The sequence below is a fragment of the Anolis carolinensis genome, chromosome 1, assembly GCF_035594765.1.
Source record: "Anolis carolinensis isolate JA03-04 chromosome 1, rAnoCar3.1.pri, whole genome shotgun sequence".
Taxonomy (NCBI): Eukaryota; Metazoa; Chordata; class Lepidosauria; order Squamata; family Dactyloidae; genus Anolis; species Anolis carolinensis.
The window spans coordinates 97,171,216-97,243,304 of record NC_085841.1 but is presented as its reverse complement, the minus strand read 5'-3'; the positions used below and the strand labels follow the sequence as shown (position 1 = coordinate 97,243,304).

The window sequence follows — 72,089 nt, the reverse complement described above, 5'->3', positions numbered from 1 at the left end:
TTTCACAAAACCACAAGTCGAACACTTCCCAAGTGTCTAGGACTGTGTGATGTATTTTCGGATGATGCGTGCAGATCCCAGCAGGGTGGCCTTTTGCAGTTGGCAGATCGTAATTTTGTCAATGTCTATTGTTTCCAAATGCCGGCTGAGATCTTTTGGCACGGCACCCAGTGTGCCCATCACCACCGGGACCACCTGCACTGGTTTCTTTGAAGTTCAATCTTGAGGTCCTGATAGCGGCTGAGTTTTTCCTGTTGTTTTTTGTCAATGCGACTGTCACCTGGGATGGCAACGTCAATTATCCAAACCATTTTCCTTTCCACAACTGTGATGTCTGGTGTGTTGTGTTCCAGAACTTTGTCAGTCTGGATTTGGAAGTCCCACAGTATCTTTGCGTGCTCATTCCCCAATACTTTTGCAGGTTTGTGATCCCACCAGTTCTTTACTGCTGGCAGCTGGTATTTGAGGCATAAGTTCCAATGAATCATTTGGGCCACATAGTTGTGCCTCTGTTTGTAGTCTGTCTTTGCAATTTTCTTACAGCAGCTGAGGATATGATCAGTGGTTTTGTCGGTTTCCTTGCACAGTCTGCATTTTGGGTCATCAGCTGATTTTTCAATCTTGGCCTTAATTGCATTTGTTCTGATGGCTTGCTCCTGGGCTGCAAGGATCAGGCCTTTTGTCTCCTTCTTCAGGGTCCCATTTGTGAGCCATAACCAGGTCTTCTCCTTATCAGCTTTTCCTTCAATTTTGTCAAGGAACTTTCCAAGCAATGTTTTGTTGTGCCAGCTGTCAGCTCTAGTTTGTAGTGCGGTTTTCTCGTACTGGTTTTTTGTCTGCTGTGCTTTGAGGAGTTTCTGATTTTTGACTTCAATCAAAGCAGGTTCTTCACTTTGCTTTACATATTCTGCCAGGACATGTTCTTCTTCTTTGACTGCTTGTTTTACTGCTGCTTGCTGCTTTGACTGCAAGTGTCCTCTGCCCCCTGATCTTCTAGGTAGATATAGCCGGTCAACATCACTGCGAGGGTGCAGTGAATGATGAATGGTCATGAGTTTTCTTATTTTTCTGTCCAAATTGTCCAGTTCCACCTGTGTCCAATTTATAAAGCCAGCAGTATATCTTATGGTAGGTATGGCCCAGGTGTTTATGGCCTTGATGGTGTTGCCTCCATTGAGCTTGCTTTTGAGAATTTTTCTGACCCTTTGTGTGTATTCTTTGCTGACCACAGTTTTCACATGTTCATGCTTGATGTTGTCCAACTGTAATATGTCCAGATATTTATAGGCCTCTGTCTGGTGACACTTGATCGTTTGGCCATTAGGCATATTTATGCCCTCACTTTCAATGATTTTTCCCTTCTTCAATGCCACTGTTGAACATTTGTCTAAACCAAACTCCATGCTGATATCAGTGCTAAAAATTCGGACAGTGTTAGTCAGAGACTGGATTTCAGTTTGCATTTTCCCATATAGCTTCAGGTCATCCATGTACATCAGATGCGAAATTTTGTGATATTTCTTAGATGTTTGATAGCCGAGGTTTGTTTTTTGTAAGATTGTTGACAGAGGGATCATGGCAATAATGAAAAGCAGAGGGGACAATGAGTCTCCCTGGAAAATTCCTCTTCTGATGTTGACAAGTCTATAGCTTTCATTTCCAACGACAGTTCAGTTTTCCAGTGCTCCATCATGTTTTCAATAAAGGTGCCAATGTTTTTACTAATCCAGATGGCGTCCAGGCACTTGATGATCCAGCTGTGTGGGAGTGAGTCAAAGGCCTTTTTGTAGTCAATCCACGTCATGTGAAGATTAGCTTTTCAATTTTTACAGTTCTACAGAATCATTTTGTCAATTAATAACTGGTCTTTTGTGACCCCGCTTTTCCGTTTGTTGCCTTTCTATTCATCTGGCAAGATTTTTTTTTCTTAAAGATAGTCTTGAATTCTGTCAGCTATGATGCCAGTCAGTAGTTTAAACATAGTGGGCAGATATGTTATTGGCCTGTAGTTTTCTGGTGCTGTTCCTTTTGCTGGATCCTTTTGTATCAGGTATGTTCTTCCAGTTGTTAGCTATTCACTGATACTTCCTTTCTTCAGCATCTCATTGAATTGTTGGGCCATTTTTCCATGTAAAGTAATAAGATGTTTGAGCTAAAATCCATAAGTTGATCACTACCAGGTGATGTCCAGTTCTTGACTTTTTGCATTCGTTTGCTGATCATTTCAGTTGTTATTTCCATCTGTTCCATTTTGTTCTGTGAGAATTTTCCTTCAAACTCCTTTATCCACCCAGCATTTTTGTTGTAGTTTTTATTATTTTCCCAAAGCTCTTTCCAGAACTTCGTTGTTGCAGTTTTCTCTGGCTTTATGGTTACTGTGTCTGTTGTTTGGTTCAGACTCTGGTAGAACCATCTTTGGTCTGTTTGAAACAGTTGATTTTGTCTGTACTGGATGATTCTGGCTTCATATCTTTCAATTTTCTGGCTGTTGCTGTAATTTGTTCTTTCACAATTTCCAAAGCTTCTTCAATTTTTCTGGTGTTCAGCCAGTACTTTCTGATCAGGTATTGCTTGATTTTGTCATTCTTCAGTTTCTTCTCTTTCATATTTTTCAGGTCACTTGCATCTGATCTAAGTTTCTTGATTTTCAACTCTAGCCTGACCTTCCACTTCAGTTTTCCAGTCAATTTTCTTTGGGGCTGCCTTGGTTGTAGGAGCCCAAGCTCTTCTGTTACTATCACTGCTGCACTGTAGGCATACTGGTTTGTTAGTTCAATTGATGTTATTTGGACAGTGGAGAGTACTGTATTCACATCTTTCATGAGAGGTGCCAGGTGTCTCTTGGGCGCTGTTTTTAGAGTTGGGAGCTGCTTTCTTATTGCATTTGTTGCAGCATGGGCCATGATCTTATCCTTGAGCTTTTGTTGTCTTGCTGTCAAGGTTCTTGGTGGTTCAACAGGTGTTTCAAGTGCTGGTTCTTCAAATTCTTGCAAAAGCTCCACACTTTCTTCTGGTTCAATCTGTTTCATGATTCCAAGTGTTGCTGGAGTCTCTGCTGCTGTCTGTGCTGTGGTGTGATCGTAATTTGCTTTGAAGATTTTCTGGATTTCAACTTCACTGAACACTTTGTTTCTGATTATGAATCTTCATTGGTCAGCCAGTCAGGGTTCTGTTATCTGTGAGTCAGGATACTCTTGTTTCCACAGTTGATGCATCGTTTTTTGGTAGCCATGCTTTTGTGGTTCAGATTTGTAATAGCATTTCATAACTGTGCAGTTTTCTGGCATTGTATATTTCTGCTGCTTCTGTGACTGTTCATTTGTATTTTGATTCCGTAGCCCACTTGTCGATGGATGTCCAGAATCAGCAGCATCCACCACGGTCCTTTTTATCCTGGGTGACGACCGAGCCAGTATAGACTACATTTTGGTTTGATTCTCCATAATGCTAATGGGTTAGGTGCTCTTAGTTCTATTCCTCAGCTGAGACCTCTCTGGCTTGGTTGGACCTGCCGGTAGTTACACTACTGCCAGCATAGCTCTCAGTCATCATTGGAGTATTTAAGCCCCCCCCACCATGGCAAGGTGGCACCTACGGGGGGATTATTATTATTAATAATAATAACCCATCCTATTTCCTTGAGGAGACTGAGGGTGGTTTCCAACTATTATATTATTATTCTAATTTTTATTATTATTATTATTTATTATTATTAGTTGGAAGGGACCACAAGGGCCACCCAGTCCCACCCCATTTTGCCAAGCAGAAAGATGAAATGACTTTTATATTATTATTCTTTGTTATCTATTGTTATCATTTTTATTATTATTATTATTATTATTATTATTATTATTATTATTATTGGAGTCATAGAGTTGGAAGAGACCCCAAAAGCCATTCATTCCGACCCCCTTGTGCTCAAAAAGAAGACCCTATTAAATCCTTCCTGACAGATGGCAATCCAGAGTCTACTTATAGAATGCTGGGAGTTTAAAGGGGTACCCGAGGCCATCCAGTTCCACTCTGCTCAACAGATGGGGGACACCATCAAAGCCCTCCCAGCAGATGGTCATCCAGCCTCTGATTAAAAACCAGTTCCCAGTCACATGTGCTTAAACTTCTAAAAATCATAAAAATCAGTAGATGAATGAATCTTTCTACAGGATTGATACTCTGCTTATGTTGTGTCATTGTGCAAAAATTCAAGGGGATCCCTCTTGAAGTTTTCTTAAAATTACTTTTAAAAATTCCTAAACATTAGTGGATTACCAAAATAATCTTGTTAATGTGGCTGACAAGTGTAGCAGGTTTCATCCTGATAGCCATAAAAATGACAGAAACAAACCTTTAAAGTTCCCCTAATGGAACAAATCTTACTTGAAACATTTATGAAACTTCAGAATTTGGATTACGAATTGACCCCCCCCCCCCCAATATTTCAGAATCAAAACTGGGAGGATCCAAATTTCAAACCGAATAACAAATTCGGAATTTCTGCTGTTTTGCACACCTCTATTTCCTATATAGTACAGCCCACAAAGTCCTATTATTTCTTTCGGACATCACATGGATTCAATGAGGTCCTTGTTCTTTGCTACAAATCTTCCCTTTATCTAGAGATGGTCATGACTTTTATACCTCTAGACTAGGAATGACTTTTAAGCTCTTAAGAAAATCATTTAGTCTGTTATGAAAGAATGTTGGAAACTATAGGAAATCATGTTGGGGGAAATACTGGCCCAAGAGGAAATAAACAAATACACACAGAAAGAGCCCCTCTATCATCTGCAGAGAAATTAAGAATACAACAAGAATTCCCGGTAGTAGCAGGAATATAGGGATCATACATCACAGAGGGTCACTCTGATTTTCACTGGCATATCACTATAGGCAAGAAGTTATATTACAATGAAAGAAGCATTAGTCCATCTACACAGCCCATTTAATGCTGTTTGAAGCTAGCTTCAGGCAGCCAGACAACAAACTCTCACAGATGTGCATAAAAGAAAGCCCTTAATATGCACCTGTGCTCTATGGTAATAATCACCATCCAGGCCTCAAACTGGTTCCAAGAATTCGTATGGAATCATCTGCACAGTAAAATCACTTTCTTCAATACTTATTTGAAAGTGAATTAAATGATTAGTGTAGATGGGCCCTAGGCTTGTACAGATAACTAACAGCTACTTCTCCTCTTGGAGCTAATGCAATTAACAAGAACCAATATTTCTTCCAGTATTAGTTTTCCTTTCCAAAAGGAGATTTCTTCAGAAGTATGTGATTTGGCAATTCAACCTGAAAATTAATCTTCAATGTACATTCCAATAGCAAATACTGAGAAAATAATATAACAAACAAGTGTCTTTCACCACTTGTGGAAGCACCTTTTCTAAACTGATACTAAGGATAGATAGATAGATAGATAGATAGATAGATAGATACTTAGATTAAAAATGACAATAACAGTATTGAAATAGGAGAATACACAAAAAAGTATAGACTTACTACAAAAGAGACAAAACTTCAATTCCTGACTATACTAAAGCTATCATAATAATAGAAGTTCAGCTTCAACATTTTACCAGTTTTAACATATTAATCACACTCTCCACTATTTCCACTACCTTTTTGGCAGACAGTCTGTCTAAGCTTCTATCAGAAGGTCTGTTTCTGGTTCTTAGAAAATAATGAGATTGCGTAGCAGTTTAAAAGTTGGTGTTGTGCCTGCTTGATCTCATTAAACAATCACCCCCTTTTCCTCAGCGTAGGAAGCAACTGTGTAAAAAGATGGCAGCAAAAGTGAAAGTAAGTCAATTGCTCAGGAAAAAACTCTCTCTTCTTAAAGTGTTTGAAAGTTTTCCATGTAGCTCAAGCTTTAGCCAAAGGAGAGATACTCACTGAAATCCTGTATATTATTTGTTCATTAATTTCTTATAATCTTCCCCCTGGGACAGAGAGCTCAGAGATCAACTTCCAGTCATCTGAGATGCATGGCTCCACCCTAACCCATCCCACCCCTACCTCCACCCCTAAGTATATAAGACCAAGGCTGTGGTCTTCCACATCACATTACCTAGAAAATTTTATTTGAATTGAATTTACTTCTCAATGGTAGCAATCTATAATTTTAACAATGTTCTTCCCACTGTAAGAAATTTTACAAAAACCACACTATTTGTAAAAAATGTTCACAATTTCTGGCTTACTTTTTGCAAAATTCACATGTAGTTGTTTTGTGCTGAAAACTGCATTTCCTACAAGGAAAATAATATTTCAACAAAAATATTAGTGCCTGCACAAACAATACTGTTTTTTATGCACATTTACAGATAGGGAGGTCCCACTGTATTCAAAAGAGGACTTGATCCACTTCTCTACCCATTTTAACCTGTCAATCTTCCAGAGGCATTGTACTGGTGGGACCTGGGGAACTAGATGCCTCATCACTGACCCTCTCCCGAACTGCCTTCCATTTTTATATTTTTCAAAATCTACCAAAATGCTATTTTTTTGAGATAGTAGCATAATTTTTCAGATTTTATATTGTATTTTCACATGTGTTTGTATATTAATTAGGGGTGTACATTATTCAATAGAGGATGGATGATAGCGTGTAGAAATTATTACTGGAATAGTCCATGAATTAAAATGTTATCATCTCTCAGATCTGCCAAGTAGAAAACCTTGTAACCTTGGTCTAAATCTAGTTATTAGTCTTGGTAACAGCTAACCTACTGAATCAATAAGAACTTGATAAATAAACACTTGTGAACTGGTAGATTTACTCTTGTTAGAGCTAACATTATATTTAACCTTAAGCTACTAATATTTGGGAAAACATCATTTGCTGATAAAACATATGTGGAATACAACTAGACTTCTGTAACTCATAAAGAATAGTTTCAGAAATAGCATCACATCAGCAGGGGAGAAAATCTTTCCACAGGTGTTCCACAAAATATATTTTTTATTCTTATCTGATGTTCTGGGATCACTATATCTCCTTGTCATATAAAATGAGCTTGCTGGATGAAAGTGAACTCCTCTTTTGAAAAATTACTTCCTGAGGACACATGAAATCTAATTAGATGCAGCACCAGTCAATACAAAGTTGCCTCATCAGATGCTGGTGTATGCTAACTTTAGTACATTATATCCCCTCAGAGAATTTAAAAAAGGATAATCTATGCAAAATAGTATTTCTGCTTCCATGATTTCTGTTTCCTTTTTCTCAGTGGCACAATCAGGTGCTTTATAAATTAATCTCCATGTTGCAACACTATGTCATATATGCTACATGTTACATATGTCACACCAAGCAATTTCCAGACCTCTGTGAAATGACTAAACTATTTGAAACATGCTGAAAAGTGGTTCCAGTATACCTATTCTAGCAAACAAATCAATGTACACTTAACCTGTCTTAAAACCAAAGCATCTTGATTGAAAACAGTGTATTTCCTTCCCACTTTTATAGAAATTCAATGTTTGCCCAACAAAAACACTGAATTATTTACAAAACACTTGCATCTCCCTTTGAGGATGAAAAGCTCAAGTGGGCAAATTTTTGAAGCCAAGTATTGACTACTCACATGAGAAGACATTGTGAAGTTAGCTAGGAAGCCTGGAGTTTTGGTTTAGAATAATCAATAACTCCTTTTTACTCACAGCTTTATGCCTACTTCTATCAGCTGTTTATATTTATTTTTACATCCCCTCTATGTTATAAGCACATTGATGAGAGTGAAGCACCGCCAATTTCACAAGGATGGAAGAAGTTATCTTTTCACATGACAGAAGTCTTTCAAGTGATAAAACATAAGAAGGTTTCCTTCTGTTCAAATAGTAGCAGAAGGGAGGGGGAGTAGAATTCATCTAAACTCTAATGCACTTCACTGTTTAACAGAAAGCTGATGAAAATCATTCTATCCCACTCCAAACTTTATCTTTGCTATACAGATTTGCTGATAAATGCCCTCATGAGTTATGAGCACATGAACAGCATTGCACTGGGCATAACAGATGTGCTTTTGCTGACTGATTTAACATTTTGTTTAATGCATCAGTTCCTTGTGACTTCTTAATTTGAATTCCAACAACCTTCTTTGTATAGCAGAGTGGGCAATTTGTTTTATTTCATCTTTCCCATCTGTACAAACTATGTCAGAGTCTGTGGACACAGTGAACAAAAAGAGACAGAAAATGCCAGTCATAACTATGGCTCGTGACAGTAAATGTTGGCTGCTGTTAAAACAAATAGTGAATTTATCACCTTTGGATTTGAAAAAGAACCCTTGTTCACAATGCATCTGAAATGTGGATACATATCACTTGTGTTCACTCTCTGGAAAATTCAAGTATTAAGCCTAGAACTCATTCTTGCCAAGTTCTGAAAGTTTACAAAGCTGCAGACAACTCTGTCAAGTTTCATAGTCAATTAAGGTCATTTCCAGACTATGACCCTAGCATCAAGCACCAAATGGAACATTACGCACAATGGAAGAAATGTGCAATGATCCTACAATGTGTGCTTGAAGATTATGAGTAAGGAGTCCCCATTGCTACTCTTTTTCTTAATTTCTAGATTAATATTGGTTTTATTGTTGCTCTGAATACCATAATATCTGAAAACCTGATTTCTAGGAGCGAAAAACCTTACAGCAGGCTTCATCAACCTGCAGCCTTACAGGTGTTTGGGTCTCCAACTCCCAGAAACCCTAATCAACTTGTTCAATGGTCAAGAATTTTGGGAGCTGACGTCCAAAACACCTGGAGGGCTGCAGGTTAAAGAGGCCTGCCCTAGAAGACAAGAAACGCAATCCTGCACTGGAACTCTTACTGTGTTTCTGTCTGTCTTCAGATCACCTACTTCCTTCCTGAGGACAAGCCTAGCGTCCCTACTTCATGGATTTTCACTTATTGAGGGTGGTCCTGGAACGTAACCCCCGCGATAAATGAGGAAACACTGTAGATGGGATCTGGTGCCTTTAGGATTATTTAGGCCGACAACTTACTTTACTTAAAGTAAATAAATGTAACTAAACAACATGAACACAAATCATGATCCTGTATTGAGAAACAAAGTTAAGGAGATGACTTTTCCTGATCATACCTTCTAAAATTTTGTATTTGAAGCATTACATTCTCCCCAACCAATAAAAGCCATTTCCAAGCCACTAGTAATGATGTATCCAGGCCTCCCTGGGTTTCAGAAGATGCCGGATGAGGTAGCTAGCTACAGAGACTTTTGCAGAATCTTGTTGGGATGCTATTGCAGCTGCTTGTCTCAGAGCACCCTATGTCAGGGAGACCTCTGGGTATGTCATTACTCACTTTCTGGTGCTTCAGAAATTCCTATGTTGGCTTCAAAGATATGATTTTAGTGGCAGTTTTGGTTGTAGCACTCTCACAATAACTATAAATGAGAATTGGAATAATTGCAATCCCATAAGTCATTGTAATTATGACACTGTAATTACTGAGCAGGATGGCAGCCCATATCTTGCATCCGGGATGTGGAGAAAGACAGCCTTTACCAATGATAGAAACCAATGTATTTAAATCAATTAAAGTATGGATTAATTTGGAAATTTGCCAATCAGAAGGGGCAATTTAATTCAACCATGTTTAATATAAGTGATTAAATTCTGTTGGAATTTCAGTATAAACATTGCTCACATTCCAAGTAAGTCAACAGATGACATATGCCCCAGATAATGAAACAGATGTGTTTCTGGTCATTACTTTATTAAGTTAAAATTTGTAGAAGAAGCTGAAATAATATGTAAGGAAAAGATACAGATTTCTGTATCACAAAAAAGATCAAAATGTTTCAGAAAACTTTATATTCAGAACTAACAGTATGCACATGAGGAATGAAACAACCAGGCCATTAAAATTTATATTGAATTGGCCTGTTGTGTTTTAGTATGTAAACATTCTTTTAAAGAAGACTAGAAACTCTGTGCAGACCATGCTAGTGTTTGATTTTATCAGTAGCTGGCCTTCACAATGCTGTCTCCCTGCCTGTTTTTGTCCTTGATACAGTAGTATCATTAAACTGAAACCTCTCACAGTAGGCATTAGACACAGAAAATGAAAGTCTGAGAGAGACTACCTTCATATGGCTGTCATGCTCTCTGGAATTTATCTGAAAAGCTACACCCATCTTGGGTCTATGTTTTACTCATCAGAAGCTACACACAAAATCTTCGCACACACATCTCCCACATTTCTGAAAAAAGTATGCTCTAAACACAGGGAAATATGTACTGCAATGTAGTATTCATTCCATAGCAGCTAGAAATGTCAGACAGCCATTTTGCTGGTATGTGCTGATACATATCTTTGTATTCCACTTCTACCGAATTTGAAAATGCCAGAAAAGACTTCTTCTACACAGTCATATAATCCAGATTATCAAAGCAGATAATCCACGTTATCTGCTTTGAGCTGGATTATATAAGTCTACACAGGCATGTAGCCGGGGGGGGGGGGCTTGAGGGGCTTCACCCCCCCCCCCAAAATTCTCAGGGTGGTCCGCAAGAAGGCCTTACATTTATTATTTAAAGTTATGTTTATTCATATCATGATCTGATCACCATGCTCAATTTATCCCATATGCATGGGGGTATTTGGATAATGATACAAAAGGTTTGCTAGGGTAGATCCTCTCTCACTCATACTCAGCTCCCCCCCCCAAATAAAAATCCCAGACACCCCCCCCCCAAAAAAAAATCAAAATCCTGGCTACGAGCCTGAGTCTACACTGCCATATAATCTAATTCAAAGCAGGTAACCTGAATTTTATCTAGCAGGGTAGAAGGGGCTTTAGCCTTCTTCACCAAGAGCATTAATAATTATTTACTTTGAGAATATATCAAAATGCAAAGACTTCTCCTGTGTTTGACTGAATTATGGATGAGAGTGATATTTATAATCCTCTTGTATTAAATGATCATTAAATTTATGATACACATATGAGTATTTTTCAAAATCTACATTTCAGCCACATAAGAAGGTCATGTTTATTCTGATGTAGAACATTGGAGATCCATGTTCCAATTGCCTTATTTCTAACAGCACTATCATTTTAAAAAGCAAGGATGCCATATTAAATCTCCTTTGTCACAGAATTGTGACATGTAGTCAGTGTCCCTTGCTGGAGGTGTCAGAAGGTTTGACACTTCTATGAATTCTTTTGTCATTCCAGACCAACTCTGGAGTGTTTTCAACCTTCGTCTTTACAGGACAATGAATTTTGAAACTCTTAAACCCAGAATTTTTGCTGGTATGAATAAGTCAAAGAAAGTTGGGGGCTGGGGGGAGGGGTGATAAGACTATGAGATGGTAAGGAAGATGATAACATTGTAAGAGAAGAGTAGGTGAAACATTGAGGTTTCAAAAATAAATACAGCTGTTTTCTTCTTATCAAACAAGGCTAAGTATAAAGAATTGTAAAATTATAAATCAGATTTTAAACATTTATTCTCAAAATGCCTAGTATAGCACAAGGTCTAAAAATCTTAAAGACTTCCGGTGTGTGGACATGGCGGAGAGTCAGATCCTCTGAAGCTCCTGCAGAGGACCAGCCTTTCCAGTATGGTTGGGTAGAGCGATCGCTCCCTCTCTCCCGCGATTTATCGCGGGGAGACTGCGAAACCCACGGCCCCGGCCGATGGCCTATAGAGAGGTCTCCCCATCAAGGAGGGGCCTCTAGAAAGGCCCGGTATCTAGGGAGCCCAGGGTACGGCAGACCGTGGAAAAGGGCGAAGACTTCAGCTTGTCTTCACAATCTCCAGCCCCACACATTTCACAGATCGAGAATGCGCCTCGGAAGAAAGCGACTATAAGAGAGAGCCTCGCAACACAGAGGTAAAAGAACTTTTTAAATCTTGCAGGTCTTAATAAAGCAAGAAAGTAAGAAAAAAAGAAAAGGAACGGAGGTAGGGGATAAGGGGACGTTTAAACACAAAAAAACAGTCTAGGAAAGTAAAGGCTCTACCATTTCTTTGGGTGGCTGGTCTCACGGAGAACGGAGCAGGCTGCTACAAAGGAAGGGAGGATCTGGCGAGACGGAGGGACTGTGGAGGAGCCTCACGGGCAGGGCAAGACGGAGAGTCAAGAAACATGGCGAACCCGAGGGGTTGACCTTGGAAACGCCGACGGAGTAGGAAGAGGAGTGGAGATAGCGAGGGCGCATGGTCCTGGTCGGAGAGGCAGTCGGCCGGAGGGACCCAGTGGACATCGACGGGCGCACACACACTCACGGACTCCAGCGCGAGACTGGCTAATCCCAAAGAGACTAGCGAAATAACGCGAGACCCCAACGAGTCCTGGAGGAACTCGCTGGCGGCGCGATACAACGAAAGCGAACCTTAACGTAAGGCAGCATCAGGACAAAAAAAAAAAGGAGAAAATTACAGGCATAATAAAAGGAGACTATTTGGAAGCCTGGCAAACAGGTCAAAAACCTAAAGAAACAAAGATGGCATACAGACTTAGAAGCGAGAAGGATCTAAGAGATACCAAAACATCACAAAAAAGAGCCTCCATATCAGAGGAGCCTCAGCTAAAGGAAATGACTGACACTATCTTAAGAGAACTACAGAGAATGCAGGAGAAACAGGAAATATACCAAAAAATCGCCCAAGAACAGATGGCAGATCTTAGGAGGGAAATAAAAACGGAACTGAAAGGAATGAAACAGGAAATTGAAGGGCTGAACCAGGAATTGAAGGAGTTAAAAATAGACAAAACAGATCTCCAAAACTCACATGAAAGGCTCCAGGGCAAGGTGAGAACCTTGGACTCTAAAACAACGAAATTAGAAGTCAAACAAGAATGGCTGGAATCGAAGGAACTGGAGTATCAGCTAAGATTTCGCAATGTGTGGGAGGACGTGAAAGAGAATATAAGGAAGATTATAACGGAAATAATTGCGGACTCTCTCCATTGCACAATGGAAGAAGCTGATGACAGAACTGACCGGATTTATAGAATTAACACAAACTACGCAAGAAGGAACAAGACCCCGCGAGACATCATAGTGAATTTTACAAAAAAGATTTTCCGAGACGAAATGTTGAAGGCGAATAATGAACATCCAATAGTCTATAAAGAAAAGAGGATTGTGGTCTTAAAGGAATACCCGACGGAAACTCTCAATAGAAGGAGAAAATATCTATTCCTAGTGGATGAATTAAAAAAACAAAACTTGAGATTTCGGTGGGAAAAAGCTGAAGGTCTTATGACTACTTACAAAGGTCAGAAATATTGGATAACCTCAGAAGGGAAAGCAGAAAACTTCTACAAAAAAATAAAAAAGGATAGGGAAGAAAGAGGGAAAGAGGAAGTCCAGGGGAAAGTCGGAGGATCAGAAGAACAAGAATACAGGTGGGAAAAGGCAAACAGGAAAACACGTGAAAATAAGGAAGAGGAGAATCTTGACACACTAAATTTGAAAGGAGCCACTAAGCAGACTATGGAAAGAGAAACACAAAGGAGAGACAAAGAAGAGTTAGAAGTTATGGAGACTGAGGAGAACCCTACTTACCTCTCAGATGAGGAGGAGAAAGGGGAAAGTGGAAATGAAACTGACTCAACATGATAAAACAACTTAAAATTTATAGTAACAATGTAAACGGGCTGAATGCCCCCCAAAAACGCAATAAAATATATAATAAATTTAAAAAATCTGATTATGACATAATTTCTCTACAGGAGACACATATCAAATTAGAGCATGCTGACTATTTAACCCAAAATAAATTAGGACAAGAGTTCCACTCATTAGATACCCAGAAAAAGAGGGGGGTAGTTACGTATATTAGTTCCAAAATCCCAGCTCAATTGTCCTTTAAAGATAACGAGGGAAGGATACTAGGGGTAACTATTACCATAGAAAGGACCAAAATTTTGCTTTGCAACATATACGCTCCCAATGGGAATAAATCGGCATTCACCAAAAAATTAAAAGATCTAATATCAAACAAGGAATTTGATAATATGATTATAATGGGCGATTTTAACGGAGTCCTTAACTATGAGATAGATAAAAACCCATGGAAGGGACATAGAAAAAAAACATACAAGGGAACTCTACCAAAAGACCTCCAAAACTTCAAGGAAGAATATAATTTAGTCGATATATGGAGATTACATCATGAAGGGGAAACAGATTATACCTTCTTCTCTGAGAGACACAAAAGCTGGTCTAGAATTGACATGATCTGGGTGTCAAACTCCCTATCAATAAGAGTGAAAAAAACGAATATATTGCCAAGATCTCATTCAGATCACTGCCCCTTGGAACTGACCCTTAATCAAAATAAAAACAGTTGGAGATGGAGATTAGATAGCAATCTATTGAAAAAGAAAGAGGATATAAAAATTAACAGGAAACTATTAGAGGAATTCTTTATTATAAACAACAATCAAGAACCCCCCCCTAATATTATATGGGATGCCAGCAAAGCAACCATGAGAGGGTACCTCATACAGCAAGGTGCCCGAAAACAGAGAGAGAGACAAGACCAGTCCAATTTGATAATAGGGAAAATCATACAATTAGAAAAAGAGCTAAAAATTAACCCCAAGAACCAAAAAATACTAAAGGATCTCAAACTGTATAAAAAAACGAGAATACCTCGAGTTAGAACAAAGAGCCAATCAATTAAAATTTCTCAAACAAAACTATTTCGAGAACGCAAACAAACCGGGGAGATGGCTCTCCAGGAAATTGAGAAGGAAGAAAGAGGCAACCTATATAAATAAAATTAAACTAGAGGGTAAAATCTACGTGACAGAGAAAGATATCCTAAATCAGTTCCTTAAATTCTACAGCAAACTATACGAGAAGGACGAGGTGGAAAAAGAGAATATCTCAAAATATTTGGGTAAACTCTACCTACAAAAGATTAAAGAGAAAGACAGAGAAAGGTTAAACAAGGGAATATCAGGGGAGGAAATTCAAAAGGCTATTAAAAAATTAGACGGGACAAAATCACCGGGTCCAGATGGTATATCCGCAATATACTACAAGACATTTGAAAAAGAATTGATTCCACACCTACAAAAAATAATGAATTTGATAAGAGAAGGGGGAAGTATGCCGGACTCTTGGAAAGAAGCTTTAATAACGGTAATCCATAAGGAAAATACTGACCAAGAGGACATTAAAAATTATAGACCTATTTCATTACTTAATGTGGACTATAAGATCTTTTCAAGTATTATGGCTGACAGATTAAAAACTTTTCTAGCAAATTGGATTAACCAAGATCAAACGGGTTTTCTGCCTAACAGACAAATCAAAGACAACGTCAGGATGGTAATTAATTTATTAGACTATTACGAAAAAAACATCCAAAGGGAGGTACTATTCATTGCGATTGACGCAGAAAAAGCATTTGATAGGGTCAATTGGGATTTTTTTAAACTCTTAGCACAAGAATTAGATATGGGTCACTATTTCCGAAATTCATTAGAAGCCATCTACCAAAATCAAAGTGCCAAAATTAGAATTAATGGACAAGAAACCAAACCACTAAATATCGAAAAAGGAACGCGGCAGGGATGCCCCTTATCCCCACTAATCTTTATCATGACATTGGAAATCTTGTTAATTAATATAAGAGACAATAAAGAATTACAAGGAGCAAATATACAAGGGATAACCTATAAGGTGAAAGCGTACGCAGATGATATTATCTGTTTTGTAGAAAATCCAATGAATACAGGGGAAAAATGGATGGAAGTTATTAAACAATTTGGCGCACTAGCGGGGCTAAAAATTAATCTGAATAAAACTAAGGCGTTAGCAAAAAATATATCCAAGAGGAGGCAGGAAATAATAGCTAATCAATTAGGCATCCAGCTCTCCACAAAACTAAAATATTTAGGAATAATATTAACATCAAAAAACATTCAACTTTTGCAAAACAATTATCTAAAAACGTGGAACGAGATCAAAAAGGACTTAGATCGGTGGAAGAACTTAAAAATTTCACTCTGGGGAAGGATTTCGACCATCAAAATGAATATCCTTCCAAGAATGCTGTACCTATTCCAATGTCTACCAATCTTACGAAATCAGAAAAACTTTATAAACTGGAATAAAGATTTAAGTAAATATATTTGGCAGGGGAAGAAACCACGAATTAAAATGCAAAATTTAACAGACGATAGGAGTAGAGGGGGCTTTGCAGCACCGAACCTCAAAATTTATTACGAAGCTTGTAATTTACTATGGATAAAAGATTGGATTCAACTCAGAAATAGAAAGATACTAAACATTGAGGGTTTCGACCTTCGGGTAGGTTGGCACGCGTACTTATGGTACGAAAGAACAAAAATAGAAAAAAAATTATAATCATCCCATAAGGTCGGCACTAATAAAAACATGGCAAAAATACAAAACAAGAATGTACAGTAGGACACCAAAATGGATTTCTCCCCTAGAGGCAGTGCAAAGAAGGTTAATGGGGTGGGATAGCTGGCCAAAATATGAAGACTTACTGAAGAAACAGGGCCCAGAGTGGATATTAAAATCACATCAAGAACTGTTAGAAGGGAAAATCAAGGTATCTTGGTTACAATATGGCCAACTCAGGGAATATTTCAAAAGAGACGGACCAATAGGCTTCATGGATAAAAACAGTTTATGGGACAGAGTATTATTTACTGACGGGAAACTTATCTCCAAAATTTATAAAATACTATTGGAATGGGAGACGGAAACAAATTATATTAAAAATTGCATGACCAAATGGTCCAAAAACATTGGCAGACCAATCCTCTTAGAAGAATGGGAGGCATGTTGGACCAGGAAACTGAAACTAACATATGCCCTTGAACTAAAAGAAAATTGGATGAAGCTATTTTATAGATGGTATATGACACCAAAAAAACTTGGTTACATAAACAAAAATTTAAACACGAACTGCTGGAAATGTGGTAGGGAGGAAGGTGGCTTTTACCATCTATGGTGGAAATGTTGCAAAGCAAAAGAATATTGGACTATGATACACAACAACATACAAAAAATATTAGAGGTGAAATTTATCCAATTACCGGAAACCTACTTATTAGGTATATCCAAACTACAAGCAGGGTCAAACGACGAGAAACTGATGATCTTCCTCACCACAGCGGCTAGAATAGTGTATGCCAGACACTGGCGACAAAAGGAATTACCCACAAAAACAGAATGGTTAGTAAAAGTTCTCGAAATAAAAAATATGGATAGACTAACATTTTTGTTAGCAAAACAAAAAGGAACTCCAAGAACAGAAACCAAGTGGCAACAGGTGGACAGATATATTAGTACAAATGAATTAAAAGAATAAAACAGAAAGGAGACGCTAATTAAATAAATAAATAAATAATATAAAACAAAATAAATGTAAAGAGGGAAGGGAAAAGCTTGAGTCGAACCTGATGGGATTCTAGATTTCCACATAACTCAAAAATAAATAAATAGAGGATAAATTACAAAAAAAAAATTAAAAATAAAATAAAATAATTAAGAAAAAAAAATTAATTATAAATAAATATATAGACATAGGTATAAATAAACAGATAATTAAACACCCCAAGCATACTATAACAGACATGGAGGAAAGAAGATCTTGTAAGGGAACAGAAGAAACGAATGAAGACTGCAAGAAAAGATGGACTAAGCAAAATCCAAACCTCTATGATGCGTCGCGGAAGTTCCTTCTGTTTTTAATCCTCCTCCTATTTTCTCTCCTTTTTTTTTCTTTTCTTTTTTTTCTTTTTTTTTCTTTTCCTTTCGGTACGTCTCCTATAGTAGCGTACAGCACTCTTTCTATCCTGGTTGTACTCGCCCATACAACCAGACTCACTAAATTTTATTGTATCCCATGCTTCCCCAGCACTCACCCCTCCATTCTCCCACACCTATTCAACCCTTCGTTTTATGTTTTATGTTGTATTTGTCTTTTTGAAAATCTTAATAAAAACTATTTTATTTAAAAAAAAAATCTTAAAGGCACCCAACATTCTGATTTTGGAAGCTAAACTGGGCTGGCACCTTTATTTATTTATTTATTTTGTTTATTGTGGAAATTTGGGTTTCACCCCAAGTTAGCCACCCCGAGTCCCTGCGGGGAGATGGAGGTGGGGTATAAAAATATAATAATAATAATAATAATAATAATAATAATAATAATAATAATAACCCAAACAACAGACACAGTAACCATAAAGCCAGAGAAAACTGCAACAACAAAGTTCTGGAAAGAACTTTGGGAAAATAATAAAAACTACAACAAAAACGCTGGGTGGATAAAGGAGTTTGAAGGAAAATTCTCACAGAACAAAATGGAACTGATGGAAATAACAACTGAAATGATCAGCAAACGAGTGCAAAAAGTCAAGAACTGGACATCGCCTGGTAGTGATCAACTTCATGGATTTTGGCTCAAACATCTGATTAGTTTACATGGAAAAATGGCCCAACAATTCAGTGAGATGCTGCAGAAAGGAAGTATCAGTTAATGGCTAACAACTGGAAGAACATACCTGATACAAAAGGATCCAGCAAAAGGAGCAGCACCAGGAAACTACAGGCCAATAACGTGTCTGCCCACTATGTTTAAACTACTGACTGGCATCATAGCTGACAGAATTCAAGACTATCTTGAAGAAAAAAACATCTTGCCAGATGAACAGAAAGGCAACAAATGGAAAAGCAGGGGCACAAAAGACCAGTTATTGAGAACTGTAAGAGCCGAAAAGCTAATCTTCACATGACGTGGATTGACTACAAAAAGGCCTTTGACTCACTCCCACACAGCTGGATCATCAAGTGCCTGGACGCCATCGGGATCTGTAAAACCGTTGGCACCTTCATTGAAAACATGATGGAGCACTGGAAAACTGAACTGTTTGTTGGAAATGAAAGCTATGGACTTGTCAACATCAGGAGAGGAATTTTCCAGGGAGATTCATTGTCCCCTCTGCTTTTCATTATCGCCATGATCCCTCTGTCAACAATCTTACAAAAAACAAATCTCGGCTATCAAACATCTAAGAATTCTCACAAAATTTCACATTTGATGTACATGGATGACCTGAAGCTATATGGGAAAACAGAAACTGAAATCCAGTCTCTGACCAACACTGAATTTTTAGCACTGATATCAACATGGAGTTTGGTTTGGACAAATGTTCGACAGTGGCATTGAAGAAGGGAAAAATCATTGAAAGTGAGGGCATAAATATGTCCAATGGCCAAACAATAAAGTGTCACCAGCCAGAGGCCTATAAATATCTGGGCATACTACAGCTGGACAACATCAAGCATGAACATGTGAAAACTGTGGTCAGCAAAGAATACACACAAAGGGTCAGAAAAATTCTCAAAAGCAAGCTCAATGGAGGCAACACCATCAAGACCATAAACACCTGGGCCATACCTGTCATAAGATATACTGCTGGCATTATGAATTGGACACAGGTGGAACTGGACAATTTGGACAGAAAAATAAGAAAACTCATGGCCATTCATCATTCCCTGCACCCTCGAAGTGATGTTGACCGGCTATATCTGCCTAGAAGATCGGAGGGCAGAGGACTCTTACAAGTAAAACAAGCAGTCAAAGAAGAAGAACATGCCCTGGCAGAATATGTCAAGCAAAGTGAAGAACCTGCTTTGATTGAAGTCAAAAATCAGAAACTCCTCAAAACACAGCAGACAAAAAACCAGTACAAGAAAACCGCACTACAAACTAGAGCTGACAGCTGGCACAACAAAACACTGCATGGAAAGTTCCTTGACAAAATTGAAGGAAAAGCTGATAAGGAGAAGACCTGGCTCTGGCTCACGAATGGGACCCTGAAGAAGGAGACAGAAGGCCTGATCCTTGCAGCCCAGGAGCAAGCCATCAGAACAAATGCAATTAAGGCCAAGATTGAAAAATCAGCTGATGACCCAAAATGCAGACTGTGCAAGGAAACCGACGAAACCATTGATCATATCCTCAGCTGCTGTAAGAAAATCACACAGACAGACTACAAACAGAGGCACAACTATGTGGCCCAAATGATTCATTGGAACTTATGCCTCAAATACCAGCTGCCAGCAGTAAAGAACTGGTGGGATCACAAACCTGCAAAAGTATTGGAAAATGAGCACGCAAAGATACTGTGGGACTTCCGAATCCAGACTGACAAAGTTCTGGAAGACAACACACCAGACATCACAGTTGTGGAAAAGAACAAGGTTTGGATCATTGATGTCGCCATCCCAGGTGACAGTCGCATTGAAGAAAAACAACAGGAAAAACTCAGCCGCTATCAGGACCTCAAGATTGAACTTCAAAGACTCTGGCAGAAACCAGTGCAGATGGTCCCGGTGGTGATGGGCACACTGGGTGCCGTGCCAAAAGATCTCAGCTGGCATTTGGAAACAATAGACATTGACAAAATCACCATCTGCCAACTGCAAAAGGCCACCCTACTGGGATCTGCACACATCATCAGAAAATACATCACACAGTCCTAGACACTTGGGAAGTGTTTGACTTGTGGTTTTGCGAAACGAAATCCAGCATATCTATCTTGTTTGCTGTGTCATACAACGTCGTTGTGTTGATAATAATAATAATAATAATAATAATAATAATAATAATAATAATAATAATAATAATAATAATAATAATAGGAGACCACCAATGAATACCAGGCCCTGTTGACTGTATTTCAGTGAAAGGAATAAGTAAAGCCACTGCTAAGTATTCCTTACCTAAGAAAACCCTATTGATGGATAAGTGAAGGTACACATGTATAAACACACACACATAATACAGCATAGATTTGAAATTGTCACAAAGTTTTCCTTACAATCTAAATGTGATTGAATTAGATTTTTCAACATCAACTAACTTACTTTCCTATAACTCCATTACACTTCCGTTTCTTAATTTCTCTATTCTTTTCTTCTCCAGATGAACTTACAAGAAAAGAAAATTTACATGGAAAAAATCATTAATGACTTTTCTGAAATTAATGATCTTCCTTTCTCCTTTGGTAATCCTGGTCCATTATCTGGAAAGATCAATGTGAAATTAATCCCAAGGTTTGGGAGGGGGGCATTTTGATCCTAAAATCCAGTTGCTCTGTCTGCTTATGCACAAATACACACCAAAATGCTTTTTAAAAAATTCAACCAAAGAAAGATAATGAACATTCCTGTAAGCAGTGTGAGAACGAACATAAATCCATGTTTTCTGTCTAAAGTAATCCATCTGCATCGATCCTTTAACTTAATTTTCTCTTAGAGAGATTCTATTTGGAAAACCAGTAAAGCACAGCTTTGCTCAGTGTTATTATATCATGTTCAGTTCTTTACAGTAGCAAGGGATTTAATTTCTCTCCATGTATAGATATAGGTAAGACATATATAGGAAGATAAAGATTGTTCTTACACTTTTTCTAGTGACATTCTAAATGGAATGCCAATTTGGTGTGATTTATATTTCCTTGAATTTGAATTCCAAAAAGATATGTTTAAATATTTAAAGGGAATACTATTTATAGAATAGACAAAAGGATACCCCTTTTCTTAATCAAAAATTTAATGTACAATTTTACTCTCTTTTTCAGCCTAACAGAGAAGCCTTGGTTTTAATGGGCAAGGTACCCATAATCTTTGAGGAACAGTACTCAACTTTGGATGGTAGCTGATGGGAGAAAAGAATTAATCTAAATAGGTAAGAGAGAAATCACTTTCCCCGGCAGCTCCCATGAATCTCAAACCAGTTACTGAGTGTTGAGAGACCCTTTGGAACCAGTTTTCAATCAGTTCTGAGAGTTGCAGAAGGAGAAAGACATTCTGTTTAATTCCCACAGCTTGATGCTGAATTCAAGCATCTGTACAGAATTGTACAGAAGCAAGAGGTGGAGCAAGAGGTGACATAACCAACACAGAAATAAAGAGAACATTCAGCAAATATAATACCAAGATAGGCTTCTACAAACTCTTATAACACCTTAGTACATGTGTGGGCTGTGAAAGAAAAAGAAATCCATCAGATATATTTTCCATAGGCATGACTCTACCTATCCCTTTTTTTCATGTCAGGAGCGACTTGAGAAACTGAAAGTCACTTCTGGTGTGAGAGAATTGGCTGTCTGCAAGGACATTGCCCAGGGGATGCCCAGATTTTTATGATGTTTTTACTGTCCTTGTTGGGAGGCTTCTCTCATGTTCCCGCATGGAGCAGGAGCTATTAGAGGGAGCTCATCCACGCTCTCCCGGGATTGGATTCAAACTGGCAACCTTCAGGTCAGCAACCCAGCCTTCAAATCATCAGTCCTGGTAGAATGAAACATTACATCCGTACCCATCCATAATTCAGTTCAAATAATTGTTAAATTTAATGTTCTTATAAAAAGTGTTGATGCACATAGAGGAATGACATTTCTTTGAATTCTCTTTACATCCCAGTCTGCTGATGGTACCAAAACTGCCTTCAGTTATTCTACATTATGATCTTCACTGGGAATTAGATGATAAAGAGAAAGAGAGAGGAAACATGATTGTTGATTCATCAGTGGAATTCAACAACATCACTGTATTTTCTTTCATCGCTTTAACTGAATGGAGTATTTTTCAACTGTATGAGTATAAATATAATGATAGGCAAGAAAGAATAGGATCTTTTCTACTGCAGTGGTGTCATAAGTTTGAAATCTTGGTATGATTCATTTGACTTCATTGTCTCTTTTTCTAAAGAAGGTTTAAAAACATTCTATTTCTTTAACATGTGCAGTTTGAGATTTTAACATGTTCAGGTTGAACTGCAATTGTGCTGCTTTACATTGTGATTCTAACCCCCTTAAGTTATTCACTGCTGGAAATAATATAGGATGAGGGATCCCTTCTACTGCTGGAGCTGGATAAAGGTGGAAGGAAATTATGTAACTATGAAAGTCCTGTCAAAAACTTGGCTGGCAGGAAATTAATTTCCCTACTGTTCCCACCTGCAGAGGTCAAACGGGCTAGTTTTCAGTCTTCTAGAGTGAGATGTGTTCTGTTCCCTTGAGAAAAACCCAATTCAATCCCATCAATTGTGGCATAGCTAATTTCCTCTATTAACTTCAATGGGAGGGGAAACTGAAAACACAAATACACTGTCTTTCTTATATGACTACACTATCTAGGTTTGGGATAGCATAGCAGATTTGCTGCATTGTTCAGGGCAGTAGGTCTGTTGCTTGGCATGTTTCTAGAGCCATTTTGCTCTTTTACTCTTCGATACTATACTTTTTGCTTAAAAATTTATGTGAGGACATTTGTTGGATGGAAATAGGATTATTTGTGTTACATTTTAAATGGTTATATTTTATGTGAAGGAACAGAAGTAAAATGAAGGAATGTTCAAAAAATGTGCAATGCACTAGAGCAGCCTTCCTCAATCTAGTGTTTTTAGATGTTCTTGACCATTGGAAAAGTTGTCTTGAAATTATGGACATTATAATCCACAACATTTGTATCTGCCTGAGATCTTCTTTTATTTACTTTCATTTGTGGAAAACAATCTGAAAGTACATTCATGATCAAATGAAGAATCATCATAATCATTCAGAAAGTCTGGCCTTGGAAAATACATAACTTTTTGACAGAGTTTTATTATATAACAGTTTGGTGAAAGTAGACTGCCATAAAAATATTGTATAGCAGTAGAGCTTATGTAGAGTTCACAACTGCAGCACAAAAACCCAAAGGTGATAATATTTTATAATAGTCTTAATGCATTACCACAATCTTTTGGGTGCTTTTGATTGCTTGGACTATCACCTCTCTAGCTATTTCTCTTAGATTTAGATTATAAAAGGGCAAAATCCAGCCAATTTACACAATGTTAAATTTGTAAATGGATACATTTTATGCCTCGTTAACAGCTTCAAAACACCCTTCTCCCTTTAAGCCATAAATATTCTATAATAGCAAAAAAAGAATATAAAGTAAACTCAAATGCGCCATTCAGATCTTCTTTTATGGTTAATACTTCCTTTTAATGGCACATTTAAACTAATGCTGAGTTACAGTGGAATTCCTATGAAAGTACATATGACATCCACATTAATATCAGATTAATTCATTATGATCAATGCTGGTGCTGTGATCACCAAATGAATTAATTAAATTGGACAATTAAAATAAAGTGTTCTCCTTTATGCAGCTATTTCTCCTGCTTTGAGCTTTAATTACTTCTTTTCCTGGATTCAACTAGGTTTCTATTTCCTTCAGTACCAAAGTAGATATATGGGCAAGTTAGTCCACCTAGCAATTCTTCTTTCTCTCTTTCCTTCCTTCCTTCCTTCCTTCCTTCCTTCCTTCCTTCCTTCCTTTCTTTCTTTCTTTCTTTCTTTCTTTCTTTCTTTCTTTTGGAAAGACAGAGGTGGTGAAATAAGTTTGGACTGAGCCACAATTGGAATCATACTTCTATATATATAAATGAGTTCTGACATCGTGGCGACGCACTAAACAGCATAACGACACACACCCCAACCTCAAAAACTGGCAAAAAACCCCCCAAAAAAACAAAATCCCCGCCTCAAGGCCAAGACAACACAATTAAACAAAAACCACAATCAGAATACCAAAAAGGGCCAAAAACCACAACAGACCATGTGCGCGTGCGCCAACACACTATCCTTTCAACCCTTCCCGTGGGCACACACACATAACCCTTGCCCGTGCACTCAGCTTTGCCCGCCGCCGGCACCGCCGCCATTTTCCCTGCGGCTTGGAAAGGAAGGAACAAGGGGAGGGAAGGGGAGGGGAGGCAGTCCAGGCCGGCCGCTGCTTCCTCCGCTGTGGAGGAGACCCCATCCCCGCGACTCCAAAAAGAAGGCAGAAGGGAAGGCAAGGGAAGGGGAGGGGAGGCACTTCTTGCCAGCTGGCCCTCCTTCCACCTGAACCCCCAGCAGCAGGGACACGGAGCCCGGGAGGCATCCCCCGCCCACCCCTCCCTCCCTCCCTCCACTCTTCTCCCTCCTTTCTTTCTCTCCCTTCCTTCACCTTCTCTGACTCTTTCAGAATTTTCCTTCCCTTCTTTCCCTCCCTTAGCTTTCTTCCTCCCTTCCCTTTTTCCCTTCTTTTCCTCCCTCCCTTCCCTCCCTTCCTTCTTTTATTCATTCCCTTCCTTCACTTTCTTCCTTCTTTCCCTCCCTCCCTCCCTCCCTTTCAAACTCCGACCTTCCTTCCCACCCTCTTCATTCCTGCTTCCTCCTTCCTCCTTTCCCTTCAAACTCTTTCCTTCATTCCTTCCCTGTCTTTCTTCCTCTTCCTTCTTCCTCTTTCCTTTCCTTTCCCCCCTTCCTTCTTCACTCCCACTTCTGAACCTTCCTTTCTCCTCTTGGCCAACTTTCCTAGCACAGGTTGTGATGCCTCAGGGCAGCGTGAGAACTGGGAACCAGACACGGAGGCCAATAAACAATCTAATATCTTTATTAAAGAAATAAAGGAGACAACCAAAAATAAGCAGAGTATATAGTCCAGCAATAGTCCTTTCAGAAAAGGTCAAATATAGTCCAGTAATGTGAAAGTAGTTGTCCAGTATTAGAGTTCAAAGTTTTAAATCTGATAACCGAAACACACTCAAACTTCTAGGCTGTTTGAGTGGGGATTACAGCAAAGTCTGTCAAAGAGTTCCAGGTTTTCAATCCGAGGCTAGGATACAAGGCAAGGCAAAGTTAGTCATGGTAAAGCTGAATCGCTGTCCAGGCTTGGCAGGGAGACGAGATGCAATGCCCGGTCTACTTGAGAGTATCGCATTGCAGAACTAGAGTCGATGTGAATTCCTCAACTGACACGTTGAACACCGCAAAGGTCAGTCGGCGCCCAGAACTTTTATGGGACTACAATTTCCCCTCCAGCCAGGTGTCTGAACACTCTTTCCCAAGGGAAAGTGAACTAAAGTCAACAACTTGCCAGATGCAATCCTCCTGGGAAACTCTCAAGGGAACGCTTGCTCTCTCCGCTAATCTAGCGCTTTTTCTCTGACTCTGCTTCTCCGAGCGAGATGTTTCCCAAAACAATCTTCGGTCAAAAGGAGCGCTCTCTGGAGAACCAGGCTCTGGCTCAAGGGCCTTTTTAATTAACTGTGGGCTAAAACTGTCAACAGGGGACATCTGGAAGGGAGCAGAATCTTGCGGAGTCGGCACCAACCCCATATCTTCTTCGGTCTCATAATGGCAACGGGGTCATGACTCGAGGGTCTCTGAGACACTACAGGTTTGGGGTGAATTTCCCGGGCTGCCTGGCCATCTTCAAGAAGCATTCTCTCCTTTTGTTTTACCCACATCTATGTCAGGTATCCAGAGGTTGTGAAGTGTGTTGGAAACTATGCTACTGGGATGTATATGTGTGTGTGTGTGTGTGTGTGTGCGTGCAATAATGTCCAGGGTGCAGGAAAGGACTTTTGTCTTGAATGTTGTAATTGGTCCACTTGATTAGCATTGAATACCCTTGCACCTTCAAACCCTAGCTGCATCCTGCCTGGGAAATCTTTTATGGGGAGATGTAAGCTGGCCCTATGATTCTCTCCTCATGTTTCGCCCACATCTATGTCAGGTATCCAGAGGTTCTCAATGTGTTGGAAACTAGGCAAATGGGGTTTATATATATGTGCAATAATGTCCAGGATGCAGGAAAGGAGTTTTGTCTTGAATGTTGTAATTGGTCACCTTGATTACCATTGAATAGCCTTGCAGCTTCAAAGCTTAGCTGCATCCTACCTGGGGAAATCCTTTCTTGGGAGATGTAAGTTGGCCCTATGGAACCCCCTGGTGGCGTAATAGGTTAAACCCTTATGACTTGAAGGTTAGCTTCCTCTTCCCACGAATCCAACCCGAGAAGACTGCATATAAGCTCCTGTTATCACCTCCACCTCCATGCGGGGACATGAAAAAAGCCTCCCACAAGGATGGTAAAAAACATCAAAACATCCAAGCAATGTCTCCCGGGCAACGTTCTTCCTTCCAGATGTCCAATTCTCTGCCCAACAAAACATTCCTATACCCACAGCAATGTGTGGCCGGGCACAGCTAGTACATACATAACTTTATTATGGTCCATGGACCCACAGCTGCTAAGTGAATAACATACAAGAGTTTACAGAACAGTCAAACCGGGGAAATTGCTTAACAAACACAAACTACACAAAGTCAGGTAATACCCTGATCAGAGACTAGGCTCTTTCTCAGCCTTGCTGCCACTGCAAGGAATTTTGCCACCATGAGGGTCACCTCATGAGGGTCACCTCATGGTGCTTATCCTCCATCAGATATCTGACCTTCATAAAATCTGACACTAGAAACAAGAAGGCAAATAAATACATAAATACATAAATATGATAGAAGCATCCCACATAAGTCACAATTTTACTAAGGGAACATGCACAACTTCCTCATAGAACTTATGGGCTTCATATGTGGAGATGCGAATTATGTAAACTTTTGCATTGCATTGTTACAGAAAGCAACATTTGAGATCATCAGTGTTTCTGTCTTCAGTTGCAGGCTACACCTCCTCAGTGGTCTTGTCGGGCATATTCAATAGCATGGCATGTCTCTCAAGAGTAAGACAAGAAGAATAAGTAGCCAGTTCAACATAGTTCAAGGCTGAAATGTCTGTTAAACTGTCATTTAATCAGGGGTCCATACATTTTCTTAGGGAAAGGGTGAGAAATGTGCCAGTTCCCCTACTTGTGTACAGCATTTTGGAGAAGTGAATTGCTTATCTACCACCTACATTTCAAAGTGGTAGACCCAAGACTTCTGCTTTCTCACTTAGCCAACTTAATCCATGTCACTTGGAGAGCTGATCTTATTTTTCTTGTAATTCAAGTTACATTGCATATAGAAGGAAGGGCAGGTGAGCTAACACAAAGTGTCCCTAGGCAGACCAGCCACTGTACCTTGATACAATTCTGCTCATTTTCACTTCAATGATTCTCATACCGCTCTCTCTTCAGGGGATAAAGTAAAGCCATTGCTTATACTGCACATCAACAAACTTCATCTTTTTCACAGCCCCATCAAATGGTCAAAGCAACTGTGACTATGGCAGAAAGATTGCACTCTAGTTTTGACAGTATTAAAGTGAATCTATTGACTAAGTTCTGAATTTCTACCCTAAGAGATTTAGACATACTGTTACATTACTTAAAAGGAAGCATCTTTTTGCCTGGTTTTAGGAAGCTCTGAACAGAATAACAAGGTAAGAAAATAATCTCAAAATAGTATCTTGCCAATTATCTTCAACATTATGTGAATTTAAATACTCCTTTTTATATTTTCAAAACATCTTCTTGGGTTATTTCCCAACTATAGTGCCAACAAAGACTACCTTCTAAGGATACCTTCACATGTAGTAACATCCTGTTTTAAATATCAGGCATTTCCATCTTGTTATGAAAAATAGCATGACCTATATAAATGTTTCAGGGAAATTGCCTGCTACACAACAATGAGAATTCTCACCACATGGGAGTCCTGTCATAATAGTATTTGCACAAATCAGTGTCAGCGGGGATGATGGGTAACAGAGTGAAATCCAAAAATTCACCATCCCGGTTCACCTCCTTCTCTCCAGACTGTTTCCCCGTGTGGAAAACAGCACTGGACAAACTCACTCCAGCAGACGAAGTCCAACTGTTGATTTACTTTATTTACATGATCTATTTACAGACAGAGCAAATTCAGTCCTTTCCTCCATGAGTGCTTGCCGAAAGCACTCATGCATACACACAGCACATTGCTCATCGCTGTTCTCGGCTCGACACAGGAAAAACTCCTTCCTCTACATTCCACAGGAACAAGATAGTAAGTCCCGGTCAAAACACACTTGACCCCATTGGTCCTGTGATACATCAATCATAGCAGACTCTCATTAACTCCATAATTGCTGGATCCAGATTGATTTTAACATTTCACAATACACAATACCCTGACAATCAGCAGAAGAGAAGAAAAGGCAAGATCTATCAGAGCCAAATTACATGTTAAACATGGAAAATACCCCCCTTCTCGCCATAAAATTAAGTGTTGCTTACTCATGATGTGACATTGTTACATTGTCCACAGAACAAACTATTGCTGATGAAGAAAAATGTGTATAATGTGAGAGATGCAGAAAGAAAGTAGAGGACATGTTATACTAGGAAGACATTCTTTTTCTACACGACTTGTGCCTACCATAATATATTTCACCCTTCATAAGCTACCACTTTGGATGCTGTGTATATCTATGTAAATAACAGCACACAACAGTTTCACTAATGATGAACATTGGTATTACAAACCTTTTGAAGTTTATATGGTGAATTGATATTACAAAACTTACTGAAGTTTATTATTCATCCATCCAAGCCAGGTGTCTTAAAATGCAGGTATACAGAGGATAGGTTTATAAGCATCTTGCAGTCTTAGGCATTTTCTAATGCCTTAACAAATCCCATTCAGCTGTTTTGGATGTTATTTTCCATACTAACACACACACATACACATACACACACACACATACACACACACACACACACACACACACACAAAGGAAAGGCAAACAAGCAGAACAGATAGTGTGACAAATCCATGAACGCTTGGAATCCTCACTCTGTTCTAGGTATTTTTTTTCCATTTAACTTGAAAATATTTAGACACCAAGAAACATACATAGAACAAATCAAATTTAATTATAATTGAATTTATAATATAAACTGGTCTATCGTCTTAAGTATTCTGAATGCTTAATAATTTGGATTACATCAAGGAAGGATAAGAGGATTAACTACATTGTTCTACTAAATGAGAACTTCAAAACTTTTGGGGGAGGGAGTGTTTCTAGTTTTTTTTTTTTAACTATCAACTCTTTGATTCTATTTGTACAATATATAGCGAATTTAAGCGCTTTTATAGTAACAATGGAAAACACATTAGAGCTTTGGGAATGGAATGATTTATTAAAGCAAATAAAAATAATTGCAGGGTTCTTATTTTCTAGGCAGAGCAAGTATGATACCACAGAATACTAGGTGCAAAGCTTTTCTCTATGCAAAATGCATATAACAATCTTCACCAGTTCAGAAATGGTTTAAGAGTGCTTTACTACTAGTTTCGCTTAACCCCATTTTCTCTAATTTCTACTAAATTTCCAAAGGCACTGAAAAATATTCATTACTACCTGCTGTAGAACAATTTAATTCTTGGGGTTGTTGTATGTTTTCCAGGCTGTATGGCCATGTTCCAGAAGTATTCTCTCCTGACGTTTTGCCCACATCTATGGCAGGCATCCTCAGAGGTTGTGGGGTATGGAGAAAACCAAGCAAGGAATGTTTATATATCTGTTGAAAGTCCAGGGTGAGAGAATAACTCTTTGTCAGCTGGGAGGCCAGTGTGAATGTTGTAATTAATCACCTTAATTAGCATTGAATAGCTTCATCTCCTGGCTTCTTCCTGCCTGGGGGCATCCTTTGTTCAGAACTTAATTCTTTCTTACTTTTTTATATTTGGGGAAATGTCAAATAATAGGAAGCAAATATTTGTTAAGGACAACAAACATTTAATGCAAAAAAAGCATAAGAGTAATGTACTTCAATTATCAATGATGGCCGGAATCCTAAAAAGAGTTGTCCTTGCCAGGAGGCACTTTAGTATGAGCTTCTGTCGGCTGAACCGCTTGTGGAAAGAGCCGTGCAATTCCTCTCCCGCATCTAGTACTTGGTTCACACATTGTCTTCACTCCTGCAGGATAATTACCAGTACCTGCATGCTGATTTGGTGATTGGATGTGCTTATTATTTACAGTGCACTCAGCTTTCTGAAAACGTCTAGCATCCAATGCAACTGTCTTAGCATTCACTGTTTTTGAGGATGGTCTCTCATACAGAGGTAAATGAGCTGTGGTCAGTTGTATGTCATATATAGGTGCCAGAGAATTGCTGATGCACTATACAATTTGTTTGCAAGTAGCAAGAGCACAGAATATTACATCAATTTCTTCATGCCACTGACACCTAGTATTGGCCGAATAGTCCCACATAGAGGCATCCAGTGTGCTGCACACCCAGGTCTTGGAAGGTTCTTCTTGAAGTTTTTGAGAATATAACTCTACAATAAGTTCCTCCACATTGCGAAGCTCCAGATGATTTACTTCAGCCATGTGCTTCAAGCACCAGTTGACTCTATAGCGATAATCAGACTTACAATATATAAGTAGCCAGGTGCCCCAACATGGCTGGATGAATGTGTAAAGTTCACAAAGCAAAACAGAACAATCTGTGGCTGGAAAGTCTAATCCCGATATAGGAACTTTGTGTGTAGCATCGGCTGCAGCTTGGCAATGAAAGCGAAAGCCTTGTGGCACCTCTCCAGGATCTATAAAACAATGGAACTCTGCAATTATGCCTTTCTTAAGAGAATATTTGATGCAGCCAATTTCACAAGGGAGAAAATGTTGACTGCAAACACGGGGCAGCATTCCACGGCTCAAGATATTCAGGAACTAGAATGAGGTTTCAAGCACATCATGATCTCTCTTTGTAAGAGGACCTGTGAGGTTTGCAGAAATTCTATTCTGGGTTTATGTGGGAAGAAGTGCTGGATCTTCACTGGGTGACTTTGCTGCTGCTACTACTTCTGATGTCTTAGCTTTCTACTGACGAGCTATTTCTGCATACTTTTCTTTTTGGTCCTCACTCAGTGCTCTGGTGGCAGCAGTGTCTCCAGCATGGAGATCGTGGTGCTGCTGCGAGGGCTGGTTGATGCCCCTGGCTCTGGTGTGCCCAGACATGGCGGGACCCCCTAAGGCAAGGTGAAGGCGAAGGCGAGCTCCTCCTCCCCCTCCTCCTGCTGCTGCTGCTGCTGCTGCTGCTGCTGCTGCTCTGTCTCTGCAAAGAGGGAGATAGGGCTCCGTTCTAAGTATTAAATAGGACATAATAATTTACTAAGCAGGCAAGGACAGAATAATCAAAAGCACATTAGATGAGAAACAATCTGAACATTGTTTAACACTACATTTTGTAGACAATGGAAAAAGACCCAGCTGGCATGGTCTAAAGTACCCTTGAGTCCATTTTCATTTCTTCTGCTTGACCTTTAGGCGGGTGTGACAGATCAGCACATCTCTGCTGGATTCAGTTGGCAGCAGGAGACCCTGGCTACAGATATGTCATGTCTACTCAAAGTCAATCTGGAAGTGTCAAGAGCGCCATTGAAATTCAAAGCAAACCATGTTATTCTCCTTGCTATGACCAATGCTAATGTTGAGAGTCATGTTTATTAATGTGTAGCTAAAATATCAATACCCCTCACCAAGTGGCCCAATCAAATAACCCAGGTGAAAGTCACAATGCAAAAACACAAACAATACTCTCATTTAAAGTGTAGGAGATCTTTTTAGGGAAGTATCAGGAAATCCCAACTATCAATAATTGTTCATTTTGTAAAGGGATTGTGGTTATGGCTGTATCTGTTGTTTGTTTACCTTCTTCTTTTCATCTTTGTTCAAAGCAATACATGGAAAATCACACTGAATGAAAGGGAATCACATCAGAATGGCATGCTGATGAAACATATTAATAATACTACATGAACTGGGCCATAAAGCCATGCCCATCACTCAGCACAGATTAGGAAGGCAGAGGGGAAGCTATTGCGAAGCTGTCAGCAGGAGAACAGGCCAATAGCTGGAGAACAGCATGGCAGACAACACCTGGCAGTTAGCTGGTGAAGAGAGCAGCACGAGACCAAGCCAAGAACAGGTGGACGCAGTTGAAAGAGCACAACATGCCAAACAGTTATTAGTGGCAGGGACAGCAGTTACACAATGCACAACAAACAAGTTGTATAATAAGACCCATCAAAGGAACAAAAGAGATAATGAAATCTGAGAAAAGAGCATCCCATTGCTCAGTTGTATTTGTTTTGTGCAAGGCAAGAACTAATGGCAATCAAACTTTCAAGTACACTAGTGAAGCATCTCTATTATGCCCAATATGGATTTTCCTGTAGTGAATTTTAAGTAAGAGGAAAAAGAAAAGGGAGGGCATTGAGAGATCCCTAGAGAGCACTGCTAAGAAAGCTATTCCCCTTTGTAAGTTGCCTGTGTTTAATAAATAAAGCCAGCTCTTGAAAGGTGATGGATTGGAGAATCCCTGTTTGCAGTGGTGTTACATTAACTAATCTCTGTTGGTGATTACAGAAAGCTTTATTTAGATATAACTCTCCAGAGAACTTAATGCATTTAGGCAACACACATGATGATCAGACTGCTGTGAATCACAAGCAGAGCTTTGTGCCTTCCGGTCTTTAAATATTAAACCACTAAAAGACAATGAGATGGGTAATGCATAGACATTTTAAAAAACAAACAGAATGCCTGCCAGATTTGAATCAATATAAGAGAGTATAGGTCCTAAATTGTATAGAGTATAGGTCCTAAATTATTTATATTTATAGATGTGAGTCTAGGGTGGTGTCATTTAGAGTATCAGTTGTGTTACCCAATGGAATAGGTTGCTCAGACTACCAGCCCTGGCCAGAATTCAAGGTTTTATATTCTATTTGTTGGGTGGTAAAGTCAGCTGGTCATTCCTTTATGTGGGTATGGGAATTTTGTGCTATAGGAATTTAGGCTAGTATTGCAGCATAAAAAGTTATGCTCATTGGAGATTTCTCTGACTGGATTGCTAAGGATAAAGATTGGAATATTGTTTGTGGGAAAGTAAATGAGACAGGCCGAAGGCTGGAGATCCAAATTAATGTTTCTCAGTGTTTTACACTTAGCCTATACTGCAAAATATGCCTAACCCATCACCATGCACAAAATCCTCCAAATGTTGTTGAACTCCAACTTGCATTAGGCATGCTCACAAGGGACCTCATCCCACTGAATACTGAAGTGTATTTTCCTTGCTTCTCTGTGCTGCTGACATGCTGCCGGCACATAGTCCCTTGGAGCCCATCATTTGAAGCAAGGCTATTTCTGGTGGGGCTCCATTGCGTTCCATGCTGGCAGCTAGCTGGCAGCACAAAGAAACGGAGCCCAGAGGAGTCGGGTGTACAGCCAAAGAGGAAATGGGAGGAACCAAAGACAGTGGGTAAACATCATGGAAAGGGATCTCAAGACCACTGATGGAAAGGGAATGCAGTGTGACACTGCTCCATGGTTTTCCCCACTGTTTCCCGGCTTCTCAACCTCAAAATGATGAGGTCCAAAGACTGACAAATGTACATTCCAACACTATCTGGAGGGCCACATGATCTTCACCCTGAAATAAAAAAGATACAGTAAGAACTTTTAAAAGAATTAGGGAAAACCAATGTATGTATTAAATGAGACAAAAACTAATACAAAGAAACATATCAGCAGAATTATAACAACACAAAATCAAACAATGAAAGAAATAGAGCTACTCTGATTAAAAGACTTGATGAAATGATATAATTTTATAGGTGTGGAAAGTATGCAATTTGTGAGACAACTCTGGGAGGCAATTCCAAGGGCTGGGCAATACTTCAACCAAACAAAACCCGTTAGGTACCACTGTTTCAGATGTAACAGGATACAGGACAATACAGCCCTGTGAATATTCTATTCCAGATTCATAAAGAGCTTGTAATACTGTCAACCCATTCCCAGTAAAGAGCACATCAAACTCATTAGCTCTAAGTCATTCAAGAACAGGAGTGGGTCTCATGCTGTCATCAGCTGATATCATCATCAAATTTTACAGGACCATCAATGTATATGGTGCATTATCATTATAACAACAACAACAACAACAACAACCACAACAACCAGTCAGCCCCGGAAAGATGTTCAATGTAAAATATATAAGGTGAGAAAGAGAGTGAAAGAGAAGAAGGAATAATGTACAAAAAAACTTATACAATTCAATTGTAAAACAAAATCATCTAATTTGAATACAAACCACGTAGTATAAAATAAATAAATCAACAAATATATAAAATCAAAATATGTAAAAAAAAGATAAAAAATTAAACTAAAACTCAAAGGTTTGGGAGATGAGAAAGAATTCAATAGAGATTGGACTGATGCATTTTTCTCTAGGGGTGGTGTAAAGTAAGGAACACTGCAGTAACCTAATCACAAAGTCACCAGTACGTGGATGGCAGTGGCCAGGTTATGTTATCCAGGAAATGCCATAGCAAGTGGTCCAGTTGATGCCATGGATGTATGCAAGAGTGCTGATCTTCAACAGTGCCCCAAAAGGAAAGATGGGGTCCATTTCCTCCTCAGAGTGACTAGCTATTGGTCTTGCTGAGATTAATGATTCAGGGCTGCCAGGCATGAGTGTGCTTATTAATGTGTGCCTGGAAGGTGTGCGAAGAGGTATTGTCCTGTCTCCCATTTTTGTATTTGTGAACAACATGCAATGAGACTGTAATGAGAGTCAAACTGCTGTGTCTCTATAGTGTAGGTTGAGCCCATTTTATTTATTTTTAATATTTTATTATCAAAAATAATTTTTGGTGAAAAGGACTGTGTGACATAAAATACCCCAATAGTTGCATAACATTTTATTAAGCACAAACACACATAACCACAAACATATTTTAACAATATAAATCACATATAAGTATTAATACTAATAAACCACAAACTATCTTAACCTATACTACATTAAAAGAAATAATAAATAAATAAAATGACAAATAAAAGAAAAAGAAAACTAGGGAGAAGAGGGAAATAGGGCGTGATTTTCAACCTCCCAGCTGAAGGCAAATCTCTTTCCTCCAATACAAATACATTTATTTTAATTGTTTAACACAAACTCAATAAAATAAACTCAGTTAACTTCTACTTAACATAGTTTCTATTATTCTTCAAACACTATAACCTCTAACATTTTACGTAGAAACAAAATTAAGGCTAAAGGAAGAAAAGCACACATATGTAGATGCTCTTTAATGTTATGAATGCAAAGCAAATTCCATCAACAGTCCTTTTGAGTGCTCCCCATTAGCACATAAGCCATTCTAGTAGTAAGAGAGAAGACATATAATAATAGCCTTTCCAGAGTGGAGGAAGGAGTATTTAGAGATGCAAAACATCATCTTGGGGTTTTCCAGGTACCAGAATGATAGTCTTTTTTCTTATCATTGAATATTCATGAGGCATCATAAAACTAATGATAAACATAAAAATTGATGCGAACGTTTGACTAATCTGCTCTTATTTGTTTGGAAGAGCTGGAGTAATTGCAAGGTTTGTAAATTAAACATCTGCTATGGGAATAAACAAAAACATAACTGGGTGTATTCAAATATATTGAATTCACAATGGTTTCATAAATTTTATTTTATGGGATCATCAATTTTATTACACCTGAGCATTATGTTGCCACAAGAGAGAATATATATACAGTAGAGTCTCACTTATCCAAGCTAAACGGGCCGGCAGAAGCTTGGATAAGCAAATAGTTTGGATAATAAGGAGGGATTACGGAAAAGCCTATTAAACATCAAATTAGGTTATGATTTTACAAATTAAGCATCAAAACATCATGTTATACAACAAATTTGACAGAAAAAGTAGTTCAATGCGCAGTAATGTTATGTTGTAATTACTGTATTTACGAATTTAGCACCAAAATATCACGATATATTGAAAACTGACTACAAAAATGGCTTGGATAATCCAGAGGCTTGGATAAGCGAGGCTTGGATATGTGAGACTCTACTGTATACATATATATATATATATATAGAGAGAGAGAGAGAGAGAGGAGCCTCCGATGGCCTAGGGATAAAAGCCTTGTGACTTGAAGGTTGGGTTGCTGACCTGAAAGCTGCCAGGTTCGAATCCAACCCAAGGAGAGCGCGGATGAGCTCCCTCTATCAGCTCCAGCTCCATGCGGAGACATGAGAGAAGCCTCCCACAAGGATGGTAAAACATCAAAACATCAGGGCGTCCCCTGGGCAACGTCCTTGCAGATGGCCAATTCTCTCACTCCAGAAGCAACTCCGGTTGCTCCTGACACGAAAAAGAGAGAGAGAGAGAGAGAGAGAGAGAGAGAGAGAGAGAGAGAGAGAGAATGTATGTGTGCGCGTGTGTGTGTGTGTGTGTGTGTGTATATATATATATATATATACACACACACACACACATATACACACACATATCAAAGCTGCTAAGTTAAGTAAGTGTTGCTGAAACATTGTCTTTAAAAAAACAAAGGCGTTACAATATATCAACAAGATAAAAATAAAGGTTGAGTCTCCCTTTTCCACAAATCTGTAATCTAAAAGATTCTAAAACCTGAAACATTTTGGTGCCATCAACATTTCCCTCTTTGAAGAAATAAGACTTGTTACACATATCAAGCATGCTGGGGCTTTCTCAAGGAGATCTCATGCTACCATTTCTGTGGTCATGGAGCAAGAGAAACAGTCAGCAAATACTGGATGTGTAGCTAGCCCCCTTTCCCCCATCCCTCATTCACTAAAGCCCTTTTACACAGCTGTAAAAATCCACATTATCTGCTTTGAACTGGATTATATGGCAGTGTAGACTAAGATAATCCAGTTCAAAGCAGATAATGTGGATTTTCTGCTTTGATAGCCTGGATTATCTGGCAATGTAGAAGGGGCCTAAGTATATGCAAACAGAGGTGTTCCAAAAACCAGAGGGAAATTCAAAATCCTAAAAAATTGTGACCCCAAGCATTTCAGATAAAAGAGACTCAACTTGTAGCATTCTGACCACACCCTATATCTCATACATAATAGTTATTAATGTTGAAATCATGTAAGGAAAGTAATTTTATATTTAGAACATCTGTATATTTCAAACCTCTGTTATTCCAGACACAGAGGACAATGTAGTCAAGCAAACACACACAACTCTTACACACATATACTCTAAGACGTACATTACACAGTTACAGAAGTTTGATTCCTCTATAACTCACGGCTCTAGCCTGCAAAGTTCCGAGTTCTGTTCTTTAGTGAGATACTTAGAATTCTATGCTAAAAGTTCTAGTTCAGCTCCTTAGTCAGAAAACCAGTACAGCCTTCACAACAGTAGGGTATTCATGAAGCTCAAAGGTCTTACATTTGGATGTAACTAATGTAGAAACACACAAGCCAGAAAAGGTTAACTTGTTAACTTTTGCTTGAGCTTACTGAGAAGGATCAAAGTCTAGGCTCTCTTCCTCTCATCCCTACTGAACTAATTGAATGCAAACTACTTTTGAATTTCATATTTAGCTTGCAGCAATTGAAGTAAGCTGAGGACAAAGGGAAAAATAGGAAGAGGAGAAAGAACCCAGGACACTTAAAAAGCAGCTGAAAAAATGAGGCAACAGAGAAATAATTCAGATTGTTCTTGCCAAAGCAAGAAGTTGTGGTGGTATGTGTTTTCCTCCACACTTTCAAATCCTTTGTTAAGACTGAAATCTCGGTGAACTTGGTCTTAGTGTGGGAAACTCAAAAACCAAGCCTGTAGGATAAGGCTTTGAGATGTAATAAAGACTAAATGGAGAAGCATTCCCTACCTGCATCACACGTTTTTGGAACATACTTTTAGAGAAAGACAACATAAAGAATAAATATTTCATACATTTCCATCTACATTCTCTCATGCAATATGGAGAAACTAGAGACGTTAGTCCTTTTTCCATCTGAGGATAATATAGTTGAAGTGTTATAGGAGAAATGCTTTGGAGCAGTTAGAGTTTCTGGGATTATATTTTACAGACCCAAATTTTCCTATCTAAATACACATTTTAGTCTCAATTATGAAACACACTTTAGCTCAATGCTGCCGTATTTCTTCTATTGTAGGACGCCATCAATTGTAAGATGATCCCTCATTTCAGTACCACTACCACCAAAAATACATAAGCTACACCTGCAATTCTAAGACAAACTCCATTTTAGAGATGTTTACATAGGAAAAAGGTGTGTCTTAGAATTGAAGAAATACAGTGTTTAAAGTAGTGCCCCCTAGAGAATTTCCAGGAAAGAATGAATCCATTGTAGTCATTGGATACAAATATAATACTTGTCCCTAGCATATAGGGGTGGGTTAGATTCTCCACATCAGCTTGCTTAAGAAGCACTGTTTTACAGAACTGTGTCAATCTGAGATCTCTATCTCCTATGTCCATAATAAGAGTGGGATGTATTCTCAGTTATTTTTCAGTTTCACCTTAGAAACATAGCTTCTTTACTGTTCTTTTATACTGGTATAGCAGAGATACTCCTCAACTGAGAAAGCAGATGGAAGGTGCTGGGTTTTCAAGGTCTGAAAAATAGACCATTCCTCACCCCACCTTCCCCACAAATTATTTGATAAGGCTCAAGAAAAATGAGCCCATTTCAAAGTGAGATGAGAAAAATGGGAGACTATCCCTCTCTAGTCCAAAGTTAAGAGCTAAATAACATGTATAACTCAATATGTTCTTAGAAAACCTATTCGTTCTTTGTGCTTAATTTAAATTGCATTTCAGATGTCTTGATTCAAATGTAGCATGGAAAGTCTTAATTCTCATCAGATTACAATGTGGAGGAATTGAGGGTTTAACCTGTGATTCTAGTGAAATGTCCTATCTCCCTCTCCACTCCAGGGTTACTAATAGCCTTAGGAAGACAGCTGTGATTGGTGCCAGTCTCTCAAATGTACACGGGATAAGCTTATCAAAGCTGTTAAGCACTTCAGTTCCACTTTCTAATATTATTTTTATGACTGCTACTACCATTTAAAAAGTTCATGCCACAAGGCAGTATCAGTAATAATACAATTTGTCCAGTTGTCATGAATGCAATAACTCTTCTTCATTTTTATAGAAAGTATACAGTCAACTCTCCATATCCACAGATTTTGTATCTACAGATTCAATCAACCATTTTAGATTAGGGACACCATTTTATAATACAATTGTTTAAAATTGAACTTGAGCATCCATGAATTTTCTTATCCACGGGGAGTCCTAGAACCAAGCCCCAATAGATACCAAGGACCCACTGTATTTAAAACACAAAGGATCGAACCTTGGGAAATTTGATTATTGATTTTGCTCTAAGAATCCTGAGGCAATTCTGGAAATTAGGAAATTTTAGGAAATTTTCATAGTTGTAATCCAAAATAAAATAATGCCTGTATTCCATCTTAATCTATAATCTCTTTCTGAATAACTCCTAAATCAATACTTGGGGGTGACAAACTTCCTTTCTTGTTGTTATTGTGGTGTTATTAAAACTGCATATTATTATTATTATCATTATTTTTATTTTTATTTATATACTGATTTTTCTCTCCATACAGAGATTTAAAGTGACTTACAATGCTGCGACTGTGCCTTCGGGGATTATGGTTGATGGTGATGGGATTCGAAGAGGAAGAAAAAACCCTCGTGATGAGGGTTCACTGGAGGAGTTGTGCAGGAAGCAACTTAGAGAACTATATGGGGGATCTTCTGAGGAAGATTCAGATGGGGAGTTTGGGGAAATGGATGCTGAGGAACAGGTGGTGGCTGGGGAAGTGGGCACTGAATGGGCACAGCCACCGGAGATGTCTGGGGATTTGGGGCCTATGGATACTACTGAACCTGGGGTTTCTGCAGGAGCTGATCCCACTTGGGATGCTTGGAGAAGGGAGGATGGTTCTTTAAGTGTTCATGGGGCTAAGTGTGGGCAGGATGATTGGGACTCCGACGAATTGCTAGGTACTCCGGATCCACGAGCTCTAGCTGTGTGGAGTTCAGACTCTGAGTAGATTTGGGACACCTGGTGTTTGGGTGTGAGTGTTTGGTCACCCAGGAGGAAGGGGAATAAAATGGGAATGTTTGGCCATTGCACTTTGCGTGTGGCAAGGTGTTGCTGAGGCGCCATTGGGATCTCTGTGTTTCCGTGAAGACTGGACTTGGACTGTGATTCGGATTTAAGTTATCTGGGACTGCTCTGCAGCAGAGGGATGGAACTGTGTGGGTTTCCCTGGACTGCATTCTGATTACTATTTCTAGCTGCTGATACCATCTGGCTTGGCTCTCACTGTGTCTTATCGTGGACCTGGTTTGGATGACTGCACCCTCTTCGGACTTTGGATTGAATTTGACCTGGCTTCTGTCTACGCCCTCTGACTGACGACTACTCCCGGCTTCTGACTACTGGTTTGCCTTCCGGAATTTGCTGCTGCCTCCTGACCTGACCTTGGATTCTCCTGACGATGGCTATTCATCATTCCTTTGAAGCTTTCGGCGTTATCTGCACTGTGGAAGCAGTTTACTGCTCTTCTAGTTTGTTTGTTTTCAAGCCAGTTTGCTGTTTTTCTTTTGGGAACTGTCCCTTTAAATCCGCAGAGCCGGCTGTGTGTTTTCAGAAATGGTTTGAAGCCAAAAGAGGCTTTTGCACTTTCAGTTATACTCTGCAGCTTCTGGAAGGTTTCAAGCCTTCGTTTATTTTGCATATTTTCTTGCAGTCAACTTTATTTGTTCTCCAAAGCTGAATTGAAGCGTCTTTTTAGTTTTTATTGAATGCCAGCATGGGAAAATAGCGTGGCTTGTTTTTGTTATTTTTGTCCAAACTACTCTTGAAACACTGATAAGTGAAGTGTTTCAAGGATACTTTCTGTGTTTATGTTATTTTTTGGCTTATCTTCGGAATAAACTCTGTTTTGTTTGTTAACTGGAGTCTGACTCTTGACATACAATTTAAAGCATTACAATACAACTTAAATATACAAATATACACACATTTAAACAGTATTAAACATCATTAATATTAAAAAGATCAATTATCTTAAGCAAATTAAAATATTCATTGTAAAGTGGGTTTAAAGCAATCTCACACATTTTGTGAGACATGTTACTTTTTAAAATAGTTTTTCACAATGTTATTATTGTTCTTGCAAGATTTCACAGAGCTGCTACTAAGCATGGGTGTGTGTCATTTTCATTGTAAAATACGGTGTAAAAATTCACAAGGTTCAATACACCAATGTTGCAGTTAGTAATTCATACTACTGATGTCTCTACCATCAAAGCTAGCTCAGACGTGAAGACAAGGAGCTGCTGGAAGGGCCAGCAGAGGAGACGGAGATCAGCAGCTCCCAGCAGTCTGCCTTGCCTAGCTCAGCCACGGCTGAAGATGATCGTTCCCCAGCATTCTGAGCAGGCTCCTCCAGAGGAAGGCTCCTTCCATACCACCCCTATATCCCAGGATCTGATCCCAGATTATCTGCTTATCCCATATTATCTGGCAATGAGGACTCATTTAATCCAGTTTAAAGTAGATAATTTGGGATCAGATCCTAGCATATAGGGCAGTATAGAAGGGTCCAAAGCTGAGGGATAAGCTAGAAAGAGATTAGCAAAGAAATGATCATTAAACAAGCAACAGCTGAGATCTGAAGATAAAATGCTTTCAGAGCTGGGACTCACTGCAGTGGATGTCATTGCCTGGCTTGCATTTAACTCCTGTTACTCTTGTCTTAGAACCAGACTTTGGTGCTCCTCAATTTGTTATTCAAAAACTCTTGACTTTTGACTTCTGGTAATCTGACTTCTGGTTCTGGCATTTTTGTTGTTTGAATAATGTGTTTATAACTTGGTACTGGACTCTTCACTGTTCTGCTGCATTCTCTGACAATTGGCATTTCTGACCCTGGACAGTTGACCTTGGCTCTCTCCATGAGTTTGTTTGGACTTGGCTTTTCCCTAGTGCCTCTGTTTATCATATCTACATGTCATTTATGGCTTCGTTGGCTTCATTAATGATGGAAAGCACTTGAAGATAATTCCTTCAAGGGTTTAGCTATTTTTATTTATTTTTTTGCTGCAGAGCTTTTCTGAAAGCTATCTGCCAAGGATCATTATAATGTCTATGTTTACTAATATTTTTCCTCAGCTCAATTTCACAGAAATATATGACTGTCAATTACAATTTAGATTCAGCAGTTAGTAATTTGTGGGTCTGAATTCCATTTTTCTGTCCCTTCAGGGATTATATAAGCAACCTAAAACAACCTGAGATCAGGGGTGTCTCTACACTGTCAAATTAATGCAGTTTGACACCAATTTTTGCCATGATTTATTGCTATGGAGTCCAGCCTCTTTGGCATAGAAAGCTAAAGACCTTGTAATACTACAAAAAGTCAAACAGCATTAATTCTACAGTAGATGCACCCTAGAATATACCAAACTTAGAAGTGGCTAGAAGCCTTTTTCTGTTCAAATTGATTTGATTACTGTATTGTGATTCTGTTATAGCCTATGTTTGTATTATCAGTCCACTTTTAGATACTTTTGTTGCCATTTACATACAAAATAAGAGTCCATGTAAGATTAGGTTTCACTGGATCCATCATGCAGATAATGAAATGATACATGTTATATTCTAAGGTAAAGTTTAGACTAGGGGTCCCCAAACTAAGGCCCGGGGGCCGGATGCGGCCCATCGAAGCCTTTTATCCGGCCCCCACGGCACAAGGGCATAAGGGGGTTGGGCTAAATGACCCAAGGGGCCTCTTCTTCTCTTACAACCATTATTATTATTATTATTATTATTATTATTATTATTATTATTATTATTATCATCATCATCATTGAGGCTGGGTGGCCATCTGTCAGGGGTGCTTTGCTTCTGCTTTTGGTGCACAGAGGCAAAAGGGGATTGGACTAAATGGCCCAAAGAGTCTCTTCCAACCCTCTTTTTTATTATTATTGCTGTTATTATTATTATTATTATTATTGCTCAGTGGCCAACTATAGTCCGGCCCTCCAACAGTCCGAAGAATCGTGAACTGGTCCCCTGTTTAAAAAGTTTGGGGACCCCTGGTTTAGACAGTGTGATAATAAATATGATAATATCTTTGTAAGTCTTTTTTCATTTCCACATTAACATGTAATGAAAATCAAGATATCGCCTATTGACATTTCTCCAATACATACCAGTGGCTTTTCTAGGCAGAGACAAAGGATACACATTGCAAAATTCTGTTGGGGCATGTGGCTTACGTGTTAATGAGCAATGAATTTCCTTTGTATTTAAGCCAGGCTTAGAAGGAGGAATTCTAATTGAAGAACCCTATTCATAATATAGACCCAACCCCTTATATAGTTCTTTTAAATCTGGACTGAAACAAATAACAGGTTTACCACACAATAAAACATGGAAGCCAACAGGACACACAAAGAAAGTCCTCCCGGTGCAACTGGCAATAAAACCCATGCTTTCATTCCAACTCTGAATATAATGATACATCAAGTTCTATATGACATCCCTACTACTTTCTGCATCAGTCTTTTTAAAAACATGTTCAAACCAGCTTTGCATGGAGAAAGCTTCAGCAGAACTTGGGAAAGTCTCTATAAAAAGAGTATCAGAAGAAATGTGAAATGTGAAGTTTCTAGCAACATTGCTTAAGGAATCAGATGGAGAGGACCTACAAGAATTGAAATAAAACCAGACATCTGTAAAAACAAATACATCAAAAAACTATATACAAACGGTACTCAAGTTATGAACAAGATAGGTTCTGTATGCTTGTTAGTAAGTTGAATTTGTATGTAAGTCAGAAAAGTTACATTTTAAAAGTGTAACTAGCCTAAAAGATATATGTCTTAGCTTGAGCTGGTTTGGAGGTTCTAGCAGGGGAGCGCAGCTATCGTATACCTGGGGCCGAAGACTGGAGACCTCGGTACACTCCTTCTATACCTGGGACAATGTCCTCTTCCACTGAGCATGCAGCTTCGGGAGGGATACACATGGAGGGGTGAGGGAGGAAGGTGACACCCGCCTAGCCAGCCAGATCAGCTGAATCAACCCTGGCAATCAATGGGGTGACAGATGTCACAGCGAGATCACCCTCACATGATGGCCAGCATAAGGTTCCATCCTCAAGATGGCATGGAAGTGTCCTAGGATGCTGATTGCAATAAGTATGATGAGGTCATAAATCTCAACAGATTTAAAACTCTCCCATTGGTCATCTATCCATGTCAACTGAACTATAGAAAACTTATTCCCAGATTACCATTCTCCCATCCAGCCCCACAAACATGGCCCCAAGTTTGTCAAAGAACTTGAATATGGCAAAATACAATTTGGGACAAACCAATGGCAGATATGAATACCCAAGTCACTCCCAACAGGGTACTAGAAATAGGGATGTTGGGGTTCTGCAGCACAAGATTGACTTGAGAGGCTGACTTAGGGAGACTCCAACTCCAAGTTAATCCCAGCTAGTTTAGGAACAATCATAGTTGAGAAATGGGATTCTCAGTGCATCAACACTCACTCAAACCCTATTGGATGGGACCTCAGAAAGATGGAATCCTAATTGACCACCGAAACTCAGATTTTCTCCCTTCTAGGTCTTGCCCACTGCTGTACAGAGAACCTGCATAGCAATGCTAAATTCATTAATAAAAAAGAATTAATAACCTGTTTCCTTTTTTGTTCTCTCTAGTAATATATAAATTGAATCTCTTTTGAATGTTAGTTATGCAAAATCCAATTATTTCTCTGTTTTAACCTACCTATTCCTAATTATGTTTCTGTCGCAGTTGATTACAAGAATTTAAAAGGCAGAAAGGATAGATAATATTTTTTGTGTGCCTTGCAGACTTGCCGTTTAACACTGCCTAGGGCCTTGTGAGGATGGAAGCCAGAAATGCAAATGATGTTGATGCAGAAATAGGAGAGCCAGGTACATATATAATTTGCTGATAACTTTATGTGGCCTGAATGTCATAGGCAGAATATTGAAATGGGTGGAGAAATTTGCAGTGTCATTGTTTGCTACCCATACAGAATGGGATCTGTAGTTGATGCACCAAGTATCTTTTTATCAAAATAGTCAACATCTAGTTTGATAAGGTACTAGGCCTCTATGCTAATAATTCTAAATGTCCCTCTCTAAAACTTGAAATCCTACGATTCCATGGGTTGTTGCCATTGTAGTTGGGTTGTAGCCAAACAACTCCAATGATTTTTTGGATGACACTGATTTTCTAGATCCATTTCTAGATCCAAACTGCTTGATGGATGATCTAGGAGAGAGCAGGATAGATGTTATTTAACATCTACATGAAACTGCTGGGAGAGATCATTCGGAGTTTTGGAGTTCACTACCATCTGTATGCGGATGATGCCCAACTCTATTACTCCTTTCCATCAGATGCCAAGGAAGCAGTCTCACACCTCAACCGTTGCCTGAGATCAGTAATGGACTGGATCATGGGAAACAAATTGAAACTCAATTCAGATAAGACAGAGGTACTGCTGGTCACATGTAAGATCAAACCGGGAATAAAGTTACAACTTGAGTTGAACGGGGTTACACTCTCCCTGAAATCCCAAGGTTGCAGTATGAGGGTGATTCTGGATTCTGCCTTAAGCCTGGAAGCCCTGTTGGCAGCGGTGACCAGGATCACATTTGCCCAATTAAAACTAGTGCACCAGCTGTGCCCATTCCTGGAGAAATCTGACCAAGCCAGATGGTACACGCACTGGTTACATCCCGTTTGGACTACTGTGATGTGCCCTATGTGGGACTGCCCTTGAAAAGTGCCCGGAAACTTTAACTGGTTCAGGGAACAGCAGCCAGATTAATCACCAGAGCCGATTCCAGAGAGCACACCACTCCCCTGCTGAAACACCTTCAATGGCTGTCCTGTTTTCCATGTCCTGTTTTTTAATATCTCTCACATTATGCTGTCTCTTCTATCAAGCCATGCAAGACACCTTTGATTTATACTACTTTGATTTATGTGATTGTCAACCATTTTATTTCTCACAATAGCCAATTGTACTTTCAGGAATTCCATAAAGAAAACTATTCTGCCTGGTGTGGGACAGAGTGTGTTACATTCTGTTACTGACCTTGGTATAGTATGAGGTACTTGGCTATAGTTTGAAGGGAAATTGAATTGTTTGGATACTTGGTAAATATATCAAGTAGAAATTTTAAACTTACTTTCTGTGATATAGTGGAGTGATTCATATTTAACTCATGATCAAGGTGGTCTAGAGAGACAGTAGGAACCTTTCCACATGAACTGCTTTTTCCCCCAACATAGCAGTTCTGGTGTAACTCTGACACAGATGTTAAGAAAAGGCTATTCTGTAGGATTAATGATCAGGAAATGCAGAGGAAACTACTTACTGAACCACAGTTAACCTTTGCCTCTGCTTTAAAGTTTGCCCTTGCTATGGAAGCTGAAAATAAAACTCTACAGGATTTACTGAAACTTTTCCTGTGAACTAGGCAAAGATGCAGTACATGGATGGCACCAGGAAATGTTTTAAATGTCAAAAAGAACCTGAAAAGGAAATTGATATATCTCAGAAAGGTTTATAGTGGAGGATAGCATGATCTAAAGGTGTGCAAATTTCTTTTGACTGTTAATACCTGAAAAGCTACAAAAATATACAGCTTATGCAATGTATTGTAACAAAGCAATTTAACATTCAGAACCTGTGCACTGAAGGAGGCAAGTTCTTGAAATGTGAATAAGGAAGTGGCCTGAATTATCAACTACCTAAATGGCAAAATAACTATAGCTTCTTATATTAATGTTGGGGTGGGGTGGGGGGATGTAATCTTTGACTAGGATGTGATATGCTTCTTTCTAGAAATGTGGCCATGTTAGTGTCTGGCACAAAAAACAACTGAGCCGTGTACAATAGACTCTCAGGACCCTTCCACACTGCCATATAACCCAGAATATCAAGGCAGATAATCCACAATATCTGCTTTGAACTTGATTATCTGAGTCCACATCACCATATAATCCAGTTCAATGTGGATTTTATACAGCTGTGTGGAAGGGGCCCCAGTTAACTGGAACTCAAGCAATTGGAAATTTCAAGCAACTGGCCAAAAAAATCAAAGAAATACCACTTTGAATAAAAATTAAAATAAAATCCGTTTTATAGTAAAATTAATTTACGTTTATCTTCATTTGTTTTTAATTACTGTATTCCAATGTTAATGTTAAGTAAATACTGATTGTATGGTTTGTTATAGTATGGGATATAGTATTAGTTAGGCCTATTTTTAATAGTAATTCTTGTGCAACCAGAAACTACATTTATTTGGCATCTACCAAATCCCATGGGTGCCGGTTAGTTTGCTGTACTATCTTAAAGGTACTACACTGTAGTCACACTGTAATGTTATAGAATTAAACTGTAAAGTTATAGCAAACTTTATCTGTTGTGGTTGCATCCTCTGGAATCCTTGGGTTTGTCATTAATCAAAGCACCAGAGGGGTTGAGAATCATATAGCCAATTCCAGGATTCAGTAGGATGTGACCATTGTGCTATAATTACATAGGACAAAAGGCTTCCTGGTGGATGAATTATTCCACCAGTGTAGCTGATTCCATGAAGTCTCACTATGCTGCACATGGCTGAGGATTTTGGAAAAAGGTCCTCCATGTCATCACACAACATTGTCTTCCTCTAGTTTGCCAACTTAACTGTTTTCTGGATATGTGCCTCATAGTTATTTTTTAAAGTTCTAAATCAGTGGTTCCCAGCCATTGTCCTCCAGGTGTTTTGGACTTCAACCCCAGAAATCCCAGCCAGCTTACCAAGTGTTCAGAATTGTGGTATCTGAAGTCCAAAACACCTAGAGGACCAATGTTCAGAAACCAATGTTCTAGATCAGTGGTTCTCAACCTGTGGGTTCCCAGATGCTTTGGCCTTCAACTCCCAGAAATCCTAACAGCTTGTAAACTGGCTGGGTTTTCTGGGAGTTGAAGACTAAAACACCTGAGGACCCATAGGTTGAAAACCACTGTTCTAGATGACAATTTTTCTTGTCTCTTTTAATGTTCCATATATTTAAGATGAAATTCTCTTCAAGCATTTAATCAATACTTCATTTTGGTGTTTATATAATTTCTGTTTGTTTGTTTCAGGCCCTTACTACTTAAATCAAAATCAAACCTAGACTGTTTCTTTCACTTATATTTGTTTACTGAGAAATAGATCAGCACATATCCACATCCCAATTTACAGCATCCATCATAAACCTTTTTACTAGCAAAAAGCATCTTAAGTCATTGCCGGCATTTTAAAAGCCACAGGAACAAAGTTTTAGTTGTACCATATACCTTTATGTTCATGGCAAACTTGGGTCCCAGGGCTGTTAAAAGGTGTAACTTTATCATATTTTTGACAATGCTCTAAGAAAGTGAATCATTAATCTAATCTCTATGTTGTTTATGACAAATTGTCATCAAAGGCTTCTAGCAGCAGCGGGTCTACTGAAAGATTAAAATGTCCTGGTGTGCTTTGTTGAATTAACAAACTGTCTGCAATTGCTGATTTAGATTAGTATTCATCTTTATTCTATGAATAGACAAAGATAAGATGGAAGTGAGGGGTCCAAAGCCTTTAATAGCATTTTATATCGGGGAATTTATATGCAGCATTTCTCTAGTTTAAAACTGATGGCTTTGGAAAGCCATTTTTCAGAAAAGGCATCCTGAGCTATCTAATGCTTACCTGGCAACTCACAAGATTTAGGTCCCTTTGTTCACCTTGAGGACCAAACTGTTTTGACCCATACCACAAATAATACTAAGAAAGCCTGATACAGTGGCAGCTAGTGGCTTCCATGGCAGTTGAGTAGTGAATCTACCCTGGATTTCACCTGCAATTTTAAAGGAGCATTTTAAAGTGTGGAACCCTATTTTAAAATAGGTTCAGCATGCTAGGTATTAACTCCTGCATAGTTCAGACTAAAGCTCAGAATTGATCCTTTGCCTTATTGCCATAGGTATTACCAGTCTCCACTGCTAGGACACTATTTGGATGGGATGTACTGTATTTTCAGAGAGTCAGCATGGTGTACTGGTTCAGCATTGGATTAGGACTCTGAAGACCACTCTCTGAATCCCCACTCAATCATGGAAACTCACTAGGTGATCTTGGGCAAGTCACACTCTCCCAGCTTCAGAGGAGGGCAAAGGAAAAATTCTCTCTGAACAAATCTAGCAAAAAAAAAAACCCTTTGTGATAACTTTGCTTTAGGGTTTGCTTTACGGCACACAACATTTCCATAGCTAAGAGAAGACCCTCATGGAAGATATGTTATGGTGGGATTTGAGTCCACCAGCTGCTTGTTTTTGCCAGCCAAGACATCTGAAAACTGAAACCATGTTCTCCCAGCTGAAGGATCATCAAGAGAGAGAAAAATCGTAACTGGCTCCTCAGAGGACACCAGTGGGAAAAATTGGCATGTTGGACCTTTGTCTCAGTTTCTTGAAGATTTGTCTGCAGTTTCATGAAAATAGATGTCTGGCACATTATGTCTACTACCTCACAGTTAGCTGGAATACTTTTGCTAAGAGTCTTGGAGATCTGATCAGGAGGGCTCTAAACTGAATTACGTGGAGGGGGAAGCACTGCAGGGAGTTGGACTGTATGGCCCTTCTGGCCTCTTCCAACTCTGTGATTTTATGCTTCTATTGGGAACAACCTAGTTGTATCCCATATAAAATTGAACCATTGAACTGAATAGGAGTTACATTATCCAGTACTAATGTAAATCTCATTGATATCAGTGGGTCTATTGTAGTTGGGAAAATACAGTCCATTGCTGCACTATCAAGTGGTATATGAATGAGCCTCAATAGTTATTACCCAAGAAAATTGAATGTTGTCTGAAGCCAATTCAACACTATAATTTGCATTGATACAGCTAATATCACCAGTGAAAAAGATAATTATTAATATCACTGGTAAAATCTCATTATCATCCTTTTAAAATAAGGTACTATGTGATGCACACACATCCCTGTTACAAATCTCAAATGAGGCATTTTTTGCTGAGCTGGCTTTCAAAGATGCTAAGATTTGTTGTTCCACTGTTCAAACAGAATTAAACCCTTCAAGTACCTTTACAAAAGAGTATATTTCATTTTATGGGCCTTGATGAACTATGTAAGAGCAGATGCATATGATTACTTACAATCAGGTCAATATCTCAACCTGTACAGCAGTGGTTCTCAACCTGGGATCCCCAGATGTTTTTGGCTGACAACTCCCAGAAATCCCAGCCGGTTTACCAGCTGATAGGATTTCTGGGAGTTGCTGTAGAAGGTAAGAATGGAAAACATATTGCCCTCTAGATCTTGTTGCCTTGCATTTCCCAGCATCTTTAACTACTATATTACCTTGTGGTTAACCATGATGGAACTTCCAGTCCAACAAGATCTGAAGGGCCTTATCATTCTCAGCCCTGGTAAAGAATAATATCTTTGCAGGGCAGATCTGAAGGAAAGATGTAACCATATTCACCTAAGTATAGTTCTAAAGCAGTGGTTCTCAACCTGGTGTCCCCAGATGTTTTTTGGCCTTCAGCTCCCAGAAATCCTAACAGCTGGTAAACTGGCTGGGATTTCTGGGAGTTTTAGGCCAAAAACATCTGGGAACCCCAGGTTGAGAACCATTATTCTAAATGTTCCTGCAATCAGGAAAAGTGTTATATCAAAAAAGATTTCTGTGTACCTGAACACTTTTCTGCATCTGCCTTTCCCATTTGAAACAGAAGGGTCACAGGTAGAAAGGAGAAGATACAATGCATATCCCATTTCTCCTCAATAGACTCAAATAGAAAACATTTGAACGGTGCTACAGGCAATTCTAGCTCATGATTTTAATGCTATAATTATCTTCATACAGGTACAAAACATGGCAAAGAAATGATAGTAAATGATATTATGGCATAACTCGCTTTTACATTCCTTTTTCAAGGAAGCTGGTCCCTAAAGCTCCTTTGGGGGGGGGGGGCTTCAGACATCAATGAAGGGCATTATCACTGAGGACAATAGGGAAAGACAGACAAGGGGGGGATATATATTAATTTTTTTCTTCTTCCACCCTCAATGAAATTTTCTCTTTGAACTTTCCTCAACCCTGTATATTGGATCCAGGCCTAATCTTACTCTCTCTCACGCACCCCCCCCCCCTTGTCTTTCAGTCAAGTCTTGTTACACACAAAAACTGTCATGTTCCATGAAGACTGTCCATATTTTGATTGTGAATTAACTGAAACTATTCAAGATTAAGTGTGACAGCAATGATTTCAAAAACTAGCATGCGGAAAGGGAAAGCTCTGGAACTAACTGCACAGCATTATTTGGGCCTAATGCGACAATGAATTCATCCCCCTTTCTTTCCAGTGCAAACAAGAGATAGAGACTGGAGGCTTTCCCTTTGATTTTTGACTGGCCACAATTTAGCTTCATATTTAAATTTCCCCCCTTCCCCCCAACCACACATCCCTATGACTAACTGAAACAAACAGACTTCAAGATGTAATTTATGAAGCTTGCATGCTTAAAAAACATTAGAGTTATCCACAATTTAGGATCCAGATACAGGACTAAAAGTAGTTAATTGGAAACAGGTAAGAAAGCTTCTATTCTCCTTTTCATGAATCCTGGAGTGGAGGGGTAACATGCAAGCCTGAGGCTCATTCATGTTAATGTTAACCCATACTGTAGCACTGCATTTGAATGAGGTCAGTGTTTCCAAACCCAGATTAATTAACTTGATCATCAACACTGGCTAGGTTTCCAAAATGCTAAGCAGCTGTCATTTCTTTTTTTTATTAATATCAGCAATCTAAAACAAAGCACGATCACTGATTAAAATTATCCCTATCTACTTAGCAAGATAAAAGTTGACAGACTATTTAAAATTTGGTCAATGAGCTTTGGAAATTCATGCCAATTCTGGCACAGTGCAAAATGGGATTTATTTTTTATTTTTTTTAAAAAAAGGAAAGAAAAAAAACTTCCATCACTTAAGTCATGAAGAAAATAATTTAACTAATGCGCCTGGAAATGTGCCAAATCTGTGGAGTCACATTTCCTACTAATCACTTTTCAGAAATCTCATTTGCAAAATGTTCATCTGACATAACTTATTATGCACATTTTCTAAATAGTTGTGAGAAATTTATTATTGTACATTAGCAGGATTTCTCAGTTCATGCAGTAGACCTGCAGTAATGGTGGGTGTGATCAGACTCCATATTGTGAGTAATCTGAAATTTGCAGAGTCGAAAGAAAGTGATCTAACTTGTTTTAATTAATTAACCCCTCAAAATTGTAGCACTGATCAGCTAGTTGAGAGGGAGAACAATTAATGCCTGCTACAAATTATGTCAACATTCTGTTATGTTTTATTCATACACAACTTCCCATAATGTAATTAGAGATTAAAGGCTTCTAATTCTGCCATTATTTACACCCTGTACATTACACACTTCCCTGATTAATGGGAACAAAAGAACCAGGTCTACTACTTTCTCATTTAGATTACCTGAAGCCAGAATTCTCTTGCCTACGAATTACATGCTCATGGAGAGCTATGTTTCACATCAAGGGAGTACACGGTATGACAGGCTGAGAAAAGTTCAGACAAAGCATGCAAAAAAGGCTAAATTGCTCCCAGAATGGCAGTACTCTAATCTATAAAAGAATGCATCGAAGGGAGAATAGAGTCAAAGCTCATAATTACTCCCACTTAAAATGAAAATTGTACGTTTAATCTAAACTCCGGATTTCTTCACCATACAGTACAAATAATTAGAGTCATGCTTCTATTTAATACCTTTTGATAAATCAAAGTATGTGCTCGACCAATGGGCAATGTATCTATTGGCCAGAATTCTATGGATGTCTTATATGCATTCTAGTTCTAATACAGAAAAGACTGTGGGGTTTGTCTGATGTGATGCTGCTACTGCATTTAGTTTAGGACTGAAAAATGGAACTGTGCACATAGTACTGATGTGGATGGAAATGTGCATTGGTTTCTGCACTAGGTTTCACATTCAGTTGTGCGATGTTGCTATTCAACAATGGGGTGCACAGAATGACGCATGAAAAAGATGCAAACCAGTGGTTCTCCATCTGTGGGTCCCCAGATGTTTTGGCCTTCAACTCCCAGAAATCCTAACTGCTGGTAAACTGGCTGGGATTTCTAGAAGTTGTAGACCAAAACACCTGTGGTCCCACAGGTTGAGAACCACTCTAAACTATGCAGCTTCAGTGTAGGATCTTGATATTAGTCTTTTCTGTTCTTTCTCAGCTTGATATTATCTCAGTTCATGTCTGAGCCCAATGGAAGTGATGGTACATGCATACAGCCTATTTACTGTTAGGTGCAGCCAGCAACGGCTTACATTCCCTGCCACACTGAACAATTATGGCACAGTGGTTCCACTTTAACTGACATTAAGAAACCCTATGAAATTTTGGGACTTGTAGTTTAGGGAGGAGTGTTTAGAATTCTAAGCCAAAAAGCAATAGATCCCCCCACTCCCAGCCACAAACCTGGGATTGCACAGGATCCAGCCATAGTGTCTAAAGTGGAATTATAGTGCTATAATTGCACAGTGTGAAAGGGCCCAACAAGACCCTTGTATATGGACCATAGAGACTCACCATCAGCCCAACTCCTGGAACAATCTCTAAAAATCCCAGTGAATGATTCAGAACCTCACTAGAATTGTAAACCCACTTGCTATTGCCTAAAAGCTGTAAAGCATTTCTATAAAATGTTTTCTTACCTGCAGAGTCCTGTATCACTAATATACACAGTGAAATATGCACAGTAATGACAAGAAGCATTTGGCTGCTGGGTTTAGGATGCTTTCTATCCTGTAATCCTACGCGGTTCCAGCATTTAATAGTCAGCAGGGATTAGCAGAAGTAGAATAAGCCATGTCAAGTAGGAAATGTACACTCGTGAACCTCTGTATCTTTTGTGCCTGTACAAGAGGAAGAATATTATAGCTGAAATGGTATCTGCAGCATAAACCCTCCTAATGTCTTTTTAGGTCTTTTGCTTCTACAAAAGGAGCAACACTTCAGGTGCTTCTCCTTCTCTCTGTATTGGTATTTTTAATGTAATAAATAGGAAAAGCTTTGAAAAAGGACATGAAATAAATTTGCAAAGGGAGGAGGGAATCTCAATCAACAATGTAATGTTTAAGAAATAAAATGGATGGGTTAGATCAGTTTGGACTTTCAAAGACAGACCTATACCTTTTCAGAGAATTTCAATTGTTTATGAAGCTAGTAATTGACAGACAGTATTTGCAAGTGACATGAGAATAACAGTAGAAAAAAACTGAGTTGTACTGAGTCCTTAGTGTCTGCTGGAGTTTAGTTCCAGGATGCCCCATGGATACCAAACCAGTTGATACTCAAGTCCCATTATATACAGTGGTGTAGTAAAATAGTATCCTTTATAAAAATAGTAAAATCAAGGTTTGTTTATTTGGATTTTGGGGAATATTTTCAAGCCATGAATGGTTGAATCTCTGGATACAGAATCGATGGATATGTGGGGTGGGGGTGGGGGGGTCAACTGTACTAGTCAGCAGGGCAGCCATGATGGGGGAATGTGCTCAGTAAACGATTCTTTCATTTACCAGTATACTCTATACAAGGAGTGAAGAATTGTCAGGAGGTTAGGAGACTGAATTTGGCATCAGGGGACCTTGAAGGACTGCCACCCCACTGCACTGATTTCATGTATGTGTTTATTTTTACTCACCCACCCTCAAGCCCTTTGGGATCGGAATATTTTTTCACAATATTTTGGCCTTCTGTGGGTTATTTTAGACTCAGAAGAGGTGGCTTCTGAGTTGTGGGGAGCACAAAAGGACCTGAAAGTAATTTTTAAAAACTATGCAGGGAGCATTTTCTCCATTCCTATTCTATACCTAGAGCAGTGGTTCTCAACCTGTGGGTCTCCAGGTGTTTGGGACTACAACTCTCAGAAATCCCAGCCAGTTTACCAGCTGTTAGGATTTCTGGGAGTTGAAGGCCAAAACATCTGGGGACCCACAGGTTGAGAACCACTGATCTAAAGGGTCAAAAAATAACAAACATTTTTCACTTAGATCTTTCACTTTTTGTACCAAAATCCAGATTTTGTTGCCCCTATCAGTTAGAAAATTGTTCCATATTTCTGTCAGTTGGTCTCAATGTAATTATTCTGAAGGCAAGGACTATCTAGTCCATGGGAGCTCTTCTTCCTGGTCAATTAAAAATGTATATAGCGGCATCCTTTTTGGTTTCTCACATTCACGCAAGCATGATTCCCAGCTCACATCCATCTCCATTTCTGCTCCTCCAGAATGCATGGAGTGGAGCAAGCTAGAAATCTTTGGCTCTTCTAGTTTGGTGTTCATACTGGCTGCAGGGATGCTCTCCCTGGCCTGGTCAATCAGGGTGTTTGCAGGGCAGGAAATGAAATTCCCACTGAACGTACTTTCACAGATCAAATTGCTACCTGCCATCCTGTCTGTTCAGCAGTCTTCCTCAATCACCTGCTGCAAGCTGGAGGATTGGTTTACATTTATGAAGCCACTGTTAAAACAGAACTCTTTGTATGTGTCGAGTCTTCTTTCATTGTTTTCAGTGCTATAAGGCAGTCAATGCACTGGTCTAGTTCCAGTTTGGATACAGGGCTGTATGCCATTTTCTTGAAACATATGGCCTCAGTGGGCATTTTTGTGGCCTATGACAGCTTCAGACACCCCAGACTCTACTTTTTTTGGTCACAAAAATCACATCTCCTGAAAACCTCCAGGTATTTTTAAATAGGTTGCTGGGCCTTTCTGCATTATTTAAAATTTAACTACCCCAAGAGCTTTTAAAATTTAACTACCCCAAGAGCTTTTTAAATAACTTCTGACTATTCCTGGAGGGTTAAAGGCATTTCTAGCAGTCTTTGCAGCCCGGAAAATCCTCATACCCTCCAACATTTTACAGAGGAATACTTGTCAAGCAAATTCATAATGTGATGAAGATGGCAACTGTTATTATTGGGGGGGGGGGGGACAAGCTTGGAGTGGCTGCAACAGTTTGCTTTTTTCTGGGACTATAGAAAAGAGTGAGATTCCACCCGCTCCTCCCCTTCCCTCTCCCCTCTGCTGAGTTAACTAAGTGCAACTACTTTGGGACTTTGAATTCAGTTTCAAGCAAGTGAAGTAAAGACAATCCCAGGGACAGAAAAGTGGGCCTGGATGCACATTGTTAAGGCATGTAGGCTCATATATCACATTGATACCTGAGTGCTTGGTACCCTAGAGCTGTGCCAGTCTCTCAAACCAATGAAAAAACAACCTGAGCTTCCCCTTATCTAAATTGTAACCTATCAACACCATCCCATATGTTCTCCCATTCAGTGAGTGAGGGAGGAGGATGCATTGTCAACAGTCCATGGATCACCACTTTGAGTAGTATTGCTCATAGAGGCAAAAGAAGAGTGTCTTTTACCAACAAAATAAAGCCAGGGTTCTCCGGAGTTGTATTCTGCCTTCCCTATTACCTTTTGTGCTTTTCCTGTTTTCTCTTGAACTAACAGCATACACATTTCATACAATTTACCATATTTAGTATTCCAATCTAGAGTGGTTACCAGAATGAGTGCCAACAATTTGTTCAGCCCTTCTGTCTTAGGACCTCATCACATAAGAAAGCGGGAAAGGGGGAAGTGGCATCTTTTTCCATGGTGTTCCATTTTAAAAGAAGATAGAGAATTTATTCAGACAGGATGTGCCTTGCCCATTTCTAGTTAAACCATGTGTTTCATTCCTCATTACACAGGTGGCTGTTGTCTCTTCCTTTTCCACCCATTTCACAGTTTTTTTTAATTGTGCAATTACAGAAGAGTGTTCCCTTCCAAGACAAAAACAATAAAACAATAAAATCTAACAATGTGTGCAAATCAGAAAATTATCCATAAGGCAGAATTTTAGAAGTCTGAAATTATGCAGTTACAGCAACATTTTTTTTACAAAAGGAGAATAGAATATTTACTATATTTACCAATGTCCTTTTCTATGTCCGAAGAATAATGGCAGCAGAGGAAGCATTGAGCAGCATGAAACAACCACCCACATACATGCCCACACTGACATATCACAAAACAAAATGAAAAGGGGTAAATGCACCATTTCCTATATCAGGGAAAAATACTCATTTCTAAGCACAGTCCTAAGCAGTCATGGAATGGGTTGTGTGTCATTTGATGGGATCCATGAATTTTTGTCTTGGAAGCATCTAGACAGAGAATCTACCTTCCATGCAATGAGGTCCTTAGTCTAAGAGAGAAGGGCTATAGCAAATAGTTGGCATTACTTCTGGTACTTGGAAAACAAACAAAGCTCTGGGTGGCATTATTAAGCCCATATAACTCAGCCTCAAGAGTAATATAGAATGCCTGATCCTATTGTTGACATTAATGATAAGAATACTGGAGGAAAATGCAGCAAGTGGGTGGTGGGAACTGAAAAACCCTGTTCATTACACATCAGTGATAAAATAGAAATTAAAAATAAGGATTTACTAATCCCCAAGAACACATAAATAAAACAACCTTCATTTAAAAAAAAATCCAATACACCACAACTCTTCTGTAGACTATCATATGCTTTTGTCCCATTTGTTCAATTTCTTCATTTTCCTGAGATAAGTAATGATCTGGTTTTTCTCCCACTTCAATATTCAAATTAAATCTCCTCCCAACCTTCTGTTGAGCAGGGCATTACCTTTCTAGTGTCATTCAGATTTACTATTTATTTATGACATAAATTAGTTTATGTGATACATTTTTTTTGTTCCTAGATTTTTCTTCCATAGTTATTAAACTCCCAACCCAATTTTAGACTCTGAGGCCTTAGTGCTTCACAATCCCTGCCTTCTTTAATTACTCTAATTTTATCTGCTTTGATTTTAATGTATTGTCCATTATTTTATTTTGTGTATTGTTGGAATGTTTTAAGTTTTTGTCAAATATGTTGTATTGTTGTTTTGGGCTTGTCCCTGTAGTGAGCTGCCCCGATGGGGTGGGATATAAAAATAAAGATTATTATTATTATTATTATTATTATTATTATTATTATTATTATTATTATTCTGGTCACCCCTTGGTCTCTCTTTCTGCTTGTAATAGGCATTCCTGCTCACAGCACAAAGTGATGAAGCAAAAGTCTTCACTTTGTTCTGTCTTTAATTTAATTCATTGAGTTTTCTTCCTTCAAGAAGAAACCAGAGGAGAAGAAGAAGGAGGATTGATGATGATGATTACTACTAATGATACTATCAGTGGCTAGAAGCTATGCTGGCTGTGAGGTTCTGGAAAGAATAGTTAAAAATAATATTGTCAAACTCTGCTAAAAACAACAACAATGCTTAACAAAAAGCTTCCAGATAATAATGTTTCTCTGGTACTTTAGCTTTTTCCAAGTGCTAGAAGATTTTTAATATGAGGTGTCAGGGTATTGTGTATTGTGAAATGTTAAAATCAATCTGGGTTATTAGAAATGCCTTATGTGTTAGTTTTTCTGGCAAGGCATTTCAGCAGTTATGGAGTTAATGAGAGTCTGCTATGATTGATGTATCACAGGACCAATGGGGTCAAGTTTGTTTTGACCAGGACTTTCTTTCTTGTTCCTGTGGAATGCAGAAGAGTTTCCTGAGCAGAAGAGCAGTGTGCTGTGTGTGCAAGAGCATTCATGGAGAGAAGGACTGATTTGCTCTATTTTGTATATAGTCTTGTAAATAAAGATTGATTGCCGTTGGATTTCCAACCGAATCTTCGTCTGCTGGAGTGTGTTTGTCCAGTGCTGTATTTCCACACGGGGAGACAGTCTGGAGAGAAGGAGGTGAAGACCAGGATGGTGAATTTTTGGATTTCACTCTGCTAACCATCATCCCCTGACACTGGGTTATGGGCCCAGCACGCTTCCGCTGCGCAGTAGATGGAGATGTTGATGGCTGGTGAGCTTTCAACAACTGTGCAGCCGTGAGAGGGAGTCCAGAGACGGAGGGGACCCGAAAGAGAGCTCCAGTGAAGCTGCAAGAGGAAGATTGTGACTGTCTGAGTCTGCACTTGAGTAAGTGGCAGTACGGCTTAATCTCGGGGACCGAGGGTCACGGAGGCAGCTGATTCACCGGGAGCTTGGGGTGTTGATTCTTGATGGCAGAGATGGCTGAACAGAGCTTCATTTCCATCATGGAAAAGCTGTCTGACGATAATTATGCTTCGTGGTCAGTAATGATGCGGTCTTTGCTCGCAGCAGTGAACTTGGAGAATACCCTCAATGGATCAGACCAAAATGCTGAGCACAGGAGGAAAGCCAAAGCATATTTGATACTGTGCCTGCAACCAAACCAACTTGTCCATGTAAGGAATAAGGACACTCCTGAGGAGATTTGGCAAGCTTTGAGAGATGTCCATCAGAGGGAGACTTGCATGTCTCAGATGATTTGGACTAAGAGGCTGTATTCAGCAAAGGTTGTTCAGGGCCAGGATGTCAGAAAGTATTTGGACAATCTAAAGCAATTATTGATTGAAGCTGAGGAAAGAGGCCTACAATATTCAGAAGCACAGAAGTGTTATCTGGTGCTGTGCAGTTTGTCTGAGGATTGGGACTTTCTGGTACATTCTTTTCAGAATGTGAGAGTCCAGGAATTAACTTTGGATTCAGTATGTGGAAAAATCTTAGAAGAAGTGGACCGAAGGTCTTTTGAACGGGCCCAGAAGCAGACGATGGCGCAGTGCGACCAGGAGGGGGCACAAGTGGTCGGCTTTGGTCCAGATGGTGTTCCTGGGAATCGTGAGGACGTTGCAGTACATCAGGTCAAAACACGGCGTTGTTTTGTCTGCAACAAGCTGGGGCATTTTGACAGGAGTTGCCCTAACAACAAGGCAAGAAATTCTCGTGGGAACGGAGGGGCTAAGAGTTTGTCAACAACAACTAAGCCCCAGGTGTTTATGGCTGCAGTGAATGGAAGGATCACCGAAAAGAACAAGTGGTATTTGGACTCAGGTTGTACACACCATGTTGTTACAAATCTTAAACTTTTGAAAAACAGAAGGGATGTGTCTGGAACAGCAGTGACTTTGGCTGATGGAACTGAGAGGAAGTTCAACAAATTGGGCACTGTGTTCATCCCTTGCTTGAATGTGGATTGGGAAAATGTACTTTACATCCCAGAATTAAGTTCTAATTTGTTAAGTGTGGCTACCTTAACAGAGAATGGATATAGAGTAATTTTTAGCGGAATCTATTGCTATATTCAGAGAGATAGACGAGTAGTGGCAAAAGGTGTAAAAAGGAACAAAATGTATATGATGTTTGACAAGAATAATTTTCCAGATGGGGCACAAGTCCATTGTGTAAAACAGAAGATTATGCATGACAGGTGTATCCATCATCTTCACAGAGCGATGGGTCATGCACATGTAGAGGTGCTCAGAAAGACTTTAGAAATATGCACAGATTTTGAGTGTGAGAAATGTGAAAATTTGTTAGACTGTGCAGTTTGTTCAGAGATGGAAATTGAATCAAAAGAGCATCCTAAAAGATCTGGAATTAAGGCCAAGGAAATGTTTGAAATAGTCCATCTGCATGTGACAGAATCTGATGTAAAAAGCCAGGGAGGTTCTCAATTTTGTTTACTGTTAGTTGATAGACACACAAGTTTTGGTTTTGTATACTTCCTTAAAGATTTGAAGGAAGCTGTTGTAACGGTGTCTAATTGGATAGGCATGGTTCAAAGGGTCTATGAACAGCATGTAGGTCAAATAGTTTTTGACAAAGGAATTAATGTGTGTAATGAAGAAATGAAGAAAATGTTGAGTGAAAGGAATATAGGATTTAAAAATGTAAAATCAAATAAGCCAAATGAAGAAGGCGTGGCTCAAAATAGGATAAAGCAAATTCTTCACATAAATGAGTGTTTAATTACAGATTCCAAAAGCTCAACTAAGAATTGGCCAGAGTGTTCACACACAAGTAATTATATTTTAAACAGGTTATGGGATGAGGAATTGGATGAAATCCCATTTCGGAGAATGTACAAAAAATCTCCAAGTTTAAAACACCTAAGAATTTATGGTCAGTACGCCCAGGTATAAGTTCCAGCCAACCAAAGGAAAAAGGGAGAGCCTAAGTGGAGGAGAATGCAATTCTTAGGCTACTACCAAGACAAGCTTAAATTTCACAGTGGTCTTGGGAGGCTTATTTTCTCAAAGAGGGCGTACTTTGAGAGGGATGAAGGCTGGGACAGGTTGCATTTGAACAAAGAGATGCTGTTTCATAACAATTCCACCAAGGAAGCGGAGGTACAGAAAGCTTCAGGTAGAGGGGGTTCTGTTGTTGAAAAGGATATGCAACGAACCATTAAGGAGGAGATGGTTACTCCAGTGAAACACGGGGAAGTACAGACTCCCCAGAAGAGTCAGAAGAAAGGGGGTAAATGGAAAAAAATCACCTAAGCTTGAGAGTGAGGAGCAGGTGACAGAAAAAAGTGAAGATATATCTCTTCTTGAGACCGAGATTGAATCAGATGATCAGTGGTCTCCAACATGTCAATTGGCACATGTGTTGCCAAAGCGCCAGAGATGCAAAAAGAGTGTGTCTGTTCATTAGTCTGAACGGAAATTGAAATATGTATATATGTTCAGAGAGAGTTAAATCATTTTTATGAATAATTGTGATGGAAAAATATGATTATGAGATGAATTGGTTTTAAGAAATTGGATTTTAAGAGAAATTGAAATCCATGGTTAAGCCAGCAGTGAGTTGAAATATAGCCTGGCTGCATCAAATGAATCTATGTGGCACAATAAATCAAGTTTTCAGAGGTTGGGAATACTATTGATTAATGAGGTGAAGCATCAGTGTATTAGGTATGGTTCTAGCATCGATTGTGTTAATAAAGATGCAAGAAAAGTGTTGATGTATTGTGATCAAAGCAATTTACATGTGATTGAAAAAGACTGTATGTATACATGTATTATTCTGTGGAAGTTCTAGAAAGAGTGATCAAATGTGTAGAGTGTTAAAGTATATGTAGAGTATTGATTTGAACATTTTGGAGGGGAATTGTTAGGGTATTGTGTATTGTGAAATGTTAAAATCAATCTGGGTTATTAGAAATGCCTTATGTGTTAGTTTTTCCGGCAAGGCATTTCAGCAGTTATGGAGTTAATGAGAGTCTGCTATGATTGATGTATCACAGGACCAATCGGGTCAAGTTTGTTTTGACCGGGACTTTCTTTCTTGTTCCTGTGGAATGCAGAGGAGTTTCCTGAGCAGAAGAGCAGTGTGCTGTGTGTGCAAGAGCATTCATGGAGAGAAGGACTGATTTGCTCTATTTTGTATATAGTCTTGTAAATAAAGATTGATTGCCGTTGGATTTCCAACTGAATCTTCGTCTGCTGGAGTGTGTTTGTCCAGTGCTGTATTTCCACACGGGGAGACAGTCTGGAGAGAAGGAGGTGAAGAAGGATGGTGAATTTTTGGATTTCACTCTGCTAACCATCATCCCCTGACATGAGGGTGGTCTCAAACCTTGCCCCTCCTCCCATGTATGCGCATTGTGAAGTATGAGGAAGACCATACAAGTATAAGGGTCTACAGCAGGTCTGGCCCACCTGGTGTTTGGGACGCCAACTTCCAGAAGCCCAAGCTAGCTTGTCCAATGGTCAGGACAGCCTGGAGGATCACAGGCCTGGTCTACAGAGACTTCATCTTCCTCCACATGTTGAGAATGCATGTCTAAAAAAGAACGTTTCTACAATAGAGAAGATCTGATGTATCCTTAACTGAAGTGAGAGTAGAGTTTTATCACATTTCCATCAGAACCCAAGTGAATAAAAACAATAAAAAGTTTAATTGAAAGTTTATACAAAGAAATTTGATGTTACTGTTTCCTCACTAATGTAACATGTTTGGAAGATATGTTTCTAATGTAATTTCAAAATGTTTTAAAATTGAAGAAAATTTCAAAATTTAAACTCAGAAAAAGACCTGAAAAAATCCACCATCACCATTTTAGAATATAATACCACTTTCTCCTGGTATTGGAATACAAGATAGAATTTCTAATTTTGTTATGTTATACTTTTTACATGGAGTTTTACATGAATGATAATAGACACGTATATTTCTTTAACATAATATGGATTTTTATGGGAAACACCATAGGCAGACTGTAACAGTATTAAAGTACTAAAAGTTTAAAGACATTACATGACTGATAAAGCTTGCTGTAATACTTGCAAATATTGTATATTTTTTTACTTCTTTGGCAATTTTTTAAATACATTGTATGGTTTTTTTCAATTTTCTCATCAGAACTGTATTATATTTAAGCCCAACATTTAATTAAAATATTTTAACAGAATCATCTTTTCTTTTCATTTTAACTATTTCATTCGAGTATCTAAAATCTAAATATAAATGCTTACAGTTTAGGATTGATAAAGGTAATATTGATCAGACTGATACTGGACATGTATGCAAAGATTGATTTCTAAATAATACTCAACACAATTCATTCAAACAACAGAAGTGCAGATTTAAAAAAAAAATCTATGGCAGGTGGTTTGCTTTTGAGATATTAACCAATCAAATTCCCCAGCCAAATTGCTCCCCAAATTCAGAATTAGAACTTGCGTCATCTGTCAACAGAACCTTAATTGTGACAGCAACTTTCAATACTACAGGATATTCTTTGAAAATGAATCTCCTTCTAACATGATAAAAATAACACCACTGTTCTGAAACCTAATTTAGGGCTTATGTGCCTTCAGCTTCATAAATCTTCCTCCTGGCCTTCAAGTGAACTACGCACACTGCTTTTTGCAGATTGTAACTGTATAAAATATAAGAGACTGTAACCATCTCTCTTAAACAATTGGATTCAGGACAGCACTTATTAAAAAAGATCCATTTTATTGGGATAATAGTATGATATAAAACCTGGAATTTTATTAAGATGACTTATGCTTTGCACAGTGTCTTTGGAGGTTGACTTTGTCATTGAGGGATCCACATTTACTATCAGCCAAACTTTAGGGAAGCAGGAGGTGTGAGAAAGGGAATTCTAATCCTTTTTTATAGTCCTTGGCCCATTTATATGAGTCAATCAAGTCTTTCTTTTATTTGAGATGCTCATATAAGAAAAGCATCCCCAAGTGGAACAGTTAAACAGAAAGAGATCTGGCTGCTATCACGATACATCGTTCAGTGGCTTTAATTGTTGGTCACCGGTTTTGCAATGTGAGAAGGTCAATGTCAGGCACTCAACTAGTCATACATTTAAAACCTTTTCCAGATGCAGAAATCACAGAACACTATGATTCCCTCTCTGGGGGAAGGTGTTTGTTTGCCTTTCAACTGAGCTGTGTATCCAGCTTCTTTCTCCGAATATTTCAGCACTAGGCCTGTCCTCACAAGTTCTCTGCATTTTGGTCTTTCTTCCTGCTCTGCATGGGATAAACATTGTTCATCTTGATTCAGAATTCTCAGAGAGTTTTTTTTAATCCTCTGTTTCAAGATGGATGATGTTGCAGTACACATTGGAGGCATGGGTTTTTGGACACTCCGACTTTGATAGCTTCCATCCCTATCCATGCCCTGTTCGCCCCACCAGCTCAACAGACATCTTGAGTAACGATCAATCTATTTGCCCCCAAGGAACTGTGAAGGCTTAAGTTCGATGTTTGATGTTTTGTTTTATGTCTGATATAACAGGTTGTGTTTTTAATTTTATTTTATTTGTTAAGTCATAATTTGTTTTTATGTGTTGGGTTGACAATTTTCATTATTATGGGTATATTGTTGTGTTCAGGCATTGAATGTTTGCCTTTTATGCTTGGAATCTGCCCTGAATCCCTCTGGGGGGATAGGGCAGAATATAAATAAATTATTGTTGTTGTTGTTGTTGTTGTTGTTGTTGTTGTTGTTGTATGACACAGCAAACAAGATAGATATGCTGGATTTCGTTTCACAAAATCACAAGTCGAACATTTCCCAAGTGTCTAGGACTGTGTGATGTATTTTCGGATGATGTGCGCAGATCCCAGCAGGGTGGACTTTTGCAGTTGCCAGGTCGTAATTTTGTCAATGTCTATTGTTTCCAAATGCCGGCTGAGATCTTTTGGCACGGCACCCAATGTGCCGATCACCACCGGGACCACCTGCACTGGTTTCTGCCAGAGTCTTTGAAGTTCAATCTTGAGGTCCTGATAGCGGCTGAGTTTTTCCTGTTGTTTTATCCACTATTGCAACGTCATTGTTTTTAATTTGATGTTTTAATTCTGTGTTGTGTTTTTTTGCCTATTGTGTATATTTTATTATTGGTTTTTGTTGTTGTCCTTTGATGTTTCATATTTTATCATCGCCTGTTTTTTTATTTTGCTGTAAGCCGCCCCGAGTCCCCTTCGGGGAAGATGGAGGCGGGATATAAATAAACTTATTATTATTATTATTATTATTATTATTATTATTATTATTATTATTCGTCAATGCGACTGTCACCTGGGATGGCAACATCAATGATCCAAATCTTTTTCTTTTCCACAACTGTGATGTCTGGTGTGTTGTGTTCCAGAACTTTGTCAGTCTGGATTCGGAAGTCCCACAGTATCTTTGCGTGCTCATATTATTATTATTATTATTATTATTATTATTATTATTATTATTGAGTAGAGTTTAACCCAGATTGTTGTGCCTGGGGGTGGGGGAATAGATTAGACTCATTGAATTATTGGGTATTTGATTCATCAACACCTATGTAAGCTCCATTGAATCAATGGATTTACTTTAGTTGGAACTAACAATTGAATTTATGCCAGTGATGGGGACTTATGGCTCCATATAGCCTCTCAAACCCTTTTTGTATTCTTCTCTGGATCTCTTTCATCAAGGTAGGTAGAACTCCTGGAGAAGTGGTTTACCTCTAAATACTCCAAACCCAGCCAAAACATAATCCAGATGTCAAAAATAGGAGATTTATAGTCAATTCAAGATACAACGGTTGGCCAGTGGGGAGAAGCGGAGGATTGGGGTAGTGCAGTTTGTGGGAAAGAAACAAAATTGGTCCCAGCAACCAACAAAGATTACCTCTCCCATTTAGCTCATTTTTCATACAATATAATATAATATAATAATAAAAAACTTTATTTAAATACCACCCTCTCTCCTTGAGAGGACTCAGGACAGTTTCCAACACAGCAAAGAAACCATACAACAAATTAAACATAATAAAGAATAATAAAAAATGGAAAAAAACATACAATTCAAAACAACCACAAAAAATCAGTTACAAAATGCTACATCAAAAATGCAGTTAGATTGTATTCACAAACCAAGTTATACAGCTATTACAGAGAAAGACAAACATAATAGAGATTATGGTGAATCAACAACTGGATTACTTCTTGCATTAAATTCTTTACAGAGAGCCTGTGTGGTATAGTGATTACCAGTAAAATCTCATGATAGGTTCATCCTTGAGTTGCCATAAGTTAGACTTGAAGGCACACAACAACAAAAAGTGCGTCAAAAAACAGTTTGGCACCACTTTAAACAGCCATGGCTCAATGCTCTGGAACCTTGGGATTTATAGTTTAGTTCTTTGGCAGACAAGGCCAAAGACATTGTAAAACTCCAACTTCCTTGATTCCATAGCACTGAGCTATAACAACTATCATTAGACTTTTCAATATGCCTCTGTGGTAAAATATGTTACGATTGCTTTGATTTAATGTCTTTGGAGTTAATATTTTGCTGATGATCTTAATCTGTAGAATTCAGTCTGAAAAGTCTGCTTCAGCAACATCATGTAACAGAAATAATCCTTTTACCCACCTCAACAAGTATGCATGCTCCATTCTTTAATGAAACACAGGCACACAAAGTGCAAACTCACATTGCAACGTAAATAGTAAATTGCAAGGGTTGATGGATGGTTTAATCATTGAGCACCTGGTGTGCTCTGTTTTAAAGAGAATGCCTAATTTGTTATTTTCATTATCTTGGAGATACTAAAAAGAAACATTGGCTGTATCACAATCTATATTGTATTTTGCTTCTGGTGATGAAACCTCTGTTGCTGGCTGACTGAGCTGGCCTCAACATTTCAATTGTTTAGGGAATCCTGTCAAAAGTGACTGCAGCTGAAATGGGAAATGGAGAAAATATTTTCTACAGAGATGGAAAACAAATTAATTGAGGTCATTTTTACCTATGAAAATATCTGTTTCACATCTCTGGAGGCTGATACCAGGATAAAGCAGATTTTTCCTGATGAATTCATATATTTCTGGTGTATTTGGATGACAAAGTGAAAGTACAAAAATCATAGACACAACTGAAGCATGTTTTTGGCTATGGATTGCATATATTTGAAACACACACATGAAGGCATTATAAATTGAGGAAAGGGAGAACTAGCCAAAATGCATTAGAAAAAATATACACAAGTTAACTTGGCATACATTATTATGTAGGGAAAATATATTTGCAATTTGATATAGGACTGGGACAGTATAAGAATACTGAGGAGATTCTGAGAAATGCATCAAAATTGTGTAATGAAATACAACAAACAAACAAACATTCTTGAGATATTAGGAAACTGTGGTTTTTTTCTTTGGTTTCTAAGGGCCTTTCCACACAGCCATAAAATCCAGAATATCAAGGCAGAAAATCCCACAATATCTGCTTTGAACTGGGTTATCTGAGTCCACACTGCCATATATTCCAGTTCAAAGCAGATAAATGTGGGATTTTATTCAGCTATGTGGAAGGGCCCTTAGTTAGGCTTAGGTGAAAGAAACCTGGATTTTTGGATGCAAAAAAATGTTGAATTTGTCAGATGCTTCAGCTTTTTTCTCCAAGTTTTAGTGTCATATCATAAATATTTTAAGTTGTTTATTTCTAGGTTTAACACAAAGCTAAGCAAGAATGCCTAGTGTGACACTTCCAGAAATGAGCCTGTGCTAAATCATTGTGGAATGATTTGCTGCAGCTATTACTTTGGCTCCTTTTTTCTTGTACTTAATAAATATTGGATTTTCCTATTCTAGCCCTCATAGCTTGTGTCAATTTCTCATAAATATTGAATCACAACATTTAGCTCCTTGTTACAGAAGTAGACTGCACTCAGCTACACAGGCATACATAGCTTGGATTTCAATGAGGTTTTCTACAGGACTTGAGTATTCAACATTCATTAAAATTTGGGAGATTAAATCAGCAGTACATATTTTCATCGACTCTTTTAGCGAAACATCCACTGTTTACTTTTTAAAGTGCATTTTTCATTCCATTTTTCACTGTGTAGTATCAGTGCTAAAATATTCTAGCAACATAATAATATGCTGCCAGAAAGCAGAGACCTTGACAAAGGCAAGACCTGTATTTATAATGAGTGTAATGTACCAAATACTGCTGCTTCCTATTCATTTGAATGAAGTCTGGCTGTTGAAGATGACATTGATATTAAATTTGCCAGAGGAGGATATAATAATACCTCAAGTCTGTGCTTCTCATACGTAAAGGAGTACTTGGAAATAAACTTTGCCTCCTCTTTATCTGCCTTTTTTCTTGGCTGCTAACATATTCGTCAACATTTCTGAAACGAAAACTGAAACCTGTGTGATCAAGAAACATCACAGTGTGTTCATAAGACAACAAAAGTTACTAATAAGGAGAACATATACGTTAAAAGAGGCTACAGCAGTTTGCTTTTGCCTAAGCCTCCCTAGGAAGGGCAAGATGATGCCTCTTCTTCTTCTTAGTTAAGTATAAATTACTTTTGCAATTTGAATTCAATTTGCAGCAACTGAAGGAGGATGAGATAAAGTGTGTGTGTGTGGGGGGGGGTACATTTCAAACATTTTAAAAGCAGCTGAAGTGGGATGGTAGAAAATTGGGATTGTCTGTGTCTAATTGAATGGTGTATGCTTCTCATCCTGGTCTATATATATTGACTATATAACATGCTCAAGGTTTAACATACCTGATCTATTGGTTTTTGAAAGAACTTTGAATCTCTTGGTGGCAATGTTCAAAATAAGTGAATTTTATATGCCAGATTCTAGTAGGTTCAGCCTTATTTCTGCACCTGTGATGTTGTGAACCATATGATATTTCTGAAGAGAGGAATGAGCGAGAAATATGTATGGGTTTTTGAACAGTGTGGCTGGAATTGGTGTCTGTAGGGAAGCAGTTGGATGCTTTGTCTCAGAATGGCCACATTCAGTTGAAAAGCATGAAGATCAAGTTGTGCATTTGGTACTGTTGTACATGGATATGCATTTATTTTGTGCATAAATAAGCATGAATTTGTATAAGAACCTGGATGCCCATGAGCATTGGGGTGTGCATTCAGTTGCACATTTAGCCTTTTGATTCCATTCTGTGATGTTGCCATTAAATACAAGGTATATGGTACAGAATTAAAATGGTGCAAAATTAATGCATAACTCCACATGCAATGAGTTACACTATGCGGCGCTTATGTATAATTTCAGGTGGTGCCATTTACTCCATGTACAATAATTTGCAAGAAACTTTGTATTATGGGCCAATGCTCTTGTTGCCAGCTCAGCCATGTAAGTAACACTCAACAGTCAGTGAGGTCTCTCATCCTTTTTATCAGCCAACAAGGCCTCGGCATCCTCATATCTGTCCATAAGCTTTCCTTAAGAAGCTTCTTATTTGTATGTGACACATCTTAGAAGCCAGGATCTCTTCTGTGCAGTTTCTTTATCTTGGCAAAGACCACTCTGGCCCACAAGCATCATCTCTGCAGGCTGCACAGCAGTAAAGCTTTCTAATGCTGACATCCATTTTTGTTTATCATGACTGCACTGTGATTTGCAGGATCTTGTGATTCTTTGAGTAGGATTAACAAAATTCAGTCATGTGCCCCCTTTATATTATCAAGTATATCACTTCAGGAGATTTGTCTGTTTCACAAATACAGTTGCTCATTCTGAAAAGTAGCAGAGAAGCCAGAAAAGAAGTAGAAGTAGGCAGTACTTGGAATTAATTCCCATTCTCAGTAACAAATGTATAATCAATACTTTGAAACTGTAATTCAACAATGAACAATTTCACTTGTTTTATGATGCACTTGTAACCTTCAGTTACTTATAGATTTATGGAGGTATGACTTCACTAAATGGTGTAAGTGGAATACCATATGGTCCAAGTGTTGGCACTCCTTGCTGCCTAATGTTTTATGTGGGTGTTGACATGATGCCAATGTGGGTGGTTTGTTATCACAGACAAATAATTTGTAGCATTTAAATACTTCATTTTTTTTAAAGGTAATGAAAAAGCAACCTTATCATTATTAGAAATGGAAAAATGTGCCATTACTTTTGAAAACAATATTGTTACTCTGACTGTAACATAGTGAAAATGAGGAGGATTTATAGCCATAATGGGTAAAATTACAGCTGGGGAAGAAACTATATTTGTACAAAATTACATCTTAAACAGAGGCTGGGTTGCCAACTGACGGGGTGAGGGTGCTTGGATTGTGATTTTCCTGCATGGCAGGGATTGGACTAGATGGCCACTGGTCTTTTCCAGCTCTATGATTCTATTATTAGTCTTCTAGTTCTGAAATATGTGGGATTTTAAATGCCTGTCAAATGTGATTCCTTCGTTTCATGACATATACTAAAGTAACACATGTTCAGTAGTGTTAATGGCATGGTGAATAGTTTCTTGAGGAATTAGTCAAAGTGTTTTAGAAAGTGTAATCCAAGAGTGCCCCTAAAGTGCCAAATTAGTGCAGTTTGGCACCACAGTCACTAGCATGGCTCAATCTTATGCAATCATGGGAGTTGTGATTTTGTAAAATATGGAACCTTCTCTTCAAACAAGTGCTGGTGGCTCTCCAAATTATAAATCCCAAGATTCCGTAGCATTGAGCCATAGTAGTTAATGCATTAATTCTACACTGTAAATGCTCCCTTATACTCACCTTATATGTAGATGAGGTGCAGGACTGCAGTGTTAATGATATGCTAGTTTGATCTCATTGTGCATTTTAGTATATCTGTTAGTATTAGGGGGCTTACTTATTAATATTGAATTTATTATTATAGTGTATGTATGTGTGTGTGTATATATATATATATATATATATATATATATATACTAGCTGTGCCCGGCCACGCGTTGCTGTGGCGTTGTCTGGTGGTGTTGGTGAGAAATTGTTGAGGT

General features: G+C 38.7%; 1 pseudogene; it reads right to left on the bottom strand.

Annotated features, from left to right (window-relative positions):
- Window positions 1–28,687: 28,687 nt before the first annotated feature.
- On the bottom strand, window positions 28,688–56,339 carry LOC134299731 (protein maelstrom homolog; annotated as a pseudogene).
- Between the last annotated feature and the right edge of the window lie 15,750 nt (window positions 56,340–72,089).